Here is a 72,089-nt window from a genome sequence, read left to right on the forward strand (position 1 = left end):
GGTTATAAAATATTTTGCTGGTCATATACACATATCCTTGCTACAAAATCAGCCTTAACAGTAGAAGTTTCCAGGGGGGGAGATGAAAATCATCAATCTCATTCTTGCCAATAAACAACGCTGACAGGCTCCTAAGAACCACCCTAAAACTCCTCCAAACCATGGTTACAAAAGCGACATTACTAATCAGCATGTTTCACGTGTTGGAACCAGAGGTTAGTGTCATGCAGGAACTTTAGCAACATAGTCCAGACAGATTCCAGGTCTGCCAGAAATTAACCTGCATAGCACATCATGTTGAAGAATGGTCCTATTCCTAATTTCTATTATGATTGGGGAGTTGATAGATATCAAATTCTTTCACTGCATTTAATCATTTAAATGACTACATATTTTTCATCTTTTATCTGTTACTATGCCAAATTTACACTAATTTTTCCCCCTAATGTTAACCCACGTTTGTTTTTCTGGTGCTTTGCTAGATCTGGTTTGATAATATTTTACTTGGAATTTTTTTCCATTTTTGTTCATGAATGAATTGACCTGTATAATTCCTTTCTCATTCCATGCCTCCTCCGGTTTTGTTACTAAATTTATACAAGCTTTACTGAACCAACTGGGGAGTGTTACCTATTTTTCTATTCTCTGGAAGAGTTTGTAACAGATTTTTTTTTCCATAAAAGTTGTATAGCATATATTTTTTTTAATTTCAAACTTCTGATTTGATTTCTTTAATGGCTATCCAATTACCGTCTTTTTAGTTTTAGAATCTATCTTGGTATGTTGAATTTTTATAACTTTCCGATTTTATTTTTTCATAGATATTGTGATAAAGTTGATCTTTTTAATCTCGCCTATCTATATTTATGCCTCTCTTTTGGTCCTAATATTATTAATTAGTAATTAGTTTATTGAATAATCAATAATGACCAACATTTTCTCCTTCCCCTCCAAGAGACTGTTGTAGGCTGGAAACTTGCAGTGGGATAGAGGGTCTTGATTCACCTTCTCTCTTTTTGCCTTTCCAAGCTAGCTAACTGGGCCTTGACTCTTCAAGACTTGGTATGTAGGGAATAAGAATGGGATGAATGAAGGAGCTGTCTTACTTTAACTGGTCCAAGATTAAAATGACTTCCACTTCCCTGGGCCTGAAGTATGATTCAGCCTGTATCCTGGTGATTTCTGAATGCTTTAGATGTATTTTCATTTCTTCATCCTCTTTCATGTCTTCTCTATTTCTGGATTCACTATAACAAGAAATGTACCCATTTTATCGATTGCTTCAAAAAACACACTTTAGGACTTCTTTGAGTCTCTCTACTGTATCTTTATTCCCTATCTCTCTAAATGAGTTAAGGCTTAAAGCATTTAGAACACAGCCTGACTATGTACGTACCATAAGTGATAACTCTTATAACCCACTAGGAAATAAACTTCACTAGAGTCCACTTTGTTCAATGCTATGTTCTCAGTCCATAGAACAGTTCCTAGCACAATAAAATAAAATGAATGTCTTTTATCTTTTGAGCCTTCTTTTTCTGTTGTTTCTCCCACTTCTTAAAGAGAATATTTATTTCACTAATTTTCATTCTAAAATAAAAGAACATTTACGTCTATAAATTTCTCTAAATGTACAAATTTTCCTGCATCTTACAATTTTAATAAGCATATTTTCCTTTCTTGTTTAGTTCTAAGTATATTTTAGTTCCTATCATTTTCAAACATGTTATTTGTGTTTTTAAATTTCTAGATTTGGGTACTATTTTCTTTTGTTATAGATTTATAAACTAATTGTGTTGTGGTCAAAGGATATATTAGTAATAACAATTTTTTTTCAATCTGTTGAAACTTATTTTATGATACACTAGGTATATGATTTTCTCTTACTTTTTCCATGTGTACACATTCCCTCCTTGTTGAATGTACAGTTCTATAAATGTCTACTTTGTTTTCAAACTTTTGGTCTCAGGACCTCTATATATTCTTAAAAATATACCGAGGACTCCAAAGACCTTTTTTAAAAAATGTGGGTTGTATCTAACAGTATTTCCCATATTAGAAGTTAAAACTGAGACATTTAAAAATAAAACTTTAAAAAATTGTCATTTAAAATTAACAATAAAACCATTAAACAACATCAAGAAACTATAAAATGTAATTTTTTCTAGTTTTCCTCATATATGTTACACAAATCAATCTAAAAATTAATAGTATTTTCTGAATTTATTTTCCCTCAACACCACTAAATGAGATCTACAGACCAGAATCAACAGCATCACCCAGGAACTTGTGAGAAATACAAATTCGGAACTACTGACTCAGATTCTGTAAGGAGTGGTTGGAAACTGTGTTTGATCAGGCTCTCCAGGTAACTGATGCTTAGTACATATGAGAAGCATTGCTTTAATGCTGTACAATGATCTTTCCATTTAAAAAAATATAGTTTTATTCTTATTTTTAAACTTTTATTGTTAGAGTCTATATACAGAAAAGTACATGAACCATAAGGGCAGAGCTCAATGCATTTTCACAAAGTAAACACATCTGTGTAACAGCACTCAGATCAAGAAACATTAGCTGTACCCCTGACTTTTAATACTCGATTAATTTGCTGTTTTTTGAGCTTTAAGCTCAAATCATATCATGTTGTGAGTACCTTTCTTTGGTTTCTCACTTTTGCTCAACATTTTGTTCATGAGATGCATCAATGGAGTTCCCTCCACAAAAGTTAATTTATTCTCTATTGCTACATAGCACATTGCTATAGTATCCATTCTGCTATTAGACATTTGAGTTGTTCAGTTTTTTACAATTACAAATAGACCTGCTATAGACATCCTTATACATGCCTTTTGGTTAGGATGTGTATGTATAACACACAAGGCATATATATGTAGTTCATTTGAAAGGGTTCCTAAAAACATGTCATATTTAAATACAGAACCTTCTAAATGTCAAGGAAACTCATCACCACTGGAGACACATAATCAGGAAAAACACACATTTTTAATTAAAAATGTATTCCATATTGTACTATGAACTTACTAAACACAAGTTTCAGCATTCGTAAATTTAGCCTGTTTTCTATACAAAAACCTTTAAAAAGTTTGTTTTGTTTTGACCATTTTCAGGTCAAGGCTCTATTCTGATTATTTTCAAGTTGTCTAGGTCAGCAGTGTGCAATGGAAGTATAATGCAAGCCACACATATAGTTTAAAATTCTCTAGTAGTCTCACTGAAAAATAAAAAGAAACAGGTTAAATTAAGTTTAATACATTTTATGATCTCATACCTAAAATATTATAATTTCAACATAATCAAGATAATGAGAAACATTACATTCTTTTTTTACTGTCTTCAAAGTCCAGTGTACTTTTAGGTTTTTCCAGCCATACTTAAACATTTTCCAGTAACTGAATCAAGTAGCAATTTAAAATTTAAGTTTATCGAAATTAAATAAAACTAGTATTCAGTAACTGCATCACACTAGCCATATTTCAAGAGCTCAATAGCCACATGTGGCTAGTGGTTATGCTATTGGGAAGCACAGGCCTGGGTCAAGAGTGGTTTTCTTGTGCTCCACCTGCTAATTTAAGCTGTGATGAAAATTCTAAAAAAATATATTTCCTTTTACACACTGTGGAAGACAGAATTTTGAAACAGATGAGAATGAGAATTTTTTAGTCTACTTCTTTTTGGGGGATACCTTTGTACTTTCCTCTCAATTATGCTGTGAATCTAAAACTGCTTTTAAAAAAGTAAAGCCTTTTTTAAAGACAGTGCAACATAGGAGATTTTTGCTAAAATAGCAAACATGCTGATGGTAATAAGATTCAATCTAACTAACGAAGATTATTTTATACAAGGTGCAAGGGATGAGAACAGCAAGGCTGGTTCAGTAGGAAACTGTTGCGAGCGCTGCAGTTAGTGGAGGATGGGACTAATGGGTGAGAAATTAGAGGAAACAACAGATAATGAAAGTACTAGCACATGGTATAGAGCTATGATTTTATTCTGTATCCCAGCAAGCAATGTTAAAGTTTAAAGTAATCTAATTTTATATTAAAGTTCTGAATTGTATTTCTGAAACATCCGTTTAGGAAGTGACACACAGAATGCCTTAAGAGGGGAAACTAGAGGCTAGGAGCCCAGTTAGGAGGCTATTTCAATTATCCAAGCAAGAGAAGATGAGACCCTGACCTGGGGATAACGGAGATGAAGAAAATGAGGACAGATTGAAGAGATATTTAGGCAATAAAAGCAACACACAAGATGTGGTGAGCAGTTGAATATGTAAAATATTAAGTAGGGAAATACCTAGCATAACTTCCAGGGAAATTGGTCAAACATTTGTACCATTAGCCAAAATTGGATGACTGAAAAAGGAGACAAGCAAGAGAGAGGGAGAAAATTCCAGGGCAGAAAGAAATCCTGAGAGGTAATGTCCTGTTACAGAAAAAATTCCAGCTCTGGAGTCTGGGACTTTGTTTCAAATGGCAACTCCATCATTTTAAATTATTAACCAAATTAGCTTCTGAGCCCCTTGGTCCTCATTTACACTATTTCTTTGAGAACTTTCGTGAGGATTAAATATTTACATATGTTAAAGTTTTAGAATAAACTAGATGCTCAATTAAAAAATATACGTATTTGAATCTGCTGAATGCCTGCACTGGCTACTATGCTGTATGCATAAAAGGGATGAAACCTAGGGTTTGCGCTCAATCAGATTATAACTTAATCTTCTAGTCATTAGGAATAGCAGTGTTTTATGAGCTTTCTGCCTGATGGAATTTTGAACCGACGGTGAATAGGCTGACATCATAATCCATTTCTGTTCTCATAACACACGTTCAATAATTGACTTAATCTAAATCCTCTGGTATTTCTCCTCCTATAAAAGTTTCATGTTGTCATATGTAGTTCCCGCAGCAGTCACTACCGTATAAAACTAGACCGCTTTTATAAATTACTTTTGTTACGCAGAAAAACAGATAGCAATATAAATATTTTATGGTAAGCATTTTACTTATTTCAAAAATCAGGAAACTGAAACAAATCATCAAAAAAAAAAATATCCCATGATCAGCTTCATGTTTTCAGGCTTCAAGAGAAACACTTTTTTAAAGGGGACTCTGCAAAAACGCATTCATGGAGCAAAATGAGACAGTCCTCGCATTCTACAAACAGGGCCAAAGAAAATTCCAAATTCATTCTGGAGACATATGTAAGGTCACGCAGCACCCAGAGCCTTCCATCTTTCTACCCACTGCTAACACCCACCTCTTTTCACGAATTTGATTGCTAACTGCTCAAGAGCAGCAGGTGAAAGAGACGGCAGGATTCAGCCTCAAGCGTTGCCAGTCTCTCTCAACTTCCGCTCAAAGTCTAGCAGGCGTTTAACTTCCCGGAAACGCCCCCGATCCCCACGCACACCCACGCAACACTCCGCCCCCACAGGAAAGCGCCCCTACACTAGGTTCCCACGGTCCCCCAAACGGTCCCCGGATCAGAGGCTTTGAGGGTGCGACCGCGCAAGCGTCCCAGTTCCGCGCAGGCGCCGTAGTTCCGCGCATGCTCAGAGGCGGAGGTCGGAGGGGTCCTGGGAGGGTAGCGGAGGCCGGCCTGCCCCGCCCCCGCCGAGCTTCCCTTCCGCGCCCAGGCCGGCCGGCTTCCCTTTCCGGGAGCGCAGGCGGCGGCCCGTGTCTTTTTCTCAGCTCAGCAGAGTCGGCTCTTGCAGCTCCTCTGCGGCGAGCATGGCAGCTCGGAGACGCGGGGCCGCCCTGCGGCTCTGTGCCACAGGTAAAGGCCGCGCGGGGTGATGCGGGCGGGCGCGGGTACCCTCCCCCGATGGGATCGGCTGCGGGGGCCTGGTAGGGTCTTGGCCCGGGGTGGGGAGAGGCCTGCGGGGCCACCGAGATGCCCTCCGGGTCCTGGGTCCCGAGACTGAGCGGACGTCTTAGGGTCCTTCCCCGGCGCAGCTTCGCTGGGCATCCGCGCCTTCCGTTTGCTTCCGTTCTCGGTGCGGCAGGAAGTTTCAGGAGCGCTGATTCCGTCGATGGGGGTCAAGGATGCTGCCTTACCAGCTGGTGGCCAAACCTGCTTTGCCTTTAGGTTGTGAGTCTTGTCACATCTGAAGAATCTTTACCCACGCGGGGGCCAAGAGAGGGAGGTTCAAGGACGGGTCCTGGTCGGGCCTCTGGGGGCTGTGCGATGTGAGAAGTGACCTGCCGGCGTGTTGGTCTTTCTCATTCTACGGCCGGCATCGGGTACCCTGGTTCTCCCCTCAGTGTGTCCACTTACACAGCAGCCGTTTAGTTCCCTCTACGTGCCAGGCACTGTTCTGTAATTAGTATTAGGAGCGTAGCTCAATTTTGTTTCTATCAATTTGGGGGCGGGGGGAACGGTATTTTGAATGGCGTTTGAACTTTATACTGAGAAGATAATTGTTACTAGAGAAAAAGAAATATAGAAGAACAATTTCCATCTACTCCAAAAAGATGGAATGGTAAAAAGGAAAAATAGGATGAAAATAAACATATATTTAAAGAGAAATTCGGTGTCTCAGGTTTACTAGCCTACATAGAACTTGCTGTCACCATACGGTCGTAAATATTTATTAAACAGGTGAACTACAGTACTTATACTTTTGCATCATTTGTGCCCTGGGATGGATGAATGATGAGTTTTTTGGTAGACTGTAAAAAACCAAAAACATTTTATAGGTGAATAAGCATATAAGCCAAAAGATAAATCAGCATTTATTATACTGTATACATTTTGTCTTTTTTTTTCAGTTTTTTTACTTGATATGGCTTTCTCTAAAGGATATGTGGAAGATTTAGATGAATCGTGAGTATATATTTTTTAAAATAGTATCTTCTTCCAACTGTGATGTTATCTGAATATTTGTATGAATAATATTTTTTTAAATAACACTTGTTTTATTGAGCACTTAATCTACACTACATAATTTGCTAATTCTGTATGGTGGTAGATGTCTTTTTTTAAGTATAGTTGATTTACAATATTATATTAGTTTCGAATGTACTACGAAGTGTGAATGTAATCTTTTAATAACAGAGACAGTAATGACCAATGCTGATGTAGCACCAGTTTTGTTCCAGGAGTTGCCCTAAGTGCTATATATGTATGAAATGGGATTGTGCTCAAGAGTTTTATGAACAGCTATAAGAATAAAAAATTGGCAAACTCTTCTATCTTACCATTTTACCTGTACATTTGTTAAGTCTTTTGGCCTTAGTCACTACTGAGTGGGGGCTGGAATTTGGTAACCACACAGTAACACAACATTAATCACAAGGCCTTGCTTATGGTAGGTGAGGAGTGCTGCTTCAGACCAAAATCCTGTGCGTGATTGATCTTTCAGGCCTGACCATAGGCGATTACAAGGCTTTTCCTGGCAGGCCTCCAGCGGGAAACTGCCCTTCCCACACCAGACTTGGGGCACAGCCAATGCACTGCAGTCTCTGGAGGGAGTTGTAGTCATAGACTCAGGCCCCCAGGGCAGCCGTGCTCATGTGCGTGTCTTCATTCTTAGCCCAGTTGCCTCTTGTGAAGGCCTCCTTGTTGGGGGCCTCATCTAAGGCATTTCTTAGGAAAACCTCCTCTGGGAAACTCCTTATTGAGGGGTGTGGCTGAGGCACTTTTCTCCACTTGGACTCAGTACCCTTCCACTCCTGTCCTTTCCCTTCTCCCTCCCTCTGCCCATGGGTCCTGAGAGAGGCAGGAGCCTTTGGTTTAGGGCTGCTCAACAGTGAGGTGAATTTCTCCAACTGTGCTGCATTCGCGTGCCGCCTCGCCTCTTCCAGTTCCACTCAGAAAAATGGAACACTGAGGAGCTGGCACCTGTTTTTTCTGCCTCTTGGCTTGCACTGTCGTAGTAAGTGAATAAAGTCTTGATTGTGACTTTCAGTTTGGCTTGTTGTCCTAATTAACCACTTGTACACGACAGAATTGGTACAGCAGCAGGGTGGTCAGTTGAGCACAGTCCTGCTCTGGAAGAGCGGAAAGCCCAGAGATCCCACGGGGCACTCAGCAGCCTTGCTAATGGGTATTGGGGCGCCCTAGTGGATTGCTTATGGGCACTTTGATTCTCAGGGAAACCGTTGTTAACACAGAGGTGATTTTGTTAAACTTCATGGTGCCTGGAAGGGTGTGTCGCTCTAGACCTGATCCTTAAGAACGCCCCAGCAGCCTGACTTTGCTTAAGGAGGAGGAAGAAGCAGGGATAGGCAGGTGCGGATGCCCAAGACCCTAACCTTCCTCGGCCGGGTGCTACGTGGACTAACGGTTTTGGCCCATCTGTAGCGAATTTCTAGTAACTGAAGAACACATGTGGCCCACCTTCACAGAGGCTGAAGTGGTCCTGCAGGCCTCCTGGTGGTCTCCTGGGCCTGTGGGGAGGGATTAGGAACAGTGAGTAATGAGACTGTTAACTGTCAGAGTTCTAGGTTTGTCCTTTCTGTTCCTGTTTGTTACTGGACCCAGTTAAGCCTGCTCATGAAGTCAGGTCAGTCAGGCTGTGACACAATCCAAGCCTTAACTGACAAATTTCTGGACATGGAAAAAGCCACCATGAAGAGCACAAAGGTTGACCAGCACAGAGTAACAGTAAGTGGGAACTAGGTGCCCTCTCTGGGATGACCCATGCAAGAGCCTTTCCAGAAGCTCTGAGTGAGGTTGCTCAGTGATGGGGTCTCAAAGGAGGAGACTGATAGGCTCCTTACCAAGGACCTCATGGCCAGGTACCAACCTGTGAGGGGTCTGATGGGCTTTTTCAAAGGTCAGCATGATGACAGCCCTGTGGCTATTAGAATTACATCCACCATCCTGCCTAGTAAGTCTGGAGACAAGTCAGAGAGTCCCAAAACCTTTACCCAGACCTTGACAGGGTGTTCGGTTGAGGCCTCTCTCTCCCCGGGGGCGGGGGCTGCCAAGGTCAGAGTTCATTGGGGAGGTGGAGGAGAACTGCACGTCTTAGGCCTTTTGGATATCAGTATACAGGTGAGTGTGATGCCTACAACCCCTGCTACCAGGAGGAGGAGGGTACACATAATGCCCTCAGGTTTTGGGTCTGTGATGACCAGTGCCAGCACGCTTGCCCAGGCCCGGTCCTGGCTGAGTGCTTTTGGGCCCCTACTCGTCAGCCTGCTACCTGGCACAGATGTGTTAGCTGTGTGCACTCCTGCTGGCCTTGGTCCCCAAGCCCCAGTGGGGATTGCTGCACTTCAGGCCATCTTCCTGCAACATTGGAAGACTGAACCTACCCGACCTTCAGCTCTCAGTGCCATTGTCTCCCCAGAATGGTGTTGGCTGCCTGGTGAGTAAAAGAAATAACTGAGCTGAAGGAAGCCAGAGTGCTCTGTGAGCCTTTTTCTATTCAGGAGCCCCCCATCCCCACCCCCCGACCCCCTTCTGGCCTGTGCACAAGGTCTTGGGTACCTGGAGACTCAACATTGATGACAGGTGGCTCAGTGCCATGGTGGTACCTGACATCAGGAAGATGCTACTAGAGGGAGCTTGGTCTGTGGCATTAATGATGTCACGTGCCAGCATGTGTCTTCACTGGGCTGATAAGGATCAATTTCCTTCATTTGGAATGGATTCAACACACCTTTAATATCCTATGCTTATCTAAATTCCCTGCCTGTCTGCTCTCAGTAGGTAGGCCATGACCTGGAAAAACTTCTAGAGGGAGCACAGACCTTCCACTATATTGATACCAGCTCCTAGATTGCCCAGACATGGTCACTGTCCAACAAGGACCCGACACCATGATGACTCACAGGTGGCAACATGGCTGGGCTGTTAATACCGACAAAGTGTAACAAGTGAGATTCCTGGGGGGTGATCTGGGAAGCAGTACAACATCTCATTCTAGAGGAGATCATTACCAAACTCTTGGCCCTTTCTGACCCCCCAAATAAAAAAGGCTCAGGGATTGATGGGCTTATTGGGCTACTGATGTTGTCACATAACTCATGCAGGGATCTGGCACCCATCTATCAGGTACTAGAAAGGCCACTGCCTTTTAGTTGGGGACCAACCAACAGGTTACTCTAGAGGCTCTTAGGCTGGCCACCAGGCTTCCCTTCTCCTGGGTCTCACTGGTCCGCATCTGCCATTTGAGTTACACATCTCAGCAACCTCTCAGTTCACTGATGGGAGCCTGTGGCAGAAGGACGACATCACAAACCAGCACAGACCTGGTAAGCCCCCCAAGTTGGCTGAAAGATACATAGCTTTTGAGAGGCTATGTTGGCCCTTGGTGGATGAGTGTGGTAGTAGACTCACGAGCAGATATTCTAATCGTTGCTGAAGAACGATAGCTTTGGAATCTCATGAACTAGGAATGGCACCTCCAGGAGCTCAGCTGGAGTCTCACAATTCAGTGAAAAGGTCTCCCGAGTGTCCCTCCACCTCCCAGGAGTAACACCCAAGGAGCCACTGCCTCCTCTGGCCCAGGGGGGACCCAGACATAGAGACCTCCCATACCACCTGTGGGCCTGGTTCACTGATGGCTCCTCCTGGGATGGAACTGGGTGCAGCCCACTTCCAACCTGAAAGAGACCTGTCCTTCCCAAGCGTGGTAAAGGACCTTTGCACAATGGGCAGCTTCATGCAGTGTGGAAGACTGAGATCTGTCCTGCTGTTCCCCCCCCCCGCCCCCGCTCCTTGCTCCAGCCCTCGCACATAGGCCCTGCAGTATGTTCACCCACTCGCTGGGCTCTGGCAAATGGCTCGGCCATTGGTTGTGTGGCATATAAAGCAGACCCCCCTGTGAGGATGGGACATTGGGATGACGATCGGTTCTGCCCCTACTAAGTGTTTTGTTCCCTCCGTGGTTGCTCACCAGGAAGGGCCCTGTGCTGACAAAGGGAAACGACCCATAAGCATCCCGAGCTTGTCAGCTGAACACAGGGAACTGAATTGTCCCCACCCCAGAGCAAGCAGATGTACAGCTAATTGCCTCCCCCTGGACCCACAAGAGGATGGCCCTTGGAAATGCTGACACCGCTGTAGGTTGAGCTGGCATGCACAGACTGCCACTGCTGCGGGAAGACTGAACCAGCATGAAAAAGCTGTCCCGCTTGTCAGACCCTGGTCAAGGCTAACATAACTACCCAGGAACACATTCCTTCACGTTGGGCCAGGGCGTTCTCAGCAGATAGAACACGTTAGGCATCTCATCCCACCCATAGTATCCCCCGGATCCTGACTGCAGCTGACACTTTGTCTAGCCATCCGCACGCATCCACTGACTCGGGCCACACTCTCAGGCCCTATAGGAGGACATTTGTTTCCTATTCAGGTTCCCTGAGAGCACTGTATCTGGTAACAGCCCTGGATTTGCAGTCCAAGCTACACATCAGTGAGCTCAGTCATGGGGCATACAGTGGACTCTCCGTATCACCCCTAATCCACAGGGGTGTTGAGCATTTTAATGAACAGTTAAAGGACAGGTTCAATCAGCGGATGGGAGGGGACAAGATTACCACGGCCTGTATTACGCAGCTCAGGCAAGCGGCCTGGGGGCTAAAGGCAGCAGTTCCCCAGTCCGGTACTTCTCATTAACCCTGCATGTGCGAACACGCTGTCTGCCCCTTCCCTTAATCATACGCCCTTCAATTACGACACTTTCCACTCCATGTGGGGCCCTGTAAGGGACTTCTGTACCCTTCGACTCCTTCCCAAAGACTCAAATTGGTGGGAGAGGAGGATGGCTGTTAAATATCAAGGAGGCGGGGGACGGCAGACTCCAACATTGGCCGCTGCGTGCAGAGCATGGGGTTTTGTCTACAAAGACCTCAAGAATAATGACCATCAATTAGAGGGCTCTGGTTCAACAACTTGCTTAAGGTGGCCGTGACACTTTCCTGGATAGCCCCACGAGATGAATATAAAATAGAATTTTTTACTATAAACCACAAGGGGAGCCAAGCCAAAACATTTGGGGGATTGATTAAGGGCGCTGTCCTTGTCCATGGTACACAGCAGACTGTGCAGTTGTATAGATGTGAACACCTTTGGACCTAACAGCTATAATATGGGGATATGTTCTCTTTGTCTTACCTATAGGGTTAAGAATCTTATTAAAATATCCCCACAGAGAACTTCTGTCACTCATGTAGTACAAATTGAATATAGATCACTGTGCAAGGCACTAGGAGATGAAACAAATACACTCCTCGCGTAGTGTATCTATGGTTGGATAATATGTAAGTAACTACAACGTGTGGAAATTGATGAAAATCATAAAGAGGGTAAAGGTGATATGGAGAGGTCGTTTCTAGCTCTGAGGAATTTAGGAAGGCATTACGGAGTTAGCAGTGCTTTTGGCTGGATAGGATTTGAATATGAAAGAATGTAGAAAGTCAAACATTGTGAGTTTAGCTGTGGTAAGTACCATAGTCTGTTGGAAATCATACTCGTATTTGAGTATGATTATATACTCAAATATATAATCATATATATTTGATTGGGTGCTTATATTTGAGTGGGAAGGTAAGTTGGAGCCACAGTAGTGTAGCAATTTGTACTCTTTTTGTAGGTGGTGGGAAGGGACCCAGAAAATGTCAAATAAGAGTAACATGATCAGAACTGTGTTTTAGGAAAATTCTTTGTAGAGTATTGTGTCAGGGCTCCCCAAAGCACCCCTAGCTTTACTGATTGACAGGAACACTCAGGACTGAGCCTGTCGTGGAAGTCAGAGCCGTGATCTGTTACAGTGAGAGAACACAAAGCAAAATCAGCAAAGGGAAAGGGCGCGTGGGGCAAATGCCAGGGAAAACCAGGAACAAGTTCCCAAGAGTCCTCTCAGAGAGTCACACAGCACGTGCTTAATTTCTTCATCAGGAGTTGCAACCACAAGTGGGAAATGCTACCTACCAAGGAACCTCATTAGAGACCCTGCCCTGGAATTTTTATTGGGGATTGGCCATGTAAGCACCCCTCTGCCTAGCCATTGCCAAAATTCCAGATTCCCTGAAGGAAAGTAGCTGTTCATCACAAAACCACATTGTACAGCGGGAGACCAGTGAACCACCCTTCCCAGATGCCACCCAGGGACCAGTCCTGCAAGCAGACCTTTCTAAGGCTAACCCCTCAGGCCTGCTCTGTAATGCACAGATATAAGTGGAGTAGAGGGGCTACAGGCTAAAGCATTTGTCTGTCTGTGTTTCTACAAAGTCCCACTTTAATTTTTTTTTTGACTCTTTACTCCTTATTATCATTTCTCTACTTTTATTAAGATGTTTAATGGATAAAATCTAGAGGTCTCTCAGTAAAAATAAAAATTTTTGAAAGAATTTGTTCTATGCTCCTATATTTATCAATTTATTATCTTTACCTGTACTATTCAGTTGTAAAGTGGAAACCTACAATCAAAGATTTGTTTTCTTGTTTTTGTTTTTTAGATTTAAAGAAAATCGAAAAGATGACATTTGGCTTGTAGATGTGAGTATGTAAACTTTTTGTACTAAGTAACCGCCCCTACGATTTTAAGTGTTATTTTGCATTCTCTTCACCCCAATATGTAATAGACAGTACTAATGTATATTACCCACTTGGTTTGCTCAGGTAGTACCATTTGGGTTTTTATATTAAAGTGAACCTCAAAGCCTTAGGATTCCTGGCAGGGGAATGATGAAATTCAATGAGGTCCACTTGTGGATTATGTCTGAGGGAGATTATGGTATGATTTTATTACAGAATTCACTCTTTATTTTTTCATATTATCCAAGAGATTGAGTATATTAATATCACTTGGCAGCTAAAATCGTATTTTCATCTTAGTAGTGAACAAAATCAGATTTTCATCTTCCTTTCCTCACTTGGACGCTTTGAATGTATTTAAACCTTATGATGTGTGGGATTCATTTTGACATGCCTCAGTGAAAAAGTAGAGTGGCAGCAAAAGAGATGGAATGAGAATGGCAGAGCTGACAGTTACGGAAGCCAGGCAATGAGGCGTGAAGGTCCCTTGTTTAATTCTGTCTGTTTCCCTTTTGTATATGTTTGAACATTTCCATAGTGTAATATTAAAAGAGAGAGAAATCTTGTTTCATGAAAGTAGGACAAGCAGTTTGTTACACTGTTTCACCGGAGGAACCTAAGTACCACCCCAGCCATCTGGTGATTCTGAAAAAGAAAGAACTAGGGTTTTAGTTTCATCAGCCTGACTTGTCACTGTGCCAAACCAGTCATCCTGATGATTCCCCACGTCTTACCAGTGGTTACGCTTAGAACAGCAGAGGCACCTACTGTGTTGGAATTTTTGTAATAGAAATAAATTTTATCATTAACACTTAAGGGGTGTGCATATGATATATGAAGTGTATTTGGTGGTTTAATTTTATATATAACATGGACATACTTGGGAGCAAAGATGCTTTACTGTAAATCATCTACTTTAAATAGATATCAGTAGTCATTTAAACTTAAAGTAGGATCAGTGTTGAGGTATATCCTAGGAGATGACCTGTCTAGTTTGTGTATATGTGTGTTCTTTTATTTTGAAACCACTTAAAAAATTATATTTAGACCTTTTGTCTAAAATAGATTATTATCCAATCATTTAGTCAGAAAGATTCTTTTAAAATTAAGATTGATACCCAAAGTAGCACAGTATCTTAGTGGTTTTCTCTCTTTTTTTTTCAAACAAGTTTTATGCACCATGGTGTGGCCATTGTAAAAAACTGGAACCAATTTGGAATGAAGTTGGTCTCGAGATGAAAAGCATTGGTTCTCCAGTTAAAGTTGGAAAGATGGACGCTACTTCCTATTCCAGTAAGCATCTACTCAGTTTATCATTCTACTGTTCTCGTAATGAAAGTATTTTAATTACATGAAGCAGTATTCAAGGTAAGAGGAAGAAATATATATATATATTTTTTGCTCATGTAAAATTAAAATTATCTTAGAGATTTCAGACTGTATATTTTATGAGTTAGATGAATTAACCATTGAATATGTAATATGCAGTCTGTGTTAATCTTATACCCAGTATAGATGTATGAGCCATTGTTCCGATTTTGAGCCCACTTGAGATAATCAGTTGCCTGAGACAGCCACAGAAATTTGAGTGTCGAACTCTTGATATTGCTGCATGGCTTAAGAGTGAGAGTTTGCTGTCTGAGTAGCCTGAATGGCATGGTAGAGGAGTAACGGGAACTCGAAGGACAAGCTGAGTTAGGATAAATACAAGTGAGGATCGGGAAAGTGTTCACCCTAGAGAGAATATCAAACCAAAGTCATAGAGCTGAAAAAGAGTTTAGTGAGTCTGTACCAGAGACGAATGTCTTCCAGCAGAAACTGGCAAACCACATCACTGGACAGTCTGGCCCCCGCCTGCTTTGTACATACAGCTCGACTGGAACAAGTCACTCTCCTTTGTTTACCCTTATTTATGGCTGTTTTCATGTCCCAGAGGCAGATTCAAGTAGGTACAGCAGAGACTGTAGGCCCCACGAAGCCTAAAATGTTTATTATCAGACCCTATACAGATAAAGTTTACCAATACCTGTCTTAAAGGATTTGGGAAAAGGCAAACTTAAGTTTAGAGAAGTATGAGGTCTCACACAGATTTGGAAAGAGCATGGCTTCAGAAAGTAGATCACATACGGCTCTGCCTACTACTTTTGCCCTGTAGCATGGGGAAAGTTTCTTAATGTCTCTAAACTTTGATTTCTACACGGGTAAATATTTAATTATAATGAATTTTTTATTGGTTGTTTTGAGATTAGAGTGAGGTAGCACATGTACAGTCCCTTGTAGTATGCAATAAATGTAGGTTCCCTTTTCCTTTAATTAATGAAGAAAGTGGAAGTATGAAATGCAAAATGCATATTTCATTTTAGGAAATCAGCATTGTACTCTGGATATAAGTTTGGAACAAGACAGACGTATGTTTTAAGCCCAAGTCTATCATCTCTTACTTCTGTGGCTTTGGGGAAGTGCTTAACCTCTCTTAATTTTAGTTTCCTTGTCTAAATGAGAGAGTGATAATTCTCAAGGTTGTGAGGACTGTATTAATATTCCTTATTCAAAACCCCTAGCACAATGGCTAGTACTTACAAGGTGCTAAGGGATAATACCAGATTTTAAAAGCCTCTCAGGTGGGATAAAGTGTTTTGGATTTTATCAGTTGTCAATTGAGAGGTAATACACATTTTTGAGAAGGCATATGATTTGATAAAAATGTTTTTGAAAGAAGAACAGATGAAAAGAAGAACATTTAGAGACAAACAGATCATCTAAGTGGACTTTTGTATGCATCTTGGTATAGGGTGCTGGGAGGGCAGACTTGGGTGGTTGGTAGGGCAATAAAGAGGAAACAGTAATTCTTATAGACATTTGCAAGGGTTAAATCACGGATGTGCTAGATTGGCTCTGGTATGAAGAAAAACAATTGAAAATAGTATAAGATTCCTAGCACAATTCACATTGAACTACATTACCACTGGTTAAATGGAAAGAATAATACATTTAATTTTGTGTGTGTTTTCATGTTAGCAGCTGTTTTGAATTTGTGGTATTTTGCTTTATTGATGTTTGGGAATATGGGGAACTAGAGTGCAGGTGAGATGTTAGAACTGGAATTACTGAGTCACAAGTGAACTGCTGCGACTTTGAGAGGGGATGAGATCTATGGCAGGAAGTTATCTTAGAGAGAGAAAGATAAGATAATATTCTTGAGTTGGTATTTCTCGAAATAAAGCTTTTACAGTGTTTAAGAAATTATTCCTTTTAACTGTTGTGAAAGTAAATTTTTGTGTCTAGGCATATATGTTGATTAGACATGCATACACATACATTCGTCTATACAGTCATTCATTTATTTCAGTCAGTCAAAGGATAACTAATAAACATAAATAAATTGTCTGGTGTTTAGTGTTTGATATCAGTGATGGATGAATTTTTTTTTTTTTTTTTTTTTTTTTTGCGGTATGCGGGCCTCTCACTGTTGTGGCTTCTCCCATTGCGGAGAACAGGCTCCAGACGCACAGGCTCAGCGGCCATGGCTCACGGGCCCAGCCGCTCCACGGCATGTGGAATCTTCCGGGACTGGGGCACGAACCGGTGTCCCCTGCATCGGCAGGCGGACGATGGATGAATTTTTCATTCTGTTACAGAATCAAGAAGATGTTTTATGTGCTATGGAGAAAAGAAATATCATCTTCCTAAAAAATGTAGTTAAGTATTCAAAAACTACCGTCTAGAGATTACAAATAGATTTTTGGCATATAATTCTTAAAGTTTTCTTCAATATTTCAAGGCAGCTCAAATACAGGCATTTCAGTAGAACTTGGAATCAAATAGGTGAAGAAATTGAATTTCTTTTTTCAGGCTAGCTGTTGGCAGTATTCTGCATCTAACTATAGAGCACTAAAGGATTGGTTGTTTTGTACATGTTTCTTCCATCCCCGTAGGTTGCTTTTCAGACGGTATAGCATCGGTGTTTCCCAGGGTTTATTCTGCAGGCTGCCTGCATTAAGATTACCTGGGGTGCTCAGTATAAATTCAGATTTCAAAGGCCCACACCAACCCTACCAAATGAAAATCAGATTGAGTCGTAAGAATCTGTATTTTTAACATGGACTTCAGGTGATCCTGCTGCACACTCAAGTTAGAGAATCACAGAGTAAAGTATTATTTTGATGGACAGTTATTTATAGGATCTCAGTTTAGGGTGGGATAGGATTATTCCGTGATCAAGTGTAGAAAATCTCTTAGACTGTTTGATGGTAGCTTATTTCTCAGTCATGTAATTGCAGTGATTGAAATAAATGCCATCACACTCAGTCCAACCAATCTCTGTGTATAGAAGTTTTGAACAGGAGAGATTTGAACTTTCATGATTTACCCTGCCCTGTGTGTATCAAAAATTTCTTGATGCATGGTTTTAATTAATAATATATCAAATAACATTAAAAAGTTGTATCATGTCCAGTGTAAATTCACATATTATTTTAGCCTTTCTTTTTCTACATATTCCTTCAAAAATGAGCACAAAAATTGTTTCTCATTCACCAGTTAAAATGTTATGATGTTACCTGTAGTCATGTACTGATTTCTATTATGAAACCACTGAAATTCCATTTATTCCTCAACCTAAGTGTGACATCATTTTATAGTAAAGATCATATTTTACCCCCCTTTCATGTATAAACTTTCAAGGGCATCTGGCCAATAACATTCTTATTCTGATTCTTAGATCTCAGATATATTTGCAGATCAGTCTTACCTTTCTAGATTATAAGCCCTTTTAGTCAGTGACTATATTTCAGGGTTGCTCAGACTTGGTACTGTTGACATTTTGGGCCAGATAATTCTTTGTTCTGGGGAGGGGAAGAGTTTTCCTATGCATTGTAGGATATTTAGCAGCATTCTTGGCTTCTACCAACTAGATGCCAGTAGCTCCCTTCTCTCCCCACCCGCTAAGATGTGGCAACCAGAAATGTCTCCAGACATTGAGGGCAAAATCACCCCCAGTTGAGAACCTCTGCATTATTTTATTCCTTTCCCATTTTAGACACATAGTGACACTCAGTAAACACTAAGAAAAATAGTATTTTTGAGCTGAAAAGGATTTCAGGTTGAGTTCAACTCCTCACTTTTTCCCTCCTTTCATTGTGTAGATGAAGTAACAGAAGGTAATTAGCAGTGAACTGACTTTACTAATTTCGGACATCAAAGTTAGCAACAGAATTAGGCCCAGCATCCAAGATCACCATGATTCAAAATCAGGCTTATCTTAACCATCAAGTTGTTATCATTTCAAGGAGAAAACAAATGAAATAGGGAGCTTTATGCTTAACCTTATTTTCTGAACATTTAAAATTACAAAATTTCAGGGGAAGTTATTCACGTTGCAGATGGATTCCTCAGTTTGTAATGGAATTGATCTCAGGTTTCTATATAAACCATTGTTCTTTGACAGGAAAAAATAAAGAACAAAAGATTTAAACTCAGACTGGAGTTTCAGCATCAGCCCTGCTGCCTAATCAATGCTTGCTTTCTAACAAGTTAACAAGTCTTCCGAAGTATTGGCTTATCTGAAAGATAACATTAGCATCTGTCACCCCACCTCACAAAATTGTTTTGAGGGGTAGTTGAAGGCATATTAATGCCAATTATAAGATATCTACACAAGCTAATTCTTATTAATATTTTTTGCACATTAGTTTGTCAACAGGTAATTACTTAACAGTGAGTCAGGACCAAGAATAGAAGAAAATGGACTCAGCATTTGAGCATCTGTATGTGCTGAACTCTCTGTTAGATTCTTTTCCACACTTCCTCATTTTAAATACCACACATAGCCCTACAAGATGAGTGGTATCCCCAGAAGTGGAAACAGAATCCAAAGTGAAGGAGCTTACACTGAGCTGCATGGACAATAAATGGAGATGTTGGAACCCTAACCTGGGTCATTGTGTGCCTGTAACTCATGCCTTGCTGTGTGCCTCTTTAATTATACAATCATTTACGTTTAGGAAAACCTACCTTTGAAGTTTTAGCAGTCATTGTCAGTTGAAATTCTGTCAGAGATGAAAGTAATGTTCAAAGAACCAAAGGGCTAAAGGGTGGGTGGTATCATCTCCATCTTATAGGTAAGAAAACTGAGGTCAAGGAAATTAAATGATGGGGTTACGTGTGGAGCTGGGATTTTCTCTCTGAAGCTTATCATGAGAACCATAACGTCAGCTATAAAATACCACCACTGTATTTTCTCATTGATTGCGTATTTCATTTTTAAATCTGATTTGTATACAAATAAATTTTACACTAAATTATGTAAACAATTGCTACTGGGCTGCACTGCCCCCTCCAGTCAATTTTATTAGTCTTTATATTTTGGCAGTTTTTAATGAGGTTTAGTTGAAAGTAATAATGGCTTATATTTACCTGCCTTCTTAATTTGGGATGGGGAGCATTAAGAACATACATTACTGGGCTTCCCTGGTGGCGCAGTGGTTGAGAGTCCGCCTGCCGATGCAGGGGACACGGGTTCGTGCCCCGGTCCGAGAAGAATCCCGCATGCCGTGGAGCGGCTAGGCCCGTGAGCCATGGCCGCTGAGCCTGCGCGTCCAGAGCCTGTGCTCTGCTACGGGAGAGGCTGCAATAGTGAGAGGCCCGCGTACCGCAAAAAAAAAAAAGAACATACATTACACACATAATCTGTGTTTTTTCTTGGAAGAGGGCAATCTCAATAACAGCATTATTCAATTAGAATATGCTTGACCTGAAAATACTTGCAAATGATGTAACCAATAAGGGTTTAATACCAAAATATATAAACAGCTTATACAACTCAATATAAAAAAAAACCTGATTAAAAAATAGGCAGAAGACCTAAATAGACATTTCTCCAAAGGAGACATACAGATGGCTAACAGGCACATGAAAAGATGCTTAACGTCACTAATTATTAGAGAAATGCAAATCAGAACTACAATGGGATATCACCTCTCACTTCTCAGAATGGCCATCATCAAAAAGTCTACAAATAACAAATGTTGGCGAGGATGTGGAGAAAACAGTTGTATATAGTTGGTGGGAATTAAATTGATGCAGCCACTATGGAAAGCAGTATGGAGGTTCCTTAAAAAACTAAAAGTAGAGCTACCATATGATCCAGCAATCCCACTCCTGGGTATATATCTGGAAAAAATGAAAACTCTAGTTTGAAAAAATACATGCACTCCAGTGTTCACAGCAGCACTATTTATAATACCCAAGACATGGAAACAACCCAAGGGCCAACAGACGATTGGCTTAAGAATATGTGGTATATGTATACAATGGAATATTACTCAGCCATAAAAAGAATGAAACTCTGCCATCTGTAATGACATGGACGGACCTAAAAAGTATTATGCTTAGTGAAATAAGTCAGACGGAGAAAGATAAATACTTTATGTTATCACTTATTTGTGGAATCTGAAAAATAAAACGAATGTGTATAACAGTACTGAAACGGACTCACAGATAATAGAAAACAAACTAGTGGATACCCGTAGGGAGAGGGAAGCAAGGAGGGGCAAGATAAGAATGTGGAATTAAGAGCTACCAACTAGTATATATAAAATAAATAAGCACCAAGGATATATTGTACAGCACAGGGAAATACAGCCATAATAACTGTAGATGAAGTATAATCTATAAAAATATTGTCACTCTGCTGTACGCCTGAAACTAATATAATATTGTAAATCAACTATACTTCAATAAAATATGTGTGTATGTATGTGTGTGTGTATGTGTGTGTATACTTGACAGAGTAAGTCCTAAATTAGAGATAGGCACAAATAAATTATGTAATTGGTCTAAGTTCACATGACTATTCAGAGGCAGAACCTGCATCTTCATATATATATATACATATATATATATACCAAGTTCCTATTTTTGTTACCTCTGTTGTTTGTGTTGCCTCTAATAAAAACCATTGTTGATCACTGTCTGGAACCTTCTGGTCACCTCTCTCCATGCATTTAAGGGAGAAGCTCTAGAGTTGACAAGGGAAGGAGGAGAGATTTTCAATATTATTTGCCACTAATTCACTTTGTCTTTATTCTTGTGTATTGATGGGGAGTGATGAGAAACCAAAATTAATGATTACTAAAGTGATGAGTAAATCAGAACTCACATATAGAGGTAGTTTTCTTATACCCAGCTATCATAAGAATATGTTCTGGAAATAAAAGGAGAGATCATGTGAGTAAATACAGTATACTTTGCATATACTAGGATAAGTATAAGTATATTGTATTTTGTCTACTAACTGAGAATATTTTATTTCTTCTTTCCTGTCCTAATTGCCTTGAATCTGTAAAGTAGTATAGTATTAATTTCCCATATTGATTATTATACCTCTTAAAGTCCAAATTCTCTGTTGTTTGCTTGTTTTCATTACTATTCTCCTTTCCCTCAAAAAGATGCCACTGTAGTGTGTGTCTCATTTTAATTAACGTGTGATTTCAGAATAATCTTTGAAATAACTGGAATTACTCTAGGTTATTACAGAAGCAGAAACTTTTAAAACAAGTAGATAAAATTGCTTTTAGATCATATATTAAGTTAATTTTGCAACTATGATTTATGTTTTTAACATTAAAATACAAAGCATTTCTTTTAAGACTCAGAAAACACTAAAGGAAGAGACGGGCCTTTTTTGAAGAAATATTTGTCCTGGAAATGAACTCAAATGAGGAGTGAGACTTTATTTATATATGTGTGTGTGTATATATATATTATTTTTATAAAACAAGAATATCTTTTAAAGTAAATACTTTAGAGATAAAAATTTACTCTTTTGGCATTTTTCTTTATTTTGTTATAGTATTTTTGTGCAGGTCATAAGTTGGATTATTAAGTAATTATTTTGTATGAGAATGTCATGTTTTTTCTTTTTTGTATGTGTTTATATTCTTTTATAAGAATTGAAAACAGCATATCTATATGGGTTTGTATAAATATATATTTTTTTAAGTAAAAGGCTCATTTATTACCTAGTTTCTCATTTAAAAAAAATTTAGAATTATTTATTCTTTTTCTTGTCAAGGCATTGCTTCAGAGTTTGGAGTTCGAGGTTATCCAACAATTAAGCTGTAAGTTGAGTGTTGTATGTTTATATGTGTATTTTTATTAGTTCACTCTACTTACATTTTATTACATTAATTTCTAGTAGCTTCCTTGGAGGACTGAAGATTTGGGTTCCGCAGTTCTTTCTAGGTGCAGTGTGTGATCCAGGGAGAGGGACTTCATCCGTGCTTTTCTTTGCACTTGAGTTAATGTGTGGTTTATGGCTAATTCACCAAATGTGTTTTGAGTTTACTGTGACAGGTGCTGAGCAGGACAAGGTATACAGTTGTAAATTAGGAAAGCTCTACCCCTGAGGAGCTCAAGGGTATATTCTGTTTAATTTGTGAATCCTGTCTCCTAACAAATTTTACTTTTCTATGATTGAAATAGACTTATTTCATTAGAGATGAAAGAAAAGAGAATCAAATTGATGGATGTTAATTCTCATCTGTAGATGTTGATCACGTCTAAGACAGAGCATATATGGTAGAAGAAATATTGTGATAATTCTAAAGGACTTGTGTTTTATAATCATAATGTTATTGAATTTTCTCATGAGTTTAATCCTGATCTCATCCTTATTTCAATAATGTGGAGAGTTGAGGAATTATTTTGAAACTTATTTTTATTATAAAGTAAGTTATTTTAGTATTTTAAAATCTCAGATTTTAAAATTTGACTAATTTTAATTTTTTTATTTCTTGGATTTTGTGTTGGCCTCCCTTTCTTCCCCCACTGTTTAAAAATGTTTGCCAAGGGAATTCCCTGGCAGTCCAGTGGTTAGGACTCTTTGCTTTCACTGCTGAGGGCACAGGTTCAGTCCCCGGTCAGGGAACGAAGATCCCACAGGCCACACGGCGTGGCCAAAAAAATAAATAATATAAAATAAAAAAACACATGCACACACACAGAATACTTCCAGGGCAGAACCTTTAAAAAAAAAAAGTTTGTAAGCCTCTTTGACTTTCTTGTGTTCAGTAAATTATCTTTTCTATCCTTTCTGTTTAATTATAGATGTTCTACTGTGCTTTCACAATTTTTTTTTTTAAATTTCAGTTAGTTGGACACAATTCATTGGCAGGCTTTTGGAAAATTATCTAATTTTCTAGAAGAGGTATTTTTATGCATTGTTTTATTCTTTAATCTTGGAGCATCTGTCATGTTACTCTGATGTTGTATTGCTTAAAATTGGTTTTAGCTTTACCAAAATACTTTTAATTCCCTGTCCTTTCACATACTTTTTAATAGAGAAGATAGTGAGAATTAAGCTTTGATGAGTTCTTGACTGTGAATGTATATATTTTTCATTTATCAGAAGGCATAGACACAATGCAGTTATCAAATACAGAATAACATATTTTCATGTAATTTTAATAAAATACAGCCTTTTTCTTTGCATTTTGGTTGTTGGTTCCCTGAAGCCAGTTATTGGCTGTTTTTTACATGATTATGCTACTTCTAAAACAACACCACTGCATTTACTATTTTATATGCTGTAATTTGTGTTACAATAGTGATTATCATTAAATGTGAAAACAGTTGAAATAATCTAAACTTTTACCCTATTTTCTTTTTTTAAGATTAAAAGGGGACCTGGCGTATAATTACAGAGGACCACGAACTAAAGATGATATAATTGAGTTTGCTCACAGAGTGTCTGGGTAAGTTCATATTATGAAGGGCCTTTACTATATAATATTAGTATTTGCAAGTTAAATGTATTTGAGTAGACCATATTGAACATACATATTTTTAGGTGTTTAGCCTAAATAAAATTTGTCTATTTATAAAGGAAAGCTAGGGTTGCGTAGCATATGCAAAGGGCTCCTTGAGAGGAATAAAAGGGTCCATGATCTTATGTACTTGTTAGCCTCACATTTAAATTCACTTTGTGCATAGAAGAATATTTTCCCCAATGGATTTTTAATACATTTCAAAACTTGATTACTTCTAACAACTTTGTGAATCTTAATTTTTTTTATTATAATTTTGCCTTTGTACTGCCTGCTTTACATTCATTTATTTTTCTTGTTATCGAATTTCAGTTTTAAGAGAAACCCCACAGTATTACATTCTAAATAAACTTGGGCTTTAATCCCTAGCTTTTAATACCAGAAAATGCTTTTTAGATGCAGCTAAAATACTTTCCCTCATCTTTCACATGCTGCTTTATGCCAACTGTGAGGTATTATTGCACATTTCGTTAGAAGGTAATATAATTAGAACCCAGAGATCTTTTTGAGTTACAGATCTCTGAAGTTTTACTGCTAAGGAATCAGAAATTCTTCTGTGTTTCCTTCTGGTTTGAATGTGGTGATTTTTTTTTTTTACTCTACATCTTGCTGGTGTATAAAGAAAGTTGGTGCATATAATTATTTAATGTGATTATGTGTGACTTCTGGAAGAGGGCTTTTATCAAAATAGGTTAACCTACTTTGACTTTGAAAGTATGGTTGCTTATGAGTTTGACAGGATATATTATATTGATAGCTTTAAATAATTTTAAGATAAATTAACATATTGGAATGGATTTGTTGGGTGGCATGATACTATCTAGCTTAAATTATTTGAGAAAAGGCACAGAATTAGGAATGGTCTTTGTATATTAAAGTTTGCAAAGCTTTAGTAAAGTATAATTTTCACTGTATTTTCTCGTTGATTGCATATTTCATTTTCTTTATTTGTTTTGTGAGTAAATAAATTTTGAGATAACTTTATATTACATGAGGGGGTCGCCAGTAGGAATATTTTATTCCCTTATAGTTTAAATTAGTCTTTATGTTTTGGCAGTTTTTAATGAGTTTTAGTTTAAGCTTAAGATGGCCTTCTGATGTAAGTGGGAGTGACTCTACTGCAAAGGAAATTTCAAGAGTCAGTTCTGGAGTTGCATCACTTACTAGTTAATTACTAAAGTATTAAAATAGAGGCTAGAATATAGTGATGCAATGCATTTAAAGAATTGTGTGTTTCGAAAATGTTTGCCTTTGCAGAATACATTTTGTTCTTTTTTGCAAATGTGATGGAGTAAAAATCTAATAATATAGATCACACTAAAAAAAGACTGCCTCTTAGCTTTTAATAGTATTTCATAAGTGATATGTTTTATAATAATCTTTGGTATAATTCATTTCTCAGCCTATTTGGCTTTGAAAATGACTGTATAATAAAACTTTTTGTAGTTTTGTTTTCTCTTCATGAGATTCTTATATGCTATTATGACTACCATTTTCCATTTTATTTTTCCTGAGAAGAATAACATACTTAGGAAACATTTTAGATTTTAACCTTTATAGTGTGTTTTGAAACTAGCATTTAAATGGTCAGAGTAAGACATAAATATTCTAAACATAATATTATAAACTCCTGGGATAGTATTTCACAGTGTGTTTGTGTGAATGATCTTTCGAAAGGGAGAAAAAAAATAATTGTCATGTGGATTGTTTTGTTTTTAGCTGAGGATTCTAAATGGATTATAGTTCCATCTTTGCCTATCAAAACATTGGTTAAGATGATACTCTCTAAAGGGATGTATTTAAAGCTTATTTTTTAAACTGGTAGATACTGTATTTTTATTATATGGGTATAATAGTGGTCATGGGCCATAGTTTATTAGATTTATGTAGATTGAGTGATATACTTAAAATGCAATTCATACAATATTAAAGCTTTGTAACTTTAGATAGGATGACATATAAATAGGAGTAAATTATATACTACCCTTAGTTCAAGTGCAAGTTTTTTTGTTTTGTTTTATTGTCAAACAGGGCTCTAATTCGGCCACTTCCAAGTCAGCAAATGTTTGAACATGTGCAGAAGAGGCATCGTGTATTTTTTGTTTATATAGGTGGAGAGTCACCTCTGAAGGTATCAAATGATTTTATTCTTTAATCCACAAGCACAGATATATTGTAATTTAATTTTCTGTATAACGAGGGCTTCACCAAAAACTCAGGACTTATTTCACTCTTATTAGAAATACTTTAGTTGAATCTAAGTATTTTTATAATAAAAACACTTCGTCATATACCCTCTATAGTATTTGCCTTCATGAAACAGAATTGAGTAAAAAGTGGGTGGGTGTTGCCTGTGTTAGTATATTTCTTCTGTTGACCTGGTTATTTAGCTTTTGTATTGCTTTTTAGCATTTTGAGTCTTTGAAACTGCAACATGCAGTTTGAGTGTAAACTTTTTAAAAGCAAAAGCTCATTGTCTTAAGATTTTTGTATGTATGTATGTTTGTGTTTGCATGTCAGACACACACATCTCTTCCTATAATCATCATCAAATTAAATTAATAAATATGAATTGAGCTTGTTATATTTAATGAACTTTATTTGAAGGCATATAAAAGTACTTAGTTACAATGGTCTTTTGCCTTAGAAACAGTTTATTTCATTTCCTTATATTTAATCTTTTCACATGAAAAGACTTAAGGTAGCTAATTGTGATGATACTACTTAGCAGTGATACTACTTGCTCTGAATGTTTAATGAGGAATGAATTTTGATCTTGATTAATATTTAAAAGTCACCTTTTTTCTGTTTGTATCTTCACAGGAGAAATACATCGATGCTGCTTCAGAATTAATTGTATATACATACTTTTTTTCTGCCTCAGAAGAAGTTGTCCCTGAGGTAATATTTAAAGTTGGATTTTAAGTAGTGTATTAATTACTATATATATTCAACAACTGTTTGTTGTCCTTTAATTGTGTGCCATGCACAGTTTTAAGTCCTGGATTATTGATGGCAAGCAAAATCATCAGGACCCTGATAGGATGGAGTTTACGTTCTCATGGGTGGGGGAAGTGGACTGAGTTTTAGTATTGTAGATAAGAGCCTTCCCTTGGGTCCTCAGACTGAGATAGTGGTCCTCGGTAAACAAAGCTATAAACAGGATATCATAACTGCTTTAAAAAATAATAAAGGAGCAGTGTGATAGTAAGGACATTTAGAGGTGGGATGGCTACTCTTGTTTGATTGATCAAGAAATGTCTGTCTGAGGCGAAAATACATCTGAACCAGGACTTAACGGGATGTGAAGGAGCCACGCACAGATCTGTGGCCATAGTAAACCAGAAACAAGGAACAGACATTACAGATGGCCAAGATGAGAACCTGCCTGGCATAGTGGAGTAACAGAGCCGTAGCCAGTGTGGCTGAACTGCAGTGAGAAAGGAGATGGGAGGTAGGCAGAGGCCAGTGGAGGCCTTCTAGGTCAGGGCCACGCGTGTGAGGATTTGGTCTCAAGTTCATTTTAAGGACATTACTCTGTGCTAAGTGCAGACACAATTGGATCAGGATGAGACTAGATCAGGAAGCTCAGTTGAACTCTTGAAGTAATCTAGGATTTAGGCTTGAAAGTTATTAAGAGAATTAGGAAGAAGTGAAAGAATTGTATTTGGAGATAGAATTTTTTGAGCTTGTTCTAGAGGAAAAGAGGTGCATCGAGGATGACTCTTAGGTTTTTGCCCTGAACAACTGGTTAGATGGTGGTGTTATTTATGAGCTGGGGAATACCGGGGAAGGAACAAGTTGGAGTATGGGAGGAGAGATGGTGTTTTGAAGGTTTATTTTACTTTAAGTTGACGTATTAGGCATCCAAGTACAAGCATCAGATAAGGGTTTGGAGATAAGTCATGGCTGCATAGATGAAATAAACTTCTTAGACATGGGATGCAAATCTGGGGGGAGATAAGAGGGTCCAGGTCCTAACAGCAAAGGACAATGAGAAGAGATTGCCAGTAAAGTAGGAAAACAAGGTGAATGGGAAGCCAAGATAAAAAGTGTTTAAGAAAGGAGTGGCCAGTTGTGCAAGATGCTGTGAAGCAACCAAGGTGAGGAGAGGAAAGAACCATGGTGTTTGTCCCCATAGAGGTTGTTGGTTTTAAGAGAAACAGTTTCAGAGGAGTAATGGGAACAAGTGACTCACTGGTGTGATTTCAGAGACTGGCTCACTCAGGGATACCCTTGAAAGGGAGAGATGCTGAATGCTGTGAAATACTCCCAGGGTGAATAGAGGCATGCTGGATGGTAGAGCCTCACCTGAGAGCTTTACCACTGCCCTTACAGTAGTTATTTTCATGGTGCTGTGATGTAACCAGATCATTCTAGATCACCTGTGACATACCTTCCTCCCTTTTTAACCTTTCCAGGATAGCTGTCCTTATTTTAATTTTATTATTACTTTTACTTTATTAGTTATCAACTGATTTATCTGTTGTTATGCTCAGTATTACCACACTCATGTAGTAATTCTGTGTGGCTTACCTAAATTATATCTTTTCTGCTCTGATACTGATTTCTCTACTGTAATTTTATTATTACATAATAATATAATAATATTACAATAATAATTATTACAATTTTATTGTTACATTTTATTATTAAAATTATTAATAATTTTATTATTTTGAAATAAGTACAACACAGGTATAAGAAGCAGGTACCCACTGAATGGATTCCTTATTATTAATGCCCATTGTAAGTTCCCATTCATAAAGCAGTTTATCGTTTAAGCCTGCTCTCACCTCTCAACGTGTGTTAGCAGATCTCACTCTCCTAACTCCCCAGTGAGGTGGGTGCTCTGAGACCTGGATTCACGGGAAGCCCACTCCCCGGGTTTCACAGCCTGGGAGTGCTGGGGAGAACCTACCTGTGCTGATTGCTACCTTAGCCCCTGCTCTTCCACCGTTTCAGAGTGCCTCCTGGCCTTCACTTCCTGTGATATCTTTGAGTCTGTTAACAACTCTAATAATATTTCGTGGTTTCACAAGGGCAGACAGGGCACTGTGCCAGGGGGTGTATAAAGAGGTATCAAGCCCAGTCCTTGGATGAGCTAGGGATTGACTGTGTTCTTTTTAACTGTTGGTAACTTTTTTGTGGTTGTCGTCATTGTGGTTCCCACCACCTCTCCCCCACCCCCGCCCGGTAACTTTCAATGCTTTTGAACTCATGGCTATCAACTGAAATTTTTTTTCTGATTTTCACAGTATGTGACCCTGAAAGAGATGCCCGCTGTGCTTGTTTTCAAAGATGAAACTTACTTTGTTTATGATGGTAAGCTCCAAAGTTTTAACTCATGTAAACACTTTATAATTACAATGTTGTATCTATTATAGGGCTTAGGTGTTGATGAAAGATTTAGTAAATGCAGCTACTGCTTACATTTCCCGTTAGTTGAATGACTGCTAGGTTTTTCTTACCCTTCAACTTTAGTTTTTCCACTCAGTGTTCTTTCATCCTGAGTTTGGCTATAGTAAATTTCTCTTTTTGTCAGATCATTTGCCTTTTTTAGAAATGAGCCCTAGGCAATTTCTATACATTACTTTAAAATATTCAAAGTTAATTTTAAAAAGGTCTAACATTTGAGACACACAAAGATGTGAAAGAAATAAACCATCTTCAATAGTGGTGAAGCCCTGGGGTATTTTTCTGTAGCCTTTTCTCTCCCTCCCTGACAGAAGTAACCACCCACCTGCTATTCAGCATTTCTTTGTTGAAGCAAATACTTGGTCTATTTTTTAAATATTTTTATTATATCAAACACATTATAGTAAAGAGAATGCTAAAATAGTAAGACTCTACATACATACCTGTCACCCAGGTGAGACAGTTACTAAGATCTTACCACATTTGCTTCAACAATGTTTTTTCTTTGTGGAAGCACTGTAGCAAATCCCAGTGGCATTTCATCGCTATGTGCTTCATTATGCGTCCCTGACTACACGTTTATTATGCATTTCTTTAAAAATGTGGGCTTTTGGGAGTTTCTTTTTTTAAGATAACCACATGCTATTGTAACACTTAACAAAATTAACAGTAATTGCTTGGTATTATCAAATACTTACTACCAGAGTTTGCAAACTGGGCTTTGAGGTAGCTTCGGGCAGTGCAGCAGACTCACAGGGGCATGCGGAGATAGTTCGGATCTCAGGAAGCGTTGAAACTCGACATCTGTTGGACAGTACACAGCCACTGAAAAGCAAAAGCGAATGCAAAATCTCACCTACTAGCGATGTTAGTAACATCGTAAATTACATACAGTTAATGAAATGAATTCAGTTTCTCATTCTTACTAGCTACTTTTCATATACTCAGTGGCCTTGTGTGGCTTTTGTTGGAGAGCACAGATAGGGACCATTTTATTCATATCAGAAATATTCTAGAGAGTTATTTTTACTGAACCGAACTTGGGTCCACTCTCCTGTGTGCGGTAAAGCCAATCTGCTGACGCCGGGCTGTGGTGAAGGAAAGGGCAGATTCAGTGCAGGGCGCCAAGCAGGGAGTCCAGGGCAGCTAGTGCTCAAAGGCCAGGTGAGGGAGGGGAGTCACAGGGTGTGTGATCAGCACGGTCCTCTGATTGATGGTGAGGTAATAGCAAGGGCCATGTCAGTTAACATCATCAATCCTTAGGCTGCAGTAGGCCTGCGGGATAAGTGCTCCTGGTCATCAAAACAACTCAGGAAAGTTCGTCAGCAGAGAGTATGGGGGAAGGGTCGCCCAGGACTGCCCCTTAGGGGTTCTGCTCAGTCACATTATTTTATGACGGAGAAGAAACTAGAAGTGTTTGAGAGCTGTAAGCTTTGAGTTGCTTAAATGACTCAGATGAATAGAAGAATATCTAATAAAAGGAATATTTTGATTGTCCTGTTTTAGTCAAAGGAGCATTTTAATTGTTTTGACAGTAACATGAAGACAAAGCAGTCCTAAAATCTTACATCTTCACTATCTTTAGATAAATGTGAGGACTGTGTTTTATTTCTTAATGTAGTATAATAACCACCATTTACCTGCTACGTTTTGTACAGCAGTTACTATCTATTTGCTTAACTCGATATTTTCATTTTATTCTCACCTTAATCTGGTAGTAAGGCAGATAGATAAATATCCTGAGATTACAGAGAGGGTAACTAAGAATGTTAGATAAAGGAGAGAGAGATGTAGTTAAATTGCAGGTTCATTCCTTTGCTCGTTCATTGGATATTTGTTGAATGGCTGCATGAGACATTGGGCTTATAAAGGAAATTAAGAGGAACTTCCATATGTGAAAATGTGTTAAGGAAAATTCATATTCCATCCATTTATTCTTTATCTACACTCCTTGTATGATAAGCACTTAGTATATTCAATATATTGTCTTATTTGATCATTATAATAGTCTTTTGAGATCAGCAGTCTTACTGTTTTATAAACAAACAGGATTAAAGAGATTGTTTTTATTTTTTTCCAAGTTAAAATAGTACATGGTATAATCAAGATTCAGCCTTCAAATCTCTTGTTCTAGTTGCATTATGAGTTTATTAACTCAGAGAGCCACTTCGCTTTTTTTGGAAAAAGCCCTGATTTTCTTTATTAAAGAATACATTTAAGTCTAAATAATGGCTAAGAAGTGCCCTTCCCCATCCATGTTTCAGATGTGGCCTCTGATGCATAAGAAAGAGAGGGGTAATGTGTTCGGTATCTACAGTTGTTTTGAAGGCCAACGTTTTCTAACTCAGTAGTCAGTACTTAGAACCTGCCTGAAGTCTTCAGATAAAAGGTTACTTTGAATGCGTATCCTACTATTACATAGTTAATAATTTCAGGAACAGTGGGATGGGGCTTAGGAGGACAGTTTATTTCCTAATGAGTTTTACATTTATCACTTTTGTGAATAATCTTTAGAAAATTTTTTTTTCTTTTTATTTTAACATCTTTATTGGAGTATAATTGCTTTACAATGGTGTGTTAGCTTCAGCTTCACAACAAAATGAATCAGTTATACATATACATATGTTCCCATATCTCTTCCCGCTTGCGTCTCCCTCCCTCCCACCCTCCCTATCCCACCCCTCCAGGCGGTCACAAAGCACCTAGCTGATCTCCCTGTGCTATGCGGCTGCTTCCCACTAGCTATCTACCTTACGTTTGGTAGTGTATATATGTCCATGCCTCTCTCTCACTTTGTCACAGTTTACCCTTCTCCCTCCCCATAGCCTCAAGTCCATTCTCTAGTAAGTCTGTGTCTTTATTCCTGTTTCACCCCTAGGTTTTTCATGACATTTTTTTTTCTTAAATTCCATATATATGTGTTAGCATACGGTATTTGTCTCTGTCTTTCTGACTTACTTCACTCTGTATGACAGACTCTAGGTCTATCCACCTCATTACAAATAGCTCAATTTCGTTTCTTTTTTTGGCTGAGTAATATTCCATTGTATATATGTGCCACATCTTCTTTATCCATTCATCCGATGATGGACACTTAGGTTGCTTCCATCTCCTGGCTCTTGTAAATAGAGCTGCAGTGAACATTTTGGTACATGACTCTTTTTGAATTATGGTTTTCTCAGGGTATATGCCCAGTAGTGGGATTGCTGGGTCATATGGTAGTTCTATTTGTAGTTTTTTAAGGAACCTCCATGTTGTTCTCCACAGTGGCTGTATCAATTTACATTCCCACCAACAGTGTAAGAGTGTTCCCTTTTCTCCACACCCTCTCCAGCATTTATTGTTTCTAGATTTTTTGATGATGGCCATGCTGACTGGTGTGAGATGATATCTCATTGTAGTTTTGATTTGCATTTCTCTAATGATTAGTGATGTTGAGCATTCTTTCATGTGTTTGTTGGCAGTCTGTATATCTTCTTTGGAGAAATGTCTATTTAGGTCTTCTGCCCATTTTTGGATTTGGTTGTTTGTTTTTTTGTTATTAAGCTGCATGAGCTGCTTATAAATTTTGGAGATTAATCCTTTGTCAGTTGCTTCATTTGCAAATATTTTCTCCCATTCTGAGGGTTGTCTTTTGTCTTGTTTATGGTTTCCTTTGCTGTGCAAAAGCTTTGAAGTTTCATTAGGTCCCATTTGTTTATTTTTGTTTTTATTTCCATTTCTCTAGGAGGTGGGTCAAAAAGGACCTTGCTGTGATTTATGTCATAGAGTGTCCTGCCTATGTTTTCCTCTAAGAGTTTGATAGTGTCTGGCCTTACATTTAGGTCTTTAATCCATTTTGAGCTTATTTTTGTGTATGGTGTTAGGGAGTGATCTAATCTCATACTTTTACATGTAGCTGTCCAGTTTTCCCAGCACCACTTATTGAAGAGGCTGTCCTTTCTCCACTGTACATTCCTGCATCCTTTATCAAAGATAAGGCGACCATATGTGCGTGGGTTTATCTCTGGGCTTTCTATCCTGTTCCATTGATCTATATTTCTGTTTTTGTGCCAGTACCATACTGTCTTAATTACTGTAGCTTTGTAGTATAATCTGAAGCCAGGAAGCCTGATTCCTCCAGCTCCGTTTTTCGTTCTCAAGATTGCTTTGGCTATTCGGGGTCTTTTGTGTTTCCATGCAAATTGTGGGATTTTTTTGTTCTAGTTCTGTGAAAAATGCCAGTGGTAGTTTGATAGGGATTGCATTGAATCTGTAGATTGCTTTGGGTAGTAGAGTCATTTTCACAGTGTTGATTCTTCCAATCCAAGAACATGGTATATCTCTCCATCTATTTGTATCATCTTTAATTTCTTTCATCAGTGTCTTATAATTTTCTGCATACAGGTCTTTTGTCTCCTTAGGTAGGTTTATTCCTAGATATTTTATTCTTTTTGTTGCAGTGGTAAATGGGAGTGTTTTCTTGATTTCACTTTCAGATTTTTCATCCTTAGTGTATAGGAATGCCAGAGATTTCTGTGCATTAATTTTGTATCCTGCTACTTTACCAAATTCATTGATTAGCTCTAGTAGTTTTCTGGTAGCATCTTTAGGATTCTCTATGTATAGTATCATGTCATCTGCAAAGAGTGACAGCTTTACTTCTTCTTTTCCGATTTGGATTTCTTTTATTTCCTTTTCTTCTCTGATTGCTGTGGCTAAAACTTCCAAAACTATGTTGAATAAGAGTGGTGAGAGGGCTTCCCTGGTGGCGCAGTGGTTGAGAGTCCGCCTGCCGATGCAGGGGACACGGGTTCGTGCCCCGGTCCGGGAGGGTCCCACGTGCCGCGGAGCGGCTGGGCCCGTGGGCCATGGCCGCTGGGCCTGCGCGTCCGGAGCCTGTGCTCCGCAACGGGAGAGGCCACGACAGTGAGAGGCCCATGTACCACAAAAAAAAAAAAAAAAAAAAAAAAAAAAAAGAGTGGTGAGAGTGGGCAACCTTGTCTTGTTCCTGATCTTAGTGGAAACACTTTCAGTTTTTCACCACTGAGGACAATGTTGGCTGTGGGTTTGTCATATACGGCCTTTATTATGTTGAGGAAAGTTCCCTGTATGCCTACTTTCTGCAGGGTTTTTATCATAAACGGGTGTTGAATTTTGTCAAAAGCTTTCTCTGCATCTATTGAGATGATCATATGGTTTTTCTCCTTCAATTTGTTAATATGGTGTATCACATTGATTGATTTGCATATATTGAAGAATCCTTGCATTTCTGGGATAAACCCCACTTGATCATGGTGTATGATCCTTTTAATGTGCTGTTGGATTCTGTTTGCTAGTATTTTGTTGAGGATTTTTGCATCTATGTTCATCAGTGATATTGGCCTGTAGTTTTCTTTCTTTGTGACATCCTTGCCTAGTTTTGGTATCAGGGTGATGGTGGCCTCGTAGAATGAGTTGGGGAGTGTTTCTCCCTCTGCTATATTTTGGAAGAGTTTGAGAAGGATAGGTGATAGCTCTTCTCTAAATGTTTGATAGAATTCGCCTGTGAAGCCATCTGGTCCTGGGCTTTTGCTTGTTGGAAGATTTTTAATCACAGTTTCAATTTCAGTGCTTGTGATTGGTCTGTTCGTATTTTCTATTTCTTCCTGATTCAGTCTTGGCAGGTTGTGCCTTTCTAAGAATTTGTGCATTTCTTCCAGGTTGTCCATTTTATTGGCATAGAGTTACTTGTAGTAATCTCTCATGATCTTTTGTATTTCTGCAGTGTCAGTTGTTACTTCTCCTTTTTCATTTCTAATTCTATTGATTTCAGTCTTCTCCCTTTTTTTCTTGATGAGTCTGGCTAATGGTTTATCAATTTTGTTTATCCTTTCAAAGAACCAGCTTTTAGTTTTATTGATCATTGCTATCGTTTCCTTCATTTCTTTTTCATTTATTTCTGATCTGATTTTTATGATTTCTTTCCTTCTGCTAACTTTGGGGTTTTTTTGTTCTTCTTTCTCTAATTGTTTTAGGTGCAAGGTTAGGTTGTTTATTCGAGATGTTTCCTGTTTCTTAAGGTGGGCTTGTATTGCTATAAACTTCCCTCTTAGAACTGCTTTTGCTGCATCCCATAGATTTTGAGTCGTCGTGTCTCCATTGTCATTTGTTTCTAGGTATTTTTTATTTCCTCTTTGATTTCTTCAGTGATCACTTCGTTATTAAGTAGTGTATTGTTTAGCCTCCATGTGTTTGTATTTTTTACAGATCTTTTCCTGTAATTGATATCTAGTCTCATAGCGTTGTGGTCGGAAAAGATACTTGATACAATTTCAATTTTCTTAAATATACCAAGGCTTGATTTGTGACCCAAGATATGATCTATCCTGGAGAATGTTCCATGAGCACTTGAGAAAAATGTGTATTCTGTTGTTTTTGGATGGAATGTCCTATAAATATCAATGAAGTCCATCTTGTTTAATGTATCATTTAAAGCTTGTGTTTCCTTATTTATTTTCATTTTGGATGATCTGTCCATTGGTGATAGTGGGGTGTTAAAGTCCCCTAATATGAATGTGTTACTGTTGATTTCCCCTTTTATGGCTGTTAGTATTTGCCTTATGTATTGAGGTGCTCCTATGTTGGGTACATAAATATTTACAATTGTTATATCTTCTTCTTGGATCGATCCCTTGATCATTATGTAGTGTCATTCTTTGTCTCTTCTAATAGTCTTTATTTTAAAGTCTATTTTGTCTGATATGAGAATTGCTGCTCCAGCTTTCTTTTGGTTTCCATTTGCATGAAATACCTTTTTCCATCCCCTTACTTTCAGTCTGTATGTGTCTCTAGGTCTGAAGTGGGTCTCTTGTAGACAGCAAATATATGCGTCTTGTTTTTGTATCCATTCAGCCAATCTGTGTCTTCTGGTGGGAGCATTTAGTCCATTTACATTTAAGGTAATTATCGATATGTATGTTCCCATTCCCATTTTCTTAATTGTTTTGGGTTCGTTATTGTAGGTCTTTTCCTTCTTTTGTGTTTCTTGCCTAGAGAAGTTCCTTTACCAGTTGTTGAAGAGCTGGTTTGGTGGTGCTGAACTCTCTCAGCTTTTGCTTGTCTGTAAAGGTTTTAATTTCTCCGTCAAATCTGAATGAGATCCTTGCTGGGTAGAGTAATCTTGGTTGCAGGTTTTTCTCCTTCAACACTTTCAATATGTCCTGCCAGTCCCTTCTGGCTTGCAGAGTTTCTGCTGAAAGATCAGCTGTTAATCTTATGGGGATTCCCTTGTGTGTTATTTGTTGTTTTTCCCTTGCTGCTTTTAATATGCTTTCTTTGTATTTAATTTTTGACAGTTTGATTAATATGTGTCTTGGCGTATTTCTCCTTGGATTTATCCTGTATGGGACTCTCTGTGCTTCCCGGACTTAACTATTTCCTTTCCCATATTAGGGAAGTTTTCGACTATAATCTCTTCAAATATTTTCTCAGTCCCTTTTTTTTTCTCTTCTTCTTCTGGAACCCCTATAATTCGAATGTTGGTGCGTTTAATGTTGTCCCAGAGGTCTCTGAGACTGTCCTCAGTTCTTTTCATTCTTTTTTCTTTATTCTGCTCTGCATTAGTTATTTCCACTATTTTATCTTCCAGGTCACTTATTCGTTGTTCTGCCTCAGTTATTCTGCTATTGATCCCATCTAGAGTAATTTTCATTTCATTTATTGTGTTGTTCATCATTGTTTCATCTTTAGTTCTTCTAGGTCCTTGTTAACTGTTTCTTGCATTTTGTCTATTCTATTTCCAAGATTTTGGATCATCTTTACTATCATTGTTCTGAATTCTTTTTCAGGTAGACTGCCTATTTCCTCTTCATTTTTTTGGTCTGGTGGGTTTTTATCTTGCTCCTTCATCTGCTGTGTGTTTTTCTGTCTTTTCATTTTGCTTATCTTACTGTGTTTGGGGTCTCCTTTTTGCAGGCTGAAGGTTCGTAGTTCCTGTTGTTTTTAGTGTCTGTCCCCAGTGGCTAAGGTTGGTTCAGTGGGTTGTGTAGGCTTCCTGGTGGAGGGTACTAGTGCCTGTGTTCTGGTGGATGAGGCTGGATCTTGTCTTTCTGGTGGGCAGGTCCACGTCTGGTGGTGTGTTTTGGGGTGTCTGTAGACTTATTATGATTTTGGGCAGCCTCTCTGCTAATGGGTGGGGTTGTGTTCCTGTCTTGCTAGTTGTTTGGCGTAGGATGTCCAGCACTGTAGCTTGCTGGTCGTTGCGTGAAGCTGGGTGCTGGCATTAAGATGGAGATCTCTGGGAGATTTTCGCGTTTGATATTATATGCAGCTGGGCGGCCTCTTGTGTACTAGTGTCCTGAAGTTGGCTCTCCCACCTCAGAGGCACAGCACTAACTCCTGGCTGCAACACCAAGAGCCTTTCATCCACACGGCTCCTTAATTTGGGATGATTTGTTGTCCATTCATGTATTCCACAGATGCAGGGTACATCAAGTTGATTGTGGAGCTTTAATTCTGTGCTTTTGAGGCTGCTGGGAGAGATTTCCCTTTCTCGTCTTTGTTCTCACAGCTCCCAGGGGCTCAGCTTTGGATTTGGCCCCGCCTGTGCATGTAGGTCGCCGGAGGGTGTCTGTTCTTTGCTCAGACTGGATGGGGTTAAAGGAGCCGCTGATTCGGAGGCTCTGGCTCACTCAGGCCGGGGGTGGGGGGGGGGCGTAGGGAGGGTCACGGAGTGCGGGGCGGGCCTGCGGCGACAGAGGCCGGCATGACATTGCCAGCCTGAGGCCCGCCGTGCGTGCTCCCGGGGAAGTTGTTCCTGGATCCCGGGACCCTGGCAGTGGCCGGCTGCACAGGCTCCCCGGAAGGGGGGTGTGGATAGTGACCTGTGTTCGCACACAGGCTTCTTGGTGGCGGCAGCAGCGGCCTTAGCGTCTCATGTCTGTCTCTGGGGACCGCACTTTTTAGCCACGGCTCGCGCCCGTCTCTGGAGCTCCTTTAAGCAGCGTTCTTAATCCCCTCTCCTCGCGCTCCAGGAAATAAAGAGGGAAAAAAAAGTCTCTTGCCTCTTCGGCAAGTCCAGACTTTTCCCCCCCGGACTCCCTCCCGGCTAGCCGCCACGCACTAACGCCCTGCAGGCTGTGTTCACGTCGCCAACCAGAAGCCCGAGCCTCTTCTCCCAGCCCCGCCCGCCCCGGCGGGTGAGCAGACAGGCCTCTCGGCTGGTGAGTGCCGGTCGGCCCTGATCCTCTGGGCTGGAATCTCTCTGCTTTGCCCTCCGCACCCCTGTTGCTGTGCTCTCCTCCGTGGCTCCGAAGCTCCCCCACTCCGCCACCCGCAGTCTCCGCCCGCGAAGGGGCTTCCTAGTGTGTGGACACTTTTCCTCCTTCACAGCTCCCTCCCGCTGGTGCAGGACCCGTCCCTATCCTTTTGTCTCTGTTTATTTTTTACTTTTGCCCTAACCAGGTACGTGGGGGGTTTCTTGCCTTTTGGGAGGTCTGAGGTCTTCTGCCAGCGTTCAGTAGGTGTTCTGTAGGAGTTGTTCCACCTGTAGATGTATTTCTGGTGTATTCTTGGGGAGGAAGGTGATCTCCCAGTCTTTTATTATTAAGTATGATGTTAGCTGTAGGATCTTTAGAAAATTTGCTTTTGACCTGGAGTGGAGATTATGGCCCAATAATCAACTTCTAGTTTTATGTTTGTTTTCCTAATTCATAAATCCAAATCCATAAATGCTTTCAGATTTGCATTATATTACTTATTTTATAGGTTTGATAACTTGAAAATGTTTTGTTTAGCAATGCAAGTGACAGAAAAAGCACATCTTTCAAGAAATCAGTAAAATCCAGTCTTCATCCATATTGGTAGGCTTTTACATCAACTTCTTTTTCATGCAGTTGTAATAATTTTTCAGAATTACTTCAGAATTATATTTCTAATCAGGACATAATTCTCTTGGATATTGTAAATGTTTCCTGTCTGCTTATCAGAGGAAGTATTTGACGTTGAAAAGGGCTGAAATAGTATGTGTGACTTTATATGTGAGTTTGTTTTACATGTGAAAGAGGGTTGTAAACTGAGGTCAAAATGTCATAAAATAGAGAAGAACAAAGAAATTGTAATAAAAATTGCCCATAATGCCATCATCCAAGACTAACCATCAACTCAGAAAAGCTATTTAATAGGAGTATATGTATGCCTTCATTTTATCATTCTATCAGTTTTTTTCATACTTTATTTTTTACAGAGTTACAGTCATGTTGTAATATTGTTTTGTTACCTGCTTTACCACTTAATTACTATAATTTTTTAAAATCTATAAATGGTCTTTCTCAACATGTACCATAATGATTTAAATTATTTCCTGTTTAGGATGTTTCAGTATTTCCTTTATTTTTATCTATCTTTGCTATTTTCAATGGTGCTATAATGATGAATTGTTTTGTGCATTAATCCTTTTTTTACATTTGACTGCTGCAAATAGCTTTCTAAAAATGAAATTTATGAATTTAAGATTATGATCCTATGTCAGGCATTTTATACATGCTGCTAGATTAAACATAAACATTTTAACATCATATTTACACTATAATTTATCAACTTTGTTTTGTTTTTTTAAGAGTACGAAGATGGTGATCTATCATCTTGGATCAACAGGGAGAGGTTTCAGAATTATCTTACAATGGATGGCTTCCTCTTGTATGAACTTGGAGATACCGGTAACAAGCATATATACAACTCTCCATCACACTACAAAACTTTTCCTTAACTGATTACTTCAATCTGTAGAAAATGAATTTTTTAAGTTCTATTTCATAATATCATTCCTTCTTTCAGACCTGAATGCCACTTCAACTTTATGAGACTATAGATTAATATTAACCAAAAAACATACCTTTGCATGTGGAATAAAGATTAGCTAGAAAGGGTTTACTAATAGAAGTGATAGTGACAGGGAAAACAGAGCCTGGAGAATAAGGAAATGAGAAAAAATAACCAACCAGAAAGCTGTCCGCTGGACGCTGATTTTGTAATAGGAGTTGGAATACAAATTAGCACAACCTTTGAAAGCCTGCTTTTACCTGTGAAGAAAATATGGGCATCAGATTGGCATGGTTTCTTGAAGTTATGTAATTGAAAATGATAAGCAAAGCAAATATAAATATAGATGCAAAACAGAAAGCTGTAAGGAACAACAGCTGTAAGGACTGGTTTAAAATAGATGTGAACTACAAAAACTGTAAGAAGCTAACCATGTAAATTTTAGGAGGAAGTGTTCTGTAAATTTATAATGAATTACAAATAAGAAATAAGTCATGGTTATTATTGCCACATTTGCTTCCATTCACAACTTTATGATAGTTGGATGAACGTATAGTTTTAGATTAAAAGAATGGGAAAATGTTACTCAAGGCTCAATTTTTTAATCTCAGAAATAATAGGTATAGAGTTTCCTCTTCATGATTTCCTGCTCTTGGATCTGGTTAAGAATACAAATTAGAAGCGCTCCAACACATTTTTCTGTTACTTTGTAACTTTCACAGGATGGTATTTGTTCTGGTTCCTGAGCCTTCTTTTAATGTTCTGTGTCTGGTGATGCTTCTGTCTTTGCTTTCCTTGCAGAGGGAGGTGTGTGTTAGTGTTGGAAGTTGACATGGATACTGTCAGAGACTGTGGGTTTACCTGCTGATTCATGCAGGCCCGCGTGAAGGGAAAAGGGGGAGAATGTAGGAATATGGTAGTTCTGCTCTCAGTACAGCATCGAAGGAGGTGGCAATTAAAATAGGCAGCTTTGCCAAAGCTCTTCAGTGTCTTCTCCCAGATTGATTTGGAAAGAAGTTGGCTATGGCAGTGTTTCTTTGTGTTCCCAGTGTAATTGCCCTGGTTGGGTGTCAGCTTCGGCTGTGCCCCACTCGTGGTCCTACCTGGACACTTGTCATATAAGCCCCACAACAGACTCCTGGCCCTCGGTGGCTTCAGACACCTAGTGTATTTTCAGGACTTCTGACGACTGCAGGTCCCTGCATCTTCCGACTCGTGCTTACTTTCCCGTTTTGTCTCACTCTCTCCCATCTCCGGCCACGCTGACTGTTCAGTTTCCTGAAAAGGCTGTGTACCTTGCACCAGAGCACCTTTAAACATTCTGTTTTCTTTGCCTGGAAAAGTGTAGTGAATTTATATTCATCTGTCAAACTCAGACCAAATACTGCTTTCTTAGGAAAGTCTTTCACTAACCCCCTGGAATTACATTAGTTTGCTCTTATAAAATGTTCTTTTATAAACCCCATGTCCCCGTCCTCCCCAAGTCTTCTGATTGTTAACCACACGTCTGTGTGTGTGTGATTGTCTTCCCCAAGTGCAGAGCTGTGTCCGTGTGCTCCTCACTGTGGCCTCGGGAACTAGCCCTGTGCCGGGTCCACTGCTCAGCACCCAGTGACTGTGAACTTAATACGCGAGAAACCCACTGTGTCGGCCTGTGGGAAGATGCTGGACATGTTGTAGGCATTTTGAAAAAAACTCATGAAGCACTTTAAAGGCATAACAGTAAAAACCAAACACTGAACAGTAAATGCAGTAATATTTCAAGAGGGGAAATAACCATTATGAACTAATGTTTTTAGCTGAGGGTTAAAAGAAGCGTCAAGATTGTTTAGAATTTAAAGTTTGTATAGAATTTAAGTATGAAATTAGAGAAGATATGGGGATGAGATTGAAAGATTGTCGATTTAATCCTACATTTATGTACCTACTCTGAGCCGGAAACTATCCCAGCATTTTTGTACATGTAATCTCATTCAACTGTCCAGATGACTTTGAAATAGATAATAGTTTCTAAAATAAGTTGGCGTCCGCTGAGGTTAAGGCACGTGGCTAATGGATGCTGTGCTTCACTGTTGTTCTCCCAGGCCTGGAACATGATAGACCCTGCTGGATTGCAGGGTCTGGTCTTCTGACTTCCATACCAGTGCTCTGGTTGTTACGTCACGCTGCCGTCCTGGAGGATGTCAGAGATGAATATGATTTATGTTCCGTTGAGGGTTAAATAAATTTGAGTCAGTTTTATTTTGTGCATTAATTACTAGCAAACAGTGGCCCATGGTACCAAAGGGAATAACATTGTAAAAATCATTTTCTTGTTCTATACCATTTTTTCAGAGCTGTAGTCATTCTTAGTATATTTCTTTTATCAACTGGCTCCTTATAGTTTTAGTTTTCAACAAAATACTTTAGTGTGCGGGTTGTGTGAAAAAAAAACAGTTTGAGTATATGAATTGTTAAATATTTACTGTTATTGATATTTACATTTCAGGGATGGGAGGTAGGTGGGAGTTTATCACTTGGAGTCAACAGTTCACTGTTTCACTCTGTTAAGCATAACATGTTTAAGATAATGGGAATTGAATTCTGGAAACTATATACTGTTTTCCTATTCATTGCTACAGTAATAATTGAAAAGTTTAATGAGGATTATTGAATTTAGATATGTCATTCTTAATTTCAGGAAAGCTTGTGGCTATTGCAGTAATTGATGAGAAAAATACATCAGTTGAACATACCAGGTATGGTGCCTTGAAATAGTTTTAAGCTTCATATATCATCCAATTCAGATAAACATGGCTTCAGATAAACTTGACATAGTATCTTACTTTTCCTGCAGTGTTAGATATTAGATAAGGCAGCATATATGATAATTGAGTAATTATATTTTTCAAGTTGATGAAATGGAATATTCATGTATTTTTTGTTTTGTCACAGATTAAAGTCAATTATTCAGGAAGTTGCTAGAGATTATAGAGACCAGTTCCACAGGTAGGTGTTTGCATTCTGGAAGGCTCCATTATCTTTGTCTAATTAGGTTTTGTAATACAGTAAAGCAAACATAGGAGTATTTCATACTTTCAAAGATGAATCAAGGAGCTGAAGTGAATTACAGCATGTAGCATTTCAGTATGAATTGTTTGAAGTTTATTGATATATGTCTTACAGGTTAAAAAAAAAAACTTGTAATTTGTATCATATCTGAGTCTTGATAGGATTGGGGATAAGTTGGTGGTAAGAAAATAGGCACATACAGGCATATACCTCAGAGGTATGGTGGGCTTGGCTCCAGCCCAGCGCAGTACAGCAAGTCGCATGAAAGTTTCGGTTTTATTTAACATATAAAAGTTACGTGTTTGTATATTAAGTGTGCAGTAGCATTGTGTCTAAAAACTGTGCGCACTTTAAAAATGCTGACCGTCATCTGAGGCTTCAGTGAGTTGTAATCCTTTTGCTGGTGGAGGGTCTTGCCCCAATGTTGATGGCTGCTGACTGGCCAGGGTGGTGGTCACCGCAGGTCAGGGTGGCTGTGGCTTTTTCTTAAAATGGGACAGCGGTGAAGCTTGCCTCATCCATTGACTCTTCCTTTCATGAACGATTTCTCCATAGCGCTGGTAGCATTTTACCCACAGTCGAACATCTTTCAAAATTTGAAGCAGTCCTCTCAAACCTTGCTCCTTTGTCAACTAAGTCTATGTAATATTCTGAATCCTCTAAATGTTGTCATTTCAACAGTCCTCACAGCCCCCTCACCAGGAGTAGATTCCTGGAACCACTTTTAAGGAACCTCTTCGTCTGCTCATCCGGAGGAAGCAGCTCCTCATCCATTCAGGTTTTATCACAAGATTATACCAATTCATTCACATCTTCAGGCTCCTCTTCTAAGTCTAGTTTTCTTACTGTATTCACCACATCTGCAATTACTTCCTCTCCTGAAATATTGAACCCCTCAAAATCATCCATGAGGGTTGGAATCAGCTTCTTCCAAACTCCTGTTAATGGTGATATTTGATCTCTTCCTGTGAATCATGAATGTTCTTTTTTTTTTTTTTTTTCATGAATGTTCTTAATGGCATCTAGAATGGTGAATCCTTGCCAGAGGTTTTCAGTTTACTTTGCCCAGATTCATCAGAGGAATCACTATCTATGGCAGCTGTGGCCTTAGTATACGCGTTTCTTCAATAAGAAGACTTGAAAGTCAAAATGACTCCTTGATCCGTGAGCTGCAGAATGGGTGTTGTGTTAGCAGGAGTGAAGACAGTATTAATCTTATTGTGCATCTCTATTAGAGCTCTTGGGTGACCCAAGTGCATTGTCAATGAGTAGTAATATTTTGAAAGGAATCTCTTTTTTTCTGAGCAGTAGGTCTCAACAGTGAGGCTTAAAATATTCACTAAACCATGTTGTAAATAGATGTGCTGCATCCAGGCCTTGTTGTTCATTTGTAGGGCAAAAGGCAGGATAGATTTAGCATAAATCTTAAGGACCCTAGTATTTTCAGAATGGTAAATGAGCATTGGCTTCAACTTAAAGTCACCAACTATGTTTGCCCCTAACAAGATAGTCAGCCTGTCCTTTGAAGTTTTGAAGCCAGGCATTGTTGACTTCTCTCTAGCTAGAAACCCTAGATGGTGGCTTCTTCCAGTATAAGGCTGTTTCATCTACACTGAAAATCTGTTGTTTAGTGTATCCACCTTCATGACTTATCTTAGCTGGACCTTCTGGATACCTTGCTGCAGCTTCTACATCAGCACTGGCTGATTCACCTTGCACTTCATGTTACGAAGATGGCTTCTTTGCCTAAACCTCATGAACCCACCTCTGCTAGCTTTAGACTTTTCTTCTACAGCTTCCTCTCCTCTCTTAGCCTTCATAGAATTGAATAGAGTTTGGGCCTTGCTTTGGATTAGGCTTCGCCTTAAGGAAATATTGTGGCTGGTTTGATGATCTACCCAGACCACAGAAACTTTTCTGCATATCAGTAATAAGGTTGTTTTACTTTCTTACCATTCGTGTATTCACTGGAGTAGCACTTTTAATTTCCTTCAAGAAGTTTTTCCTTTGCATTCACAACTTGGCTAATTGTTTGCTGGAAGAGGCCTAGCTTTCAGCCTATCTGAGCTTCCAACTTCCCTTCCTTACTAAGCTTGATCTTTTATAGCTTTTGATTTAAAGTGAAAGATGTGGGACTCTTACACTTGAACATTTAGAGGCCATTGTAGTGTTATTAACTGGTCTAATTTCAATATTGTTGGGTCTCAAGGAATAGGGAGGCCCAGGGAGAGGGGGAGGGAGAGAGATGGGGGGAACGGCTGGTTGGTGGAGCAGTCAGAACACACAAAACATTTATTGCTTAAATTCGAAGTCTTGTATGGGCACAGTTTGTGGCACCCCAAACATCACAATGGTAACATCAAAAATCACTGCTCACAGATCGCCAGAGCAGATATAATAATAATGAAAAAAGTTCGAAATATTGTGAGAATTACCAAAAATGTGACAGAGACATGAAGTGAGCAAATGCTGTTGGAAAAATAGCACAGATAGACTCACTCAAAGCAGGGTTGCCAGAAACCTTCAGATTGTAAAAAAACATAGTATCTGGGAACTGCAGTAAAGCAAAGCCCAATAAAAGGAGGTTGCCTGTATACTCATACATTTGAAATAAAATTAAATGAGCAATCACAAGTCAGATACAGACAGATGACGATTTTAACAGGAACTCAAAGAATAATGGAACATAAAAAATAGGTGACATTTTTTCCTGTATGCTAAATCAGTTTGTTACTGTCATAAAAGACAGTCAATATAAATTTGTTACATTACTTAATTATTATGTCCTTTTTATTCTAAGTCTTCTAATGATATATCAATGATATATGTATTTCTTGTGTTACACAGTATGAAACAAAGTAGAAATGTCTTAAAATTTGCTTAATTTGTTACGTTTGTATCTCAAAAGCCAGTAGGATTCATACTTTTTTATATTTATTGTATGTGATTGATATGTTAAATGTTTACAGTGTTTGCATGCTTACCAAACCCTAAATTCAGTGCTTTGTATTTATCTTTTTTTTGTATTTAATATTGTCCTCTCTTTCTCTGTTCTTTTCGGTTGTTGTTGATTAGGGATTTTCAGTTTGGCCACATGGATGGAAATGACTATATAAATACCTTGCTGATGGAGTAAGTAAAATGCTAAATGACGAAATGATTTTGCTATCAACTCTATCAATTTTTTTTTTTTTTTTTGCCACACTGTGTGGCTTGTGGGATTTTAGTTCCCTGACAAGGGATTGAACCTGTGCCCCCTGCAGTGGAAGCACGGAGTCCTAACCACTGGACCTCCAGGGAAGTCCTGATTCTATCAAGTTTTAAATTTCTGTTTTTCAGAGACAGGCAGGACTAATAGCTGAAAAAAGCAAACCTTTGTATATGCTAATGCAGATATTCTCCCATTAAATATTTACTTTAGTTTTTAAATCTGTATTTGAAACTTATTAAACTTTAAAGTTCTCTATACTAAAAAAAAAACCTCCCAATTTAATGTTGACAATTTATAGTATTTTGGAAAGAAAACATCATTCAAAAACTTGTAAACTTTGTAGTTTCTGTTTAATATGAACCCTAAGTTCAGTTTTAATGAATAAATGTAACTTAAGTAGAAAATTTTTAGCATTCAAGAATTGCTATTCTAGAAGAATTTAACAGACGAAAGTAAGTTTATAGGAAAACTTTGCAGCTCTAATATAATATTGATTATGCTTATGATGTAAAGATCTGATTTGTCACTTCAGAAAGTTGATATTAGAAAACATTTACCAGACCTATACTGAATTAATAAGTTTCAAATAAAAGCCTACTCTATTCAGCGGATGTTTAGTGAATATTTGCTGTAAGTCACACACTGTGTTTGGCATTGCACTGTTGATGCAAAAAAATGAGTAAATTATAGAGGCCCTGTCTTCAGATGCTCACGGTCTGCTGGGTGAGACAGCACGGTGACTCCAGCACTGTGTGGGAAGGCCTGTGTGGTACGGAGCTCTGGAAGCACGGAGAGACCCAGCCACACCAAAATGCACAGCAAGGCGCAGGGGCTCAGGAAACGCTTGCCACAAGAGCCGGTAATTAAGGGAGAGTCTAATGAATGAGAAGTAGCTGAATGAAGAATGCAGCGAGGTTATTTCAGGCAGAGTGTAATAGCAAACACAAGAGTGTTTGGAAAATGGGTCTTAAAATAGCCTGGATGTGAAGATGGCGGAAGCCCTCCAGAGCTTTACCAACTCATAAACCCAGAATAACATTCATAACTTTCAGGTAAGAGCCTAAAATTACGAAGTAAAGTACCTTTATTCATTTATAATCAATTCATTATCCTTAAACCAATAAGAATTTGAGAGGGTTTACCGAAGACATAAAGTACCAGATGTAATATATAATGAAGAAATCAAGACAAAGGGAAATAAAATAAAGGATCTATACAATTACTAAAGGTACTTAAACAATTTGAATTTTTAATACTCAAGACAAAGTAGAAAAACATTGTTTATACATTTCCCGTCCCCTATAGAATAACTGTTGCTTATAGGAGTATGGCTGACCTTGTAGAAACCTAAGAGAAATTGCTATGCTATATAATCTCATAAAGGGGGGGCACATTATAATAGAAATATATTTTTAATAGGATCTTTACAGTATATATAGTAGGGACTTCGATACAACCATTTATAATGTCCTTGGAGGCAAGCCAATAAAGTGATGCAGTAAAACATTTTGGGCAAGAGGCTAAAGCAATTTGTATCTGATAAATAACTCCTTGATTCAGGATAATATTCAGAATTTCTAGAGATGGATGGACATTCCTTCATGAGTATTATTTCTAATGTGAGTTGTGAGATAGAAGTTTTGCTGCAGTTATGGTCAGAGAACAATAATCTCTACCACCAACCTTATTGTTTGGTTTTTTTTTAAATTCATACTTGGCTTTTTTTTGAGAGAAGAGAGAAGGCACATAACGATGGCTATATAATAATCGAAAGTCCTTAACAAGCACTTACTCTGTGACCAACACTGTACTGAGTTGTCAATGTATGTTTTCTGACTTTTACACTAACTCAGTAAGGTATAAGTACTGTTATTTCCATTTTATATAGATGAGGAAATTGAAATTTCTTAGAAGAAACTCAAGGAAGTTAAATAATAAGCCAAAGGATGCTCAGCAAGTAAGTCAAAGAGATCCAGTCCTCAAATGCAGATCTCTCTTACTGCAAAATCTCCTAACTACTGTAAGATCAGCATTGACACATAAATTAGTAGAATTTAATAAGTATTGATGCCTAAAAGTTTTTAACTTAGGGCAAATCTGTGATATTATATAAGATAGTTAACACTGTAGCGTTGACGATGTTTTTTACTTTTCCTCAAAGTAAACAGGGTACTCTCAGACCTTTGGTCTATTAAATTATTTTGTGTTTGATTTTTGTGAGTATAGTTAAGAGGGAATAGGATGAGGTGCTATTTTTCATCGTTATTCATATGGAATTATTTCAGAACAGATTGTTTCTAGTTCAGCTGTGTATTTAACTTTTTCATAAGATATATTTTTATAGGAAGACCAGGTTCTACTTCATTCCATAAAAATAGAATTTTGCTACTGATGCAGTATGATAACTAAACTGCTATAAGTTAAAAAGTTGTCTCATGTTTTTATAAACAAGAATGAAGCTAAGATGTTTTTTTAGTTACAGTTAATTATTGCCTAACAATAATACCGGATAACAAAACACCCTGATACCCAGTGGCATAAAACAGCAATCCTTTATTCTCTCTCACTCGTCTGGGCTTGGCTAACCTTAGCCGGGTACAGCCAGACGTGGCTCCAAGCTGCCAGTTAGGTCCATGTCTACCCTACGTGTCTTCCATGTCCTTGACCCTGGAGGGATATTTTCCTGGGGGATATTCTTCTCATGGCAATAGCAGAAACACAAGAAGGCAAGCACATTTCAAGCCTCTGCTTCAGTCATTTCTGTACCTTCCCACTGGCCAAACCACACGGCTGAGCCCAACATCACGGATCATGTTTTGTCTCAAGAGAGAAGGATGTGGTGTGGGGAGGGATAGAGAATTATAAACAAGGAAGCAACCTCCTGGACCCAGTTACTTATGTGGTGATAATACAGTGCTGTAAACTGTTTCTACTGTAGAGTTGTGCTTTTGCATAATACATTCATATAGACATATGAATAACCATAAACTGATAATGTAGGTGGCATACCGAATTAAGCACCTTTTTATGATTACGCAAAACCCTATTCTTGAAGGGATAAGAAATTATTTGAAGTAAATGACACATTAGTAATATTATGGTTTTTGTCTGCAAACTGAATTGACGTCTAGTATATCACTGAAGCACCCAAGAGGATGGGGTGATTATACCATAGGGTAGTGGGTGTTCAGAGAATTTGGAATAGTATTTATTGAATGTGTATTATGTATTGATATAAGGAATGTGCTGGATATTTAACTTGAATTTTCTCATTTAACTTCTGTAGCAAGATAGGTACCCTGCCCCCCACACCTTTATTCATTTATAAATGAAAAATATGAGACTTAAAGTTGTGGGAAAGCATCAGATCCGAACACAGGCAGTGTAACTCTGGAGACCATGCTGTTCCCTCTCTAGTTGCCTGAACGCCCTTTAACTGAGGTGGGCTGTATATGATTAAAGTGATGGTATTTAAGATAAACTTGTGGCCAGGAATTATATTGCCCAAAATTTATACTTTATACATAATAATTTTTATCCTTAGGTTTGATCGTGAATACTCATTTGTCTGATGTTGTATACTAATAGTTTTCATAAATGTTAATTTAGCTATTTTTTAAATTGATGCACAATTTGAATTTTTCTTTATGTAAACAAAGGAAGGCAAAGCTATTATAGCTCCCTCCTTTTGCACTTCTAGTTATTTAGATATAATTCAAATAAGTATCAGAATATTTGTTGTCTCTGTGTTTAACATGTATTTTGATTTCTTTTGTTTTTCTATTTTCAGTGAATTAAAAGTCCCAACTGTGGTTGTACTGAATACTTCAAACCAACAGTACTTTTTACTAGATAGACAGATTAAGAATGCAGAAGACATGGTCCAGTTCATTAATAACGTTTTGGATGGCACAGTAGATGTGAGTTTTTGCTTTAATTGCAATGGGGTGATGGGAGGAGGTGGAGGAGAAATGAGTTATGTTCTTCTGATTCTCAAAGAAAGAGTCGGCCATCACCCGGGGTGAGGGGCAGGCCTCCATCCTTGCTTCTCTCACATGATAGGCAGTCACCTTCCCCAGGACCTAAGTGGCAGAGGCTGCTAATGGGTGGAATGTTATTTGGAGGACATAGGTTGTCATAGTGATGGGGGGAGGTGTTACTGGCATTTAGAGTCAGGGACTAGTGATGCTAAGAGGTCTGCAGGGTACAGAGCTATCCGATAGTGAACTTCCTGACTCTTAGTACCTCTCTGGATTCAAGAATACAGTTGCATTAAGTTACTTGGATTGGTTTTCTAAAAAAACCTGTGAATAGCACCACAGTTTCTTAAAAGATCAGGAAATGTATTTAAAACCAGCCCCAGTGGAGTGTTCCAAATAAAATCCTACAAAATATTTCTCAGAAATGATGAATGGATAATCTTAACTGTTTTTTTCTGTAAACCATATTGCAGTGATTTTCAAACTGGGTTGTAGCCCGTATTTAGAGGGTCATGAAATCACTTCAGCAGGTTGTGGCCAACATGCATCTTAATTCAATAAACTAGAATAAAATAAGAAGAGAAGAGACTTCAGGGCTTTTGTGAAGTGTAATTATTACTTTGTGAGACTTGTTTCAGCTTTACACAAACTATATTTGAAAGTTGCTTCACAGAGTAACAAGTATTTCTTCTTTGGAAACACTCTTGATCACTCATAGTAGGAATTTTATATTTGTGAAAATAACACTTGTTGAAATGATGCTCACCTGTATGAGTGAGAACCCTTCTATTTGTAAGTTAGTGAAATTCAAGGAATGAGCCAGACTTTAGGCATGGCTGAATGCAGGGATTTGATGGATTTTCATCCGGAATTTTTCTCCCTCTCCCTTCCAGCACTTTTTTCTTTTTGGGTTTCATCATCGGAGAGACTTGCCCTGCAGGACAGTGAGGATATCCTGCAGCAACCGTAACACTCTCAGCTAAACTGAAGAGCTGGGCAGGCCGGCACTTGGGTGGGTCAGCCTCAGCCGAGCTGCTTGGACTGTGATCAGGGAGGATGCATTTTCAGAGGAGAATCAAACCGTGTTCATACAAGAGAGCAGAAGGAGGGTGGGACAGAAAAACCAGTAAATATTTACTCCGTGGCTCTTTCAGGTGCTCTGTGTAATCTTTTGTAGTCAACTCTTGACCAGCAATTGTAAGATTACCTAACAGAAAAATGAAATAATAGTACTGAAATAACAATTGTTTTCTTCTTGTTAAATTTAAGGCCCAAGGAGGGGATAGCATTTTGCAGAGATTGAAAAGAATAGTATTTGATGCCAAATCTACTATTGTGGTAAGTTGTGACAGTGTGTTTAGTGTCACTAATAATTGAGACTATATCGGTATATAGGTTATGTCTAACTAAGGTAAAATCTGGAATTTCAAAGGATTCGGTAAAAATACGTATTCTTAACTTGCAAGATAAGAACTAGTACATATTTACGTTAAGAAAAGATACTAATCAGGTGGATATTAAGTTTCTCCAATTATTCATTTCTGTATGATTGGTGAGTTAACTGGAATTCAGAATCACTGAACCTGGTAGCATGACTTAAAGTGTTTTTCAGAGTTTCTTTCCTCCTCCTGCCCTTCTCAGTCCTTGGATCTGAAGCCTTCTTGCTGAGAACTCTAAGAATCTCTCTTACGATCCCAGCTTCCACTGTCAGTCAGCCTGACTGCAGGGCAGCCCTCAATTTGTTGGAGCCTTAAACTTAGTTCTAGTTGTCTGTCTTGAGCTCCTCCACGGGTATTTTCGTTCATTACGGCCAAAAGCAAAACAGAGCTAACCTTCTTCTGTTGGTGGGAAGTAAAGTCACGCTAATAACTCATTAGTTGCTCCGTGCATCCTTCAGTTTGTCAGTGACCTTCTTTCTATGGATTCGGATTGGGCCCTTATCCCATTATGTGTGGCCGCTGCACTAGCCTCCACTTGGTCTTCACGCTTCCTCTTGCCCTGCCTCCAGTCCTCTGCCTAATTAGTATCACTAAAATAATCAGTTCTGATCACTTTCCTTCCCTTTTCCTGTGATGCCCCTCACAATTCTCTGTCTGTCTCACATATTCTCCTCCTCAGTCTTTGAGCTCACACTGTACCCTGGCCTGCCTTGTTCTTACGCTTAAATTTCTGCCTCAAAACACCTTTATTCTGTGATGCCTTTTTCCATTATCTCAATCCAAAGTGACCCTGCTCTCCTCTGAACTTGTCTGTTTAGTTCTCAAGAGTTATAGTCACAATCCATAGAATATATTATAGTTGAAAAACCTATTCAGTTAAATTGCTTTTACTTTTCTGGGAGCCGAGGAGACAGTATATAAACTGAGGGAAATTATTAAGTTAATGTTGCTTTACTACTAACCAGACAAGTAAAAAATATTTAAAATGTTATGTGAAGAGAATATTGTATGGTCAATAACCACCCTTCTCCATAGCAGATTCCTATAGCCAGGATATAACTGCACAGCTCTTGGCACATAATAGCCATCTCAAAGAGACCTTTGTGATTAATGTGAGAAAAATAAACATCTTTTGAAAAGGTAGTGGACAATTTGGTGCCTTTTTCTGCTGCCAATAGCTGGTTATACATACACACGTACATGGGTATAAACTTTCTAAAGGGCCTTTCACATGATGGTCACAACGGAAATATTGACATTGATTCACTGGAACTAAAAGCAAGTTGGATGGCAGCAAGAGGAAGAAATCTGTAGTGGTTTTGAATTCATTTGTGCGTTTTATATCAGAATACCAATGAGGGATGTAACTATCTTTCCACAGTCTATATTCAAGAGCTCTCCACTTATGGGCTGCTTTCTCTTTGGCCTGCCACTGGGTGTCATCAGCGTCATGTGCTACGGCATCTACACGGCTGACGCAGACGGAGGTTACACAGAAGAACGCTATGAAGTGTCCAAAGGTGAGACGGGAAGCCCAGAACCGGTAGAAGAGAGCAAAGAAAAACAGGAGCCCAGGAGTGGGGACTCTCTGGTGCCTGCAGTGCAAGAACCCAAAGACGTGTTAGAAAAGAAGAAAGACTGAGACTTTACCAAGATAAAATATTTCATAGGATTTCAAATTATTAAAGAGTCTATTCATTGAATTTAGACATTTAATCATGACCTTTACAGAAGAGAACATGGTGTTTGTATTTTGCTAACATCAACTGCATGGGTTATAAAATAGTCCTTCCGTAAATGGGGAGATGTTTGGAGCAAAGAGATGAAACGTTTGTCTAAAACAAACAAAATCAAAACACTCCATCAAAGTTTACCTTATAGATGTTGTTCTACCAGATCAGTTCTATTTGCATGTTTCTCTATCTGAATATTCTGTGACAAAATTAAGATTCTTGGGCAGAATATTTAAATTGGCCAGGCAGGTAGAAGATACGTGTGTGATAGAGAAAAATAACACCTCCACCTCCTACCATCCATTCTCCTCATGTTTTGGATAAGATTTATATGGACAAAATTAAGTCTTTAAAATTTAGGCACTTTAAGGAGAACTAATAACTTTTTCCAAGGATCAAATTAAGATTATGAGATAAAATAATTTGGTTTTATACAGCATAGTGATTTTATTTTGTTATTTTTAAAGGAGAGGAAATGTTACTTTTTACCTTTATACTCAGTTACATTATAAAACTTTCATACGGGCCTATATCGTGGGAAAAAAAATAGTCTTATGTTTAATCTTTGCAGCAGAAACAGGATTTACTTGGATCAGTGATTTCAAATGATGCCCTGGACACTGAGAAGGTGTCTCAGCCAACACTGCAGGAAGGGAGGGGGGTCTCTGTCACCCCTACACTGCTTTAGCCAGAACAGCATACTTTTATTTCTCTGTTTTATATATTAGGATTTCGTCTAAAATTTCTTCTTTGGTAAAAAGCTCCTGCTGCTTTTTAAAAAGTAATATATATCATGTTTTTATTTTATGGTATGGTAACTTTATAGTAATTTATAATCTAGTGTGTGTGTATGTATATCTATATATACACATACACACATATGAAATTTATTGACATACATCTGTTGTGTAATATTATGGGCGAGTCTGTGTTCATAATGAGTAATGAGTGGCATAATCAGCCTGTTAAAGAAACTTCATGTCCAGTGATTAAAGACATCTGCCAGTTACCTTCTCCGTCCTCCCCGTTGTTATCCATTTCAGCTAATGACCTCTCATCTTCTCTCCATAACGGAATAACATAGGAATTCTATCCCAAGTTATGTACAAAAACTGGTGTCTTTTAAATAACAGTGTGGTTTGTTTATGGTAGATTAGTTTATGTTTGAGACCTTCATTTTAGCTAAGTTTAGGATTTTTATTAAGTGACTATAATCTGGGTGGTTATTCATTGAGTTATGAAACATTTTTAAATGTTTCATCACTTTAAAAGTATGTAATTCATGGTCCTGATAGTGAAGCTGTTTAGGGCTGTGGTCCCCAGGGCAGCCTGGGGCTATTTCTGATGCCAAGCTGATCACTACCAACCCGAGGCTCTTGTGCTTTTGTCCTAAGGAGTTACTAGGAGTTGCTCTCTCGTACCTTTCAGTATATAGTCATTACTTGTTCTTGATGTTTATAATGATAAATTATTATCATTTTTATAAATGAAGCACGTATGCAGTCCCAGGAAATTTCACGAAATACTAGAAGGAAACGTTATTCTTAAATGGAAACTGGAGATAAATGCTGTTAATTTAACAAGGAAATTTCTCTCTAAAGAGTAATGAGAGAGTCTTTTGGAAAATAGATATTAATGTTGGCAGCAGTCAAGCTTATTTTGCAGCTGTGAAAAGCTTAGCTAAATACAGATGCCTCACGTTAGTCTCGGCCTGGTAGGGAAGTTACAGCTTAGCCACTACCAGTGACAGGAGGAAGCTGTAAAAATGTCATGGCTTCTTTCTTCATGTTTATCACTAACAGGTGTCTGTTATCTGCGTGGTTTTGTCTTTTGTCAAGCACACCTATAATTTAAAGACCAAAACAGGGAAAAGAAAAAAAAAGGAGCAAAGCTTAATATGTATCAACAAAGTCCAGTGTTCTTTGTATTTCGAGATTTTCTTGTCTATAAATTAATGCCTTAGTTCTCTGTTATCTTTTTTCACAACACTATACTGTTGCCCCATATTCTTATTTGTGTTTTCAGAATGTGTCTATTTGGGAAACAAAAAGTGTAGATGGTTTGTAAGTGAATAATTTTTTTTTATTAAAATTTTGCTTTTGACTTGTCTCTACTTTAGGATATTGTCACAATATCCTCACAAAACAAGTTGAAAGTTTTTGCTTACTAGTATCGTTTTCCCCTCAATGTGGTATCAGCGTTTACTAGAAATGCTGTTTTCGTTTTAGGAAAAATTACTTCAAAATAAAGGAAGGTTTCTTAATGAATCTTGTAGAAGAACATAGATATCATCCTAATTCAGTGATGAATCTCACTGTGATTACATATCAATAGGGGGAATACCCTTCAGTAAGTCGGAGTTTTGCCTTCTCTTTAAGTTGCAATAAAGTTCCGTTTCTGACTTCTAATATTCAAGATGCTAGATGCTTGCTGTTGCTGAATCTGGTGCTTAGACAGTTTTTAAAGATATTTCAAAGAGAGAAAGTGCATGTTTTTATGGAGCAGTGCACCTCATTATAGCTTGCCGTCCTTTTTGTTTCATTGTATACGTTAATATTTCTCTGTATCTGAAACTTAGGTGGATTAGACCTGGAGTTTTCACTTGCTTCTTTATACATAGTGCTCCCTGGTATCTGAGTTAGAAATAACGTGAAGAGCCAAATGTCTAGCGGCTGAAGGACGGGTCTATATGAATAGTAAATAGTAAAACAATTAGCTATATTGTTTTCATTCAGTGGATATTTGTTCTTGTTGATATTTCTTGTGTTTTGTTTCAGGGGCTTTTGGGCTTTGATTTTGCAAAAAGTAATTTAAATATTTTCATCTTTGCTTCATATGATATGGAAGTAGGACAGGGAAAAATCACTCAGCTATTCTTTTTATATAGAGAGTGTTCAAATAAACAATTGTAGGATGTTAAGACTATCAATTAATTGGTGGGATTAGGTTTGCCATTTTATTTTTATAAATATATATTTTTTCTGAATGTGTCTGAGTCCAAGAGTGGGCAAAAAATAATTTTCTACTTTGGACTAATCTATAAAGGGTTTTGAAAGTTTGTGTTACTAACGCGTTGAATTCATGATATCCTGCCTTAAGGCACCAATTGTAAATCTTCATTTTTCTAAAATAAATTAATTGAAAACATGTAACCGTTTGTTATTTTTACCATTTATCTTTTGGTTGTCTGGGATGTAAATAATTCTCTATGCAAAGCAAAAAGGACAGTTGAGACTTCATCTTCCACAGTGTTTTTTTTTTCCTTTTATTAATTGTAAGTTATTTGTAATTACAGAAAATAGTTTTAAAATTTAAACAGACTTGATAGAGATAAGATTGTAATCTAATTCTTTCATATTGAAGGTGAAGAACCTGAGATTCATAGGTTTGATATATTTTGTATTTGTAAAACCTGACCATTTTAAATATTAATTACAGAGTTTAAAGCTAGAATAATTGGATTTGAGTCCTTGATCCAACTGCCAGAGTGTCATCTTGGACACAACACAACCACCCCTCACTTTCACTGTCACTAAAATGGGAATCTAAAGCCTCAAGGTTTTCTTTTTTAAAATAGCAAACAAATGGGGAAAGTATATTATGAAAAAACAAAACTTTATGCAGATTAATGTTTTGTCATTGTTTTTCCCATTTTATGCCATGAGCATATCTTTTAGTGAGAATCACTCTGGCAAAGGAATAACAGCCACAGAATTGGTTCCACACAGCCTGTGCATGTGTGCAGACTGACTGGTTAGGACGGGCCTCTTCTGATAAGAGCCCTCAACTTTTTTCTAAGTCCATGCCTATAAACAGAAAAGATGTTTTAAACAGGTAGTAAAAAAAGGGGCTATTATTTTGTTGCAGTTTATCCTTTCAGCAAATGTTTATTACATGTCTTCTACGTACTCCTGAGGATACAGCCATAAACGGCAGTCACAGCCTCAGTCCTCATGGAGTTTTTAGCTGCAATAACTGGTACTCGGGCTTACTTCAAGCGCTCATTTGTAAGTTTTCTACTTTTCTGTTTTTCTTAGTTTCCCTTCTCATATAATTTGTTGTTCAGCATCTAATTGTTGCTATTAGATCTTTGGGATCTTTGGGACTCCGAGGGTAGGAGACCAGGACAATACAGCTGGCATCAGTATGAAGGGTTGGGATTTACTCAGCGTGTCTGTGACTGTCTGTGGGTGGATGACATGGAGGGGGAGCAGTTCAACGTGAGGGAGCTCTGGACGAAAGCAATCTCCAGGGACACAGCCGGCTTCCTGGGGGAGGGTCAGAATCCCCACATGGAAAATATGTAAACATAAGCCGGCATAAGGCCATAAATGCAAGCACTAAAGCCACCCTCTACGCCGACGTTCACAACTGTCCCTTCCCTTTCCAGCAAAAAGTCCCAAAAGAGTGTCGGCCAGCTTTTATATGGTAAATTTTAGTTGGGTGGATGAAGTAGTCAAGTGAAACTGATGAATATGTAATAGGAACTGAGGATATTTTCCCTCTCATTCAGAGTGTTCACATCGATCCGGCATCCCTGTCTTCATCACTAGGGTCACTTAAAGATTTATGGAACAGTGGTTTTCTTCCTTCGAAGTTGTTTGATACTCTGCAGTTTCTGAACATATGTTTGATGTTAGTAGAAATTCTATATCAAACCATAAGAATCCAGTCACAACTACAGTAAATGATCAGATTTTAATGACTCATACAGTGACATTTATTATTTTGATGTTGTACACTCAAAACTAATCTGTGTAACTGATAAATCTGTGTTAAATTCCTTTGTCTCCTTTTTATTCTTAAACTTACTGTTAAGGAAACTATAAGATTGTGAATTGGCATTATTGAGACTTCTGGACTGTATGACTTTTCCAAACAATACTTTATTGTTCTAAACCAAATAATTGATAGAAGGACTTAATATTAAAGATTTTTGTAAAGTAAAAGATTACTCCCTTTTTGTACAACAGGTGATTTTGAAAGGAGTAAAAGAATTTACAAAATTCACCCTATTTTTGGACATAGGTTAATTTCACATTTTTAATAAAAACTAGGTAGTTTAGTTTTCAGGATTATCATATAAACCTCTTTTGCCCAAATTATTATGCTTACTACAGTTTATTCCTCTCGGTTGACAGTATGATCTCAAATTGTGAATTGCTGGCCTTCAAAATAATGAGTTTTTCTCTATGGTCCTTGTAAATACATAGAGTGATTTAAATATTAACTGTGAAGCATAATGGTAATTTCCACAGGTGCCTAAGGACCTCTAGGAAGATACACTGGGAACATTTTTTTTCTAGAAAGATCCAGTTATTTATTAAATTATGAGGTACTCCTCAGATATTATGGAGGAAAGTTGTTGATGATTAATCTTTTTTTAATTTTTTTTTACATCTTTATTGGAGTATAATTGCTTTACAATGGTGTGTTAGTTTCTGATTAATATTTTTAAATGTATAGTATGAAGTATAGTTTAAAGAGCCTTTGGAGATAAACTGCGGTTGATATCTGAGTAGAATCGCTCAATAATTGTTTAAATCTGAACAAGTCACTTAACCTCCCTTGCTCATTATCTCTGATGGGGGGGGCAGTGGCTTGTCCTGCCCCCATTCCCTTCTCAGGAGTGAAGTTGGGAACCTTAAACTCAGTGGTGTTATCATGTATGTGCATAAAGAGGCTGAAGTTTTATGGGACTCGGTAGAAAAATGTCAAGACGTTGGCCACTGCCTGTGATCTTCGGAAAGGTCCTTATAGGAAAGAGACAGCATGGGAAAACAGGAAGGGAGCATACAGCTCTGCAGAGAGCCTTCTCCCTGAAGCCAACAGTATGTGACTGAGGTAACCATTTTCCTTTTTTACTTGCAAAAGCCAAGTTCCTTGCTTCAGGATTAATTTAAGAATCACTCACGTACGGCCACAGGGAACGATAGTTTAAGAGCCTCCTGACCACGTTGCTCACTCTACTGCCAAATGATGATCTCCTAGCTCTCTATCTGGAAAAACACAGTATTTCCAGGAAGTAGTAAGTGCTGTACGTTGTTTTCTTATCTAAATTTCTGTGGGGAAAAGGATTTCAGTAAATGATGCTAAATCAGTTGGCCATCCCATGGGGAAAAAGAGTGACCACTGATTGATCCCACCTAACACCATACACAGAAATTAATTCAAAATGGATCATAGACCTAAATACGAAAAATTTTCTTAGAGAAAATCTTCCTGACCTTTGGTGTAGAACAATTGCTTAAAGAGGATACAAGATGACTAACATGAAAAAAAGTATCAATTGAATCTCATTAGAATTAAGAATTTCTTTTTATCAAAAGACACCATTAGACAGTGAAAAGAAAGATGTTCACAATTTTTACATCTACCAAAGGACTTCTATCCAGAATATACAAAGAACATTTGTAAATCAATAAGGAAAAGACAACCCAATGTAAACAATGCACAAAGGATGGGAATAGGAACTTTACAAAAGAGAATTTCCAAGTGGTCAATGAGACTACTAGCAGGTACTCAACATCACTCCTCATTCAGTCTCTTGATTTTAAAAATCTCACAAATCTGTATCTCCAGCTTGTATATCTGACTTGACATCTCTACTTGGGTGTTTAATAGGCAGTTCAAACACCATGTCCTAAACACTTTGATTTTTCCACCAAATGCCTGCTTTTACTCAGTCTTTCTCATCTCAGTAAATGGTAACTTCGTTTTTCTTATTACTCAGGTCAGAAACCCTGGATCTATCCATAGCTTCTTTCCTTCAACACCTGATATCTAATCTGTGAGAAATTGTTAGCTGTATCTCTTTTTAAAAATTTATTTATTTTTGGCTGCGTTGGGTATTCATTGCTGCGCGCGGGCTTTCTCTAGCTGCCGCGAGCAGGGGCTACTCTTTGTTGCGGTGCGCGGGCTTCTCATTGCAGTGGCTTCTCTTGTTGCGAAGCACAGGCTCTAGGCACGTGGACTCAGTAGTTGTGGCGCACGGGCTTAGTTGCCCCGCGGCATGTGGGATTTTCCTGGACCAGGGCTCGAACCCGTATCCCCTGCATTGGCAGGCGGATTCTTAACCACTGTGCCACCAGGGAAGCCTTAGCTGTATCTTTAAAGAAGTCAGGCTTCACACCATTTTCCAGGTTCCCGTCTCTATTCAGGCTGCTGTATCCGTTACCAGACTTTGCTGTTCCACCCTTGCCTGACTGCAGTCCACCATCAAAAGAGCAGCTAAAGGGATCCTCTTAAAATACAAGGAGGATCGTGGCATTTGTCTGCTCAGAACATTCCAGTGGCTTCTTATCTTACTCAGCATAATACCCATGTTTTTGGTTATGTTATTGGTTGAAATATGTCCCCCAAACTTCATACATTGAAGTTCTAACCCCTAGTGCCTCAGAATGTGACCTTATTTGGAAATAGGTTTGTTACAGATATAATTGGTTAGCATAAAGTCATACTGAAGTAGGGTGAATCCTAATTCAGTATGACTGGTGTCCTCACAAAAAGGGAAATTTGGGGACAGACACACATGCAGGGAGAATGCCATACAAAGATTAAGGCACAGATTGGAGTGATGCTTTTACAAGCCAAGGAACACCAAAGATTGCCAACAAACCACCAGAAGCTGGGAAAGAGACATGGAATGGATGCTCTCTCACAGCCTCAAGAACTAACCCTGACAACATCTTGACCTTTGACTTCTGGCCTCCAGAAGAACAGTGAGGCAGTAAAATTCTGTTATTTAAGCCACCCAGTTTGTGGTACTCTGTTATGGCAGCCCTAGCCAACTGATACAGCCTATAATGCTTTTTCTCAATCCCCACTCGTTACCACTTTTCTCTCCTCCCTACCTCCCCCCTCCTCTTGTTCATTCCATTACAGCCTTCTGCCCCTCACTGTTCCCCAAACCCACCAAGCATGCTTCTTTGTCCTTGCTGTTCCCTTTGCCTGGAATAATGTTCTCCTGGATGTCCTCACAGCTCACTCTCTCCTTATTTTAGGTTACCTACCCATTAACACCTTTATTAACCAGTCTGTATGGATTACACCTCCTGGCCTCCCACTTTCCCTAACCCCTTTATTCTGCAGCTTGATTTTGTATAAGCTCTTCTTTATAATATTATCCATTGTTTGTTGCCTGCTTCCCTTCTCAAATACACAATAAATGTAAGCTCTGAATGGTCAGACTTTATTTTTTTTCAAGGCTATACTCCCAGTTGCTAAAACATGCTTGGCATGAACTATGCATTCAGTAAAGACTTGTAGAATGAATGAATGAGTAACTGAATATAGTGTATTTATATAATGATGTATTTCTCACTAGGGTGTTAGAGTTGAAGGTTTCTGATTTTTTAAAAAATCAAAAGCACACATTTTTAGTTGAAGATATTAAATGCATGTTCCAAAAGTATCTAAATGCTTAATGACTTAAGCAATAAAAAAAGATAATTAACATAAAAGAATCATAAGCTTTGGAAATATTTTTGTATTTATAAAACATGTAAAATCTGTATTAATATGGAAGATTGTTATATTATTTAGCTTAGGATCTAAAATCTTAAAATCTATATGGTCACTGAAAATAAGAATAGATTAGAGGCAAGAACATGGAAACTTTTAGGTAATCAGACATTCTCCGCCCCTCAAATACAATGGAAAAATAAATATCTCTTTTGCAAATGTCCATCTAAAATTGTTAAGACTTTGTAATATTTACTATATTTTAAGTCAAGGATTCTTAACGAGTAGGACTTATCAGGGATTCTTAACCAGCAGGGCTTATCAGAATTACAAGAGCATCGATTGCCTCAGATGAAATATACATAAATCCTAGAAAATCTATTTGGTTGGTCTTGGATGAACTTCTGCTTGAAGCCAGAACAAAGAGAAAAAAACCTCCCCCGGTTGATTTTGACGTGTACTCCACGTGGTAAACCAATGGCTTAACTGATTAGTAGGAGGGGTCAGAGTGTCAGTGCCTTTGAGAGAAGTTGTATTTTTTGTGATTTCCTTGTGAGCCTTCAGAAGTCAAAGACGGTGCAAGAGCATGACATGCTTCAATAGCCCCATTGTGACCCCTCGGCCTTGGCCGACTGTGAGTCAACTCACTGGCATAGCAGTAGCAGCTTCAGAAAAGTGATTTTTATTCTTGAACACAAGAAAGTAGGTTATGTGCAGCTGGAATGATTTACTTCTCATTTCCCCTCAAGATGAGCGATGGCTCAGGGGACTGAAATCAACCCCTTCTGTAAGGTGGCGTGTGAGACGGGAGGTCTAAGGAGATATGACCCTCAAGGTTTCAGACTTTCACTTCATCCTCATGAGTCATTTGTGTGGAAAATGAAATTTAAAATGCAAAAGTATATGCACAGTTGTGCTTCTTGCTTCTACACAATTTAATGTAAAACAAGATTTTATGTGACCAGTAGCTGTTCCCAAATATAAATTGTGTGCCAAGATGTCCACTTAGTAATGTTAAGACCAAAGCCAGAAACAGCCAAAGCACAGCTCTGCAGGAGGGCATTTCTGCTGGACCACCCTATAGTGCAGTGCAGTTCTAGATAATGGGACTCCTGTGCTCAAGAATAGTTTCTTCACTAGGAAATTGGATTATTTGACTTCAGACTGTAGAATAATAAGAAAACACGAGGAACTAAAATTTCCAGTGCCCATGCAGTGATGCCCGTTAGAGAAGAGATGGTACCATGGCTTTGCCCCAATAACTCTGCTTTTCATCAGTTTTGGGTGTTCTAGCTTTTTTAAAAAAACACATTATAAAGACTTCTTATTGTGTATATTAGAAAGAAAAATAAGTAAGGCAAATGTGGCTCAATGTTTACAATTGATAATTCTAAGTAAAGGACATATGGGTATTATGTACCCTTCACCTAGAATCACCAGTTGTACTATTCTGGCAACTTTTATGTAGGTTTAAAATTTTTCAAAATGAATGTTGGGGAAAAAAGTAGAGTAGGCCTTATAGTAAATTCTTGTTTCCTTGTGATAACCTTGGCAATACATCGAGATTTTTTTTTTTTTTTGAACACTCATAAATTACTTTCCAACACTTGCTTTCAGCTCAGATCCCAAGTTTGAGTAAAATTTGCTCTGAAAGTCCTCAAAACGCAGAAACATAAAAATATTTTCTTTAAAGCCCCACAGGGGGTCAGCAAACCTTTTTTTTCTGTAGATGGCCAGATAATAATTTAGGCTTTGAGGACCACATATGGACTCTGTCACATATTCTTTACTTTTTTTAAACTCTTAAAAAATGTAAAAATATTTTTTAGCTCAAGGCCTCTTCAAAAACAGGCTACATGCTGGATTTGGCCAGCACACCATAGCTTGCCTGGTACAGAGTATTTACCAGATCAATAGCTACCTACCAGATACAAGGGGATGTGTTCGGTGCTCCAGCAAAGAAATCACATCCGGAACAGCAGCTGCAGTTGGAGTCACCCCCTGATTAAATTTTCAATAATCTACTTTCATTCTTCAATACCCATCTGTTTTCTATACAGGCACAACAGGCGACTTGAATGGAACCACCATTTTTTTAAGTCCTTGATGACAGCAGTAAGTTCTGCAGTCCCTCCAGGAATGTTGTATTGCCTTTGGTTTACTATTTTCAAAGGCAGAGCCTTTGAAAGGGGGAGGGGGAGAGGGAATGAGTGGGAGTTTGGGATTAGCAGATGCGAACTATTGTATATAGAATGGATAAACAACAAAGTCCTATTGTATAGCCCAGAGAGCTATATTCACTATCCTGTGATAAACCATAATGGAAAAGAATATGAAAAAGAATATATATGTATAACTGTTCATTTTGTTGTACAGCAGAAATTAACACACATTGTAGATCAACTAAACTTCAGTAAAATATTAAAAAAAAAGTAAAAACAAAACCAGAAGACAAAGGCAGAGCCAGTTTGAATGGCTTCCATTTAATTCTCCCAGTCACAGCCCTCGCTCCATGGTCAGATAACATGTGGAGATCCTGTGAGCTGCTATACATTATTTCTTTTTTTTCTTTCTTTCTTTTTTTTGGCGGTACGCGGGCCTCTCACTGTTGTGGTCTCTCCCGTTGCGGAGCACAGGCTCCGGACGCGCAGGCTCAGCGGCCATGGCTCACGGGCCCAGCCGCCTCCGCAGCATGTGGGATCTTCCCGGATCGGGGCACGAACCCGTGTCCCCTGCATCGGCAGGCGGACTCTCAACCACTGCGCCACCAGGGAAGCCCTCATAAAAAGTTTTAATGAAGTATAATCTATAAAAATACTGAATCACTATGCTGTACACCTGAAACTAATATAATATTGTAAATCAACTATCCTTCAATTAAAAAAATTCTCTTGTGGCCCATCCTAATGAGAGGCATACAGGAAAGGGAATTCTGGAAAATGCTTTTCAGCCTAGCCAAGTAGATGCATAAAAAAACCATCTCATGTGGTTATATAAATCTTATTCTTTGTGACAGTTTTATTGATACAAAAACTGCACATATTTAATGTTACAATTTGATAAATCTGGACATATGCATGTACCCATGAAACCATCACCACAATCAAGATAATAGACACAGCTGTCATCTCTGAAAGTTTCCTCATGCCCTTTTGTTTTATTTTGATTTTTATACTAAGAACATTTAAGATGAGATCTATCTACTCTCTTAACAAACTTTTTAAGTACCCAATACAGTATCGTTAATTATAGGCATGATGTTACACAGCAGGTCTCTAGAAGTCATTCATCTTGCTTAATTGAAACTTTATACCCATTGAACAACTCCCTATACTTCTTTCAGTTCTATTGTACATTAAGACTTTCAAACCACTGTATCATTCATATTTCATTTGATATTAGCAAAGTGAAAGGTGCAGAATTATTTTCACATTTTTAAAACAAAAGTAGTAAAGCTCTAGAAGGTTTAATGATGTGGGTAGTGAAATTAAACAAGAAAATTTTTGACTTGTCAACTTGTAAAATTCACCTTATATAAAAACTCCAATCTTACAACGTATAGAGAGCACTCAGAACACCTATAACTCTGAACATTTCATTATTATCTTCCATATTATTACATCATCAGATGTGAAGAAGACTGCCTTAAACAGAACTATTATTATAGAGATTATTTTTTAGTTGTCTAATAATGTATGTTTTAGATGCTACAAAATCATCCATTATTATTAACTTTATGATTAGATTTACCTTTATGTTTACTAATCTCTTTGCTCACAAGCATGCCATGTCTTGTGCCTTTATTGTACATTAATTTTGTACTACTATATTACATTTTTAAAGTAGCACCTTTAGTGGAATTCTGGGAGTCGTAAATATATAGTATTACTAGACAGTAAATATATATAGTTTTAGCTACTGCTAAATTACATATGTCTACTACTATATGACATATAGAATATGGGTTTGAACAAACGTATAATGACGTGAATCCCACCTCATAGTATCCCACAGAGTATTTTTTTTTAACATCTTTATTGGGGTATAATTGCTTTACAATGGTGTGTTAGTTTCTGCTTTATAACAAAGTGAATCAGTTATACGTATGTTCCCATATCTCTTCCCTCTTGCGCCCACAGAGTATTTTAACTGCTCTAAAAAATCCTCTGTGCTCCATCTAGTCATTTCCTCTCCGCCCCCACCAACCCCTAACCCAACCTCTGGTCTTTTACTGTCTCCTTAGTTTTGATGTTTCCAGAATGTCATATAGTTGGAATCATATAGGGTGTAGCCTTCTCAGATTGGCTTCTTTCACTCAGTAATGTGCACTTAAGGTTCCTCCAGGTCTTTTCATGGCTTGATGGCTCATTTCTTTTTGGCCCTTGAATAATAAGTAGCTCATTGTCTGGATATACCACAGTTGATTTATCCATTCACCTACCGAAGAACATCTTGGTTGCCTCCAAGTTTCAGGAATTGTGAATGAAGCTGCTGTAAACATCCACGTGCAGGGTTTTTGTATGGACATGAGCTTTTAGCTCCTTTGGGTAAACACCAAGGAGCATGATTGCTGATTCATATGGTAGGAGTATGTTTAGTTTTATAAGAAACTATTAAACTGTCCTCCAAAGTGGCTGCACCATTTACATTTCCACTGGCAATGAACGAGAGTTCTTGTTGCTCTACATCCTCGTCAGTATTAGACGTTGTCAGTGTTGTAGATTTTGGCCATTCTCATAGATGCATCATGCTATCTCATTGTTTTTTGTTTGTTTGTTTGTTTGTATTTTGCGGTACGCGGGCCTCTCGCTGTTGCGGCCTCTCCCGTTGCGGAGCACAGGCTCCAGATGCGCAGGCTCAGCGGCCATGGCTCACAGGTCCAGCCGCTCCATGGCACGCAGGATCCTCCTGGACCGGGGCACGAACTCACACCCCCGCATCGGCAGGCGGACCCCCAACCACTGTGCCACCAGGGAAGCCCTATCTCATTGTTTTAATTTGCATTTCTCTGATAACATATGATGGGGAGCATCTTTTTATATGTTTCTTTGCTGATGATCATGTTTTGATTTTTCTACAGTGAGTACAGCTTCAATCCTCTAGGTACCCTTTTTGGGATTAAACCCCCAATCTGTGTGTGCATGTGTTATAAATGTATTTTTCATGATAATCTCTATGGGGTTAATACCTTCTTTGTGTGTTTTGGAGTACAATAGTCCTATTCAGTATAGCAATTCAATTCTTATATGTATTACATATCTAGCAAATGAAGAAGTCTATAATTTTCTAACATAATTATTAAATTGCTTCTCTGTTAAAAATTGGGAAAGATCTAGTTGTTACAGGGATTGAAACAGGACATTTTAGAAAGGCTCTAGCACTTAAAGCTCCAACACAAGAATTATATCTATGGATTCCTACTGGAAAGTCATATTTCATGGGACTGAATCCTTATTCAATTACTCCCTAGTTTTGTTACCTTGAGAGGGTTACTTATCTGTAAATGGAAGCAATTAATATTATGGACTTGAGTAATAAATGATAATATAATGTATCATTCAGCATTTACTTTGCACAGATTAAAACACTTAATACATCTTAGCTGCTAGTATCATTATCATCAAATTTACCACAACTACCATCCCCTCTACCTAGTCAGTTGCAACTTAAACAAATAATATATTCTTTCTGTTCTCCTAGAGAATTAAGGGGAAGATATAAAAATGGTAATTTAACTTGCTATATTTGTGCATTGCCTGTCTTCAATAGTTAATGTGAAAATTAATGTGATTAAAGAGTTTTTAGTATAATTCACTCTTTTTTCTTTTTGTTAGGATTAGCTTCCTTCCTATCCTTTAGCCAGCTTATCTCATTTTATTTGACTTGTTTTATAAGAAGTTGTGCCTGAAAATAGAATCAACACACTGGAATCAAAACTACTTTTATTGCATGTCAACTTCTAGTATTTATTTTCATTACACATTGTCAAGGAGGAGCTAGTAATTAAAAATTTAATACTCTACTTTTCCTAAATGACATGAAATTGCAATATGGTAAGTAATATTGTGTATACTTTTCAGTTCGATGGATTTGATTTCTAAAACCAGTATTTTGATAGTTTCATCTTAGGGAATTTTCTTTGATCACATGTACTACACCCCTAGGAAGTAGATGACAGCTGCTACGTATATATGTGTGTGAAGAAACTGAATTTAATTAAGGTTCATTTCTCTGATGCTTAGTATGGTTATTATATTTGAAAAGGCTAAAAAATGCCCTGTAAATTGAAAGACATATGAGAAAGGACACTCAGAGGCAAGGATCAAGTTACTCTAAAATCAAAGTAACTTATAATATTCAATTAATGCCTATATCTTTTTTTTTTTTTTTTTTTTTGCGGTACACGGGCCTCTCACTGTTGTGGTCTCTCCCGTTGCGGAGCACAGGCTCCGGACGCGCAGGCTCAGCAGCCATGGCTCACGGGCCCAGCCGCTCCACGGCATGTGGGATCTTCCCGAACTGGGGCACGAACCCGTGTCCCCTGCATCGGCAGGCGGACTCTCAACCACGGTGCCACCAGGGAAGCCCTAATGCCTATATCTTAATCGACTCTCACTTGTTCAAACATGGGAGACATAAAAGGAGGTAAATGTCTAACTTCTCACTCATAACAACTGTGTTAGGATCCTATGAATGCTGATGTTGCAGGCTCATTGGTAGGACTATCAGATTTGGGAAAAAACCAAAATAGAATGCTCACTTAAATTTGAATTTCAGATAATCCACAAATGTTTTAGTATAAGTATATCCCATGCAATATTTGAATACATTAAGTAAAGAACATTAAAAAAAAAAAGCTATATACCCACTGGGCTAAAAGACATAAATAAAACAGACATCACCAGGCTAAAGTGAGACATACTTATACTAGGAACATAATTATACTAAAATATTATGTGTTGCTTCCCTGAAATTGAAATGTAACTGGGCATTCTGTGTTTTTTCCTGACAAACCTTGTCAGGTGAGCCATTCTGTGTGCTCTTGATCTCTCTCTCCTTGGACAGCATCCATTTAGAAACACTAAGTTGCAGTCCAGCTGTCCGTAAATCCTCCACTGAAATTCAAGGATTTAAGGTGACACCTACTTTATCTCTTTTAGACCATAGAGATTTTTTTTTAATGTTCTTTACTCAATGTATTCATTTTAATATTATGTATTATTACATTCATCTGAATAAATGTGTGCTAATCCACTTGTAACTTATAAATCATAATAATAAACATACACAATATACTCTCTACCTGCAAAAGAGCCAGGACACTCCCAGTAACACTGAAGCCCCCTGTCCTCCCAGACGATGCCTTCATCTGCTTTTCCACAAAGCAGCACTGTTCTGAACTATGTGTTTCATTCCTTCACACTTTTATAAAAATGATTTATCACATACGTATATATCCCTAGACAATATGTTATTTAGTTCTGCACGTCTCTAAACTTTATGTAATATGATACTCAGTGAATTCTTCTGCAACTTTTTTTTTTCACTCAAAATTGTTTTTGAGATTAATTATCCTAGTTTTTGATTCTCTCAGAAGCAGACCGTGAAACAGGGTTTGAGTGAAAGCAGCTTTTGTGGAAATTTCTGGGAACGCAAGTGGATAAAGGTGGGACTGATACGGAGGGCAGAGGAGGCAATAAGGCTGCATGTTAAAGCATCAAGCACAGTGGGTGACTGAGGCTTCAATATGTAAGAGAACAGACACTTCCTGCAGCAGGCAGACAGTGGCCAAAGCAAAGCACATCATTCCCCTCTCTGAATGACTGAGAGAACCTTAAGAGTACAAGTAACTGAAGTTTATTTCCCCTCAGAGATCCAAATGTACCATAAAAGGATAACACCTGGAAATTACAACTCCAGGCATCACTACTTACTGGAAAGAAAAATGGATTAATCTGTTTGAATGTGTCTGTTTTCTCATATGCAATACGAGAGTATTAATCACATCTTTATCACGGGGTAATTATGAAAAATAAACATGGTCATCAGTGTATAACACGCTACTCATGTGTCAAAGAGTTCATCTCTATCTATGTTGTCCTCTTGCTGGAACAGAACTGGGCTCCCTTCCCAGCTACACCCCATGGCTGTGACACTGTGACTGAGGTCTAGCCAATGGGACGTGAGTGAAAAATGACTTGTAACATTTCTAAGCCTGGTTCATAAGAAGAACGTGGCTTGCCCCATGCTCTGTGCCCATTCCAGCAGGCTGGCAAAGAGATAATCCCTTGGGAAAACTTGTAAATTAAAGATAGCGGAAGCTTTCTTATCCTGGGTCCAGAAATGACTGCATGAAAGTGAGCCGCATTACTGCTGTTACCTGACAAGTATCTTTGGGCAGGCAAGAAACAAACTGTTATTTGTTTCTTTAGCTTTACATATTTAGGGACTAATTACAATTATAGTAGCTTGCATTAACCTAAATAAAACACTATTTATTGTTTTGAAATTCATGACTGGAGGCAAGTTTCTTATGCCAAACCCTAGAGACAGTATTTCATTTATGACTTGTTGAGTTACAATATAATGAATTACAAAAAAAAAAAAAATGTTCATTGCATATCTATTTTGTGTATACTGAAAATACACAAAGGTGTAAGTTGATTATCTTCAAACTAAAGGATTTTGAAATTTAGTATGTGAAAGCAAACATAAAAAAAGAGTACAGAGAAATGGGAACATACGTATAACTGATCCACTTTTTTATAAAGCAGAAACTAACACACCACTGTAAAGCAATTATACTCCAATAAAGATGTTTAAAAAAAAAGAGTACAGAAAATAAATGGCACATGGTAAAGAATAATTAAGCAATGTCTCAGTTGTTTATTATAATTTGCTTCTCAGAGTCCATAATGTTCACTATTACGCCATGAACTGTCCAAAGGATTCTGGCTGTTTGGAGATGCCAGGGAGTGAACCCAGGACAAATACTGTGTTATCTCATTTATATATGGAATCTAAAAAAGTAGAACTGACAAAAGCAGAGAGTAAATGGTGGTTTCCAGGTGCTGGGGAGTGGAGGAAATGGGGAGATGGTGGTCGAAGGGTACAAAGTTTCAGTTATGAAGGATGAATAAGTTCTGGGGACCTAATGTACTGCATGGTGACTATAATTAATAATACAAATTATATACTTGAAATTTGCCAAAAGAGTAGATCTTAAGTGTTCTCACCACACACAAAAGGAAACTATACAAAGTGATGGATGTGTCAACTAGTTGATTGTGATTTCACAATGCATACATATATCAAAATATCACCTTGTTCACCTTACATAAATACAATGTTTATTTGTCAATTATACCTCAGTAAAGCTGGGAAAAGTTTTTGCTTCTCAGTTGCAGAACAGCCAGTGATGGTGCTGCAGGATTTATTCTTAGGAAAAGACGTTGATTCATTCCTACGTCATGGTAATCCAATTTTCCTTGCCAGTGATGGATTTTAAAATGGGCTTGGAGCATATTTTCTGTCAACCCTCTCCTCAGAACACTTACCCTCAGAACAAAAGACACACAGGAAGATATTCATTCTATTTTTGCTAACTGTTGTGGAGTCAGCATGAGACTACTGGAACTCTGGCATCCATCTTGTGACTGTGGGACATTACG

At 38.3% G+C, this 72,089-nt stretch overlaps 1 protein-coding gene across 2 annotated transcripts; it reads left to right on the plus strand.

Annotated features, from left to right (window-relative positions):
- The first annotated feature begins 5,649 nt into the window (after window positions 1–5,649).
- On the plus strand, window positions 5,650–55,810 carry TMX3 (thioredoxin related transmembrane protein 3). 2 transcript variants are annotated; one of them, XM_065889685.1, is made up of 16 exons: window positions 5,650–5,802; window positions 6,798–6,852; window positions 13,440–13,479; window positions 14,688–14,811; window positions 22,592–22,637; window positions 24,192–24,272; window positions 26,376–26,475; window positions 27,168–27,245; window positions 29,603–29,669; window positions 40,340–40,438; window positions 43,222–43,279; window positions 43,476–43,529; window positions 46,668–46,724; window positions 50,594–50,723; window positions 52,053–52,121; window positions 53,604–55,810. In XM_065889685.1, exons 1-16 carry the CDS (start codon window positions 5,757–5,759, stop codon window positions 53,862–53,864), a joined length of 1,365 nt encoding a protein of 454 aa, XP_065745757.1. In that variant the 5' UTR covers window positions 5,650–5,756; the 3' UTR covers window positions 53,865–55,810. The 2 variants fall into 2 exon arrangements, with proteins under 2 accessions (XP_065745757.1, XP_065745758.1); XM_065889686.1 differs by lacking the exon at window positions 24,192–24,272 and having other exon boundaries at window positions 5,757–5,802; window positions 53,604–53,864.
- Window positions 55,811–72,089: the final 16,279 nt, after the last annotated feature.

Source organism: Phocoena phocoena, chromosome 13, assembly GCF_963924675.1.
Source record: "Phocoena phocoena chromosome 13, mPhoPho1.1, whole genome shotgun sequence".
NCBI classification, from domain to species: Eukaryota; Metazoa; Chordata; class Mammalia; order Artiodactyla; family Phocoenidae; genus Phocoena; species Phocoena phocoena.

Bases quoted from the DNA above. Each gene is read 5' to 3' on its own strand.
- TMX3 (XM_065889685.1), top strand. From the start codon at position 5,757: ATGGCAGCTCGGAGACGCGGGGCCGCCCTGCGGCTCTGTGCCACAG. The intron at 13,480-14,687 runs GTGAGTATGTAA...TTTTCAAACAAG, and splicing joins ATGACATTTGGCTTGTAGAT to TTTTATGCACCATGGTGTGG. The intron at 22,638-24,191 runs GTAAGTTGAGTG...TCTTTTTTTAAG, and splicing joins GGTTATCCAACAATTAAGCT to ATTAAAAGGGGACCTGGCGT.